Source organism: Hypanus sabinus, chromosome 12, assembly GCF_030144855.1.
Source record: "Hypanus sabinus isolate sHypSab1 chromosome 12, sHypSab1.hap1, whole genome shotgun sequence".
NCBI lineage: Eukaryota > Metazoa > Chordata > Chondrichthyes > Myliobatiformes > Dasyatidae > Hypanus > Hypanus sabinus.
Window position 1 is genome coordinate 34,344,052 of NC_082717.1, and position 72,089 is coordinate 34,416,140.

The following is a 72,089-nucleotide window of genomic DNA, read 5'->3' on the forward strand; positions in this document are numbered from 1 at the left end:
CTTCTGCAGACTTTGGCTGCACTGCTTGCTTCTGTCTCTCCAGGTAATCCCAGACAGCCTCAATGATGTTGGGATCAGGGCTCTGTGGAGGCCACACCATCTGAAACCATATAAAAAATCAAGAGTGCCTAGTGCACAGTCCTGTATATGACGGATATTGATAGTAGATATGAAAGTACTTAAACAGTGTGGTATGTCAGTTAGGTTATGCTGGATGTTGAACGTAGATATGAGAGTACTTGAGCAATACAGTCTGCCAACTAGGATAATAAATGACTATAATTTCTCCACTTGGGGTATTCCTAGCCTCTTGTTTTGTAAGAAAACTTTGCCAGTTATATAGTCCTCCCACTACGTATATCCTTTGTGCTTGCAAACTTAAGTTAGCAGTCCTCTTTTGAGAGTGGAAATTTAGGTTGTCGTGGAGTGGAATTTGAAGGCCAAGATAATCCTGTGAATCCCTTCATGGGGACAGGTTACACTGAACCTCAGGGGGACCAATATTCTTGCGGACAGATTTGCTACAGCTCTTGGGAAGGATTTAAATTAATTTGGCGGGGGGGATGGGATTCTGAGTGATAGGGCTGTTGGCTTACAGGCAGAGGCAGTGTGTAGTGACACTGTGAGGAAGGACAAGCAGATGACAGGGAAAAAATGCAGTTAGAGGGATAAGTTGCAGTGTAAAAGGCGAAAACATTCAAAAAGGTTGATGGATATAGGACTAAAGGTGTTATATTTGAATGCACACAAGATATGGCATAAGGTAGATGATCTTGTAGCACACTTACGAGATTGGCAGATATGATGTTGTTGCATCACTGAGTCATAGCTGAAAGAAGATTACAGGTTAGTGCTGGATCCCAAGAGAGATATTTTGTAAAATGCCTATGTCATGGCTTTTTTGAGCAGCTTGTGGTTGAGCCCACTAGGCAATCAGGTATTCTGGATTGGGTGTTTTATAAACATCTAGATCAGATTAGAGATTTTAAGGTACAGAAGCACCTCGGAGTCTGATCATAATAGACAATAGGTGCAGAAGTAGAGCATTCGGCCCTTCGAGCTATGATAGTAATCTCCCTTTACTGGGTTTTGATGTTTCAATCTACGTTTCAAATAAAGCTAATCTTTTATCTTTTTTTATTTCTATTCCCACTCTGTCTGCAATCACTTAAAATGAAACCTAGTATAGATTCTTCATGGCTACAGAGACTATAATATGGGGTTTGAAGCTTTGGTCTTCGTCAAGATCACTGTAGAAACCGTACTCTCTTCTGTGATATTGGTATGCAACAGATTTGAAAGAAATATTCCTTCTCACTTTTACACAGGATTGTCCAATTGGTCAGTATTAAATTAGGAAAAGAATAGTGGTCTATTGTACAAAGTCAAAATTTTACCGCTTATGAAATATAGAACATCTGATCAGTAAGTTGGTTTTGCCCAATAAAATTGATAAGTATGTTAATAATATTATCCTAATTTTATTAATCATGAAAAAAAATTTGGTTAAGAGATGCAACTTATATCTTGTTATATTTTAGTAATTCACTTTAACATTGTTACAGACAAGCAGAAGCAAAATAAAAACCAAATTCTATATTACATTTTTTCCATAAATAATGATATATGAAACAATCCCCATAACAATTCTTCCCTATTGCACAAATTAAAAAGGCACAAATTATTTCCACAGATATACAGAAATGGTGGATTTAAAATTAAAACTTTCCAAGGGTGACAAGCCTAAAAAAATCAGTGATTTAGTACAATGATACATAAGAAATTGTGTCATCATGTATCTGCAGCAGAAATACAAACATTTAAGTGATAGTGGCTGACAGGATAATGAAATGTTTGTGTCATTTCTATATTTCAAGATATTTTACATAATACAATTAGAACTTATTAAGGCCACATCGTGTGTCATTTTGAAGAATGACATGGGTTACAAAACATGAGTACCATTATCTTTTCTATATATTTTATATTTATATCTGGTGTCTTAGCTTAGAGGACACTCTTTTACATATGAAAGGTAAATTTGATTGTTATCCTTTGGCTCCCTCTCAGGTATACAAAAGAGTCCAGAACACATGTAGAGGCATTCTCCCTACTATACTACCCTGTTCCTTATGCAATATCTAACAAAGACTACCTAATAACTTCTCATATTACACCATGCAAGTTGACAGCTGTCTTACAAAAGGAACTTCATGGGTTGTAAAGCACTTTGGATGTCCTTTAGTCATATTTCACAAATGCTACTTCCATTCCATAGACTCTTGGTCTAAGAATCTGTTGTATTAGCATTGGAGTTAGATTATTCAGCTGATAAAAGGCTGTGATCTAGTAAAAATGGAAATATGTATCGTTAATATAAAACTTTGTACAAAAGGTGAGCATTGTATTTTTGATCTAATTTGTAGTGATGTAATGTATAATATTACAACTAGTAAGAGCAAGATGACATGAAATTACTATTATAGTACATATTAATCCATAACTTAGATAATTTGTTGGAGACCTAAATTTATTTTAAATATGTTCTTAAGATCTTCATCAAAGTATTTGGACAAGGGAGTCAATGAGACCATATTGGGGCTGAAATTTATTTGTGGCATGTGGGGGACTAGTACAAATCATATAAGACAGAAGTGTACGATTTTCTTTGCCACTTACTTAATTCAGTCTGATGATTTGTTTTCATCCATCTTATGCTACAACACCAGCAAATGTATTGTTTTTTTTATTATCAACAGCAATTATTTTAAATTTGTGGCACAGCAGACAAATTACTAATGTAGCTAGATTATTATTCACTACATGAGAAATGGTTTTTTTCTTTCTATTCTTTCTTTCCATTACTCCACTCCAAGAGGTGTGCCTGCTTGTTGAGTATTGAACTACATTCACAATGGCACCAGCTATTCTCCATTAAAGCTGTCATCTTTATGCATCAATCTAGAGTGAGGATATATTTTGCACATACAACAACAGAGCGACAGACAAAAAATGCTGGAGGAACTCTACAGGTCAGGCAGCACCTATGGAAATTAACAAACAGTTGGTGTTTCAGGCTGAGCTCCTTCATCAGAAAAAAATCATGTTGTCCTCTGTCAATTGAATTTGAATCAACGTACAGTATAATGACCCCAAGTTCACAAACTCAGGATTGCTGATGACTACTTAGCTAACTCAACGCAGTCTGAAAAAGAACTGTAATTCCTGGGGTATGTTGTTTCAGTAATTCATCACATGTAGGTTTATACGACTGTAACATGATGAGACATAGAAGCAGAATTAGGCCATTTGGCCCATCAAGTTTGGTCCCCTATTCTATCACAGCTGATTGATTATCCCATTCTCCTATTACTAACAAGAACTTAGCAGGTTTGCAATATATGTGTATATCTGAATGTCACACTCAACAATTGATGCATACAAATAAAAAAGTAAAACTTCTTAACCATTTAAAACATATTGTTAAAGAAAACAATTTTCTTTTACTGTTTTGTCCTCGTTAAAGCCACAGAGCATTTAGCACACTTGCACAGAGTCAAGAACTTCCAGTTTTGCTCAGAATGACTGAGTTTAAATGAAGCATCTTCTGTTTGATCTGTCAAAATGTGCTTTAATTGAAATTGTACACAGTGAAGATGTGTTTCCATACAATACGAAAGCTATTTGGGTGTTTCCTGGCTCTGCTATAGGAGTCAAACTGGACACACTGGAGGACCCTCTGGAAAATCCTGGCAGTTCTGGACAATGTTTCTCACCTTCTGCATGCCACCTTTGCTAAACAGAGGAGCACTTTTAGTAACAGACTGATACAACTGCGCTGCTCCAAAGAGCACTACATGAGGTCATTCTTACCCTTGGCCATAAGGGTGTAAAATGAGTCAATCTATAACTGGGGAAGTGATGACCCCCTCCTGTTAGATGGTTTGAGGTAACTTAATATTTTAATTTTTATTCTTTCTTACTTCTCTTCTAATATTTGTTATTTGTACGTTTGTGGACTTGTAATGCTTCTGTGACACTAATTTCCTTTGGGATCAATAAAGCATCTATCTAATGGAGAATTAGACATTTGGTTCACATTAAGAGCATTGAAGCCATTAGAGAGGAAAGTTCTGATTTATTGGTTAGGACAGATAGGAGAAGTGAAAGTCCATTGCATACCCTGGCTTTGAACTTTAAAAAAAGAGAAAAATAATGTGATTAGATTGCTGAAGAGAGAGACAGTGCATTCCCCATATCTTTACTGCCCAAAATTAAAGCTTGGTTATTAATAAAGTAATCTGCCAGCTCTGTTGGTTTAATAATAGTTACTGTATTATTAAAAATAAATTTCTAAAAGTTTAGGAATTTTTTTTAGAATGCTAATTGAAATTGCAGATCTATACAGTTCGTCACAACAAGGATATTGACAGGTACAAAGTGAATCAACATCACACACAAAGAAGATAATGCATTATATGTCACTCAGGTATGGTGGGAAAACACTAAAACAGTTCGGTATTTTTGGAAAACATTGGTCGATTGTTTGAATTAGATGAATTAAATCTTATTTAATCAGTGCAGGAATCAATTGTCTTTGAATTTTCACTGCAAGCCTCTTTTCATGACAGGCCAGAAGTTATCTCTAACATTGAAGAGAGTTTTACTTTGAAAATGATCCTTCTACTCCTTTGTCAGGGTGAGAAATTCTTCCCGTGTCTTTTGATCCTCACGGAAAACTCCAAGCATTGTGCTGGTTACTGTCTTGCTATTCATTTTCTGCACACCTCGCATCACCATACACATGTGCCTAGAAACAACATTTTAAGATAGTTACTCATCACTTATAGAATTATAGACCAATACAGCCCAATGACTCCATGCATACCACAGTGCTCACCCTGCTAGTCCCAATTTTCTGTATTCAGCCCGTTGTCCCTTGAAACCCTGCTCCCTCTTGTACCAAATTTCTCTTAAATTACTTGGCTCAACTCTGGTAGCTTATTCCATATACTCACACACTCTCAGTGAAAATGCTGGTCCTCAAATCCCTCTTAAATCTTTCACATCTCACCTAAATTTACCTTAGTTATCTATCTCTTTTATGGCAGCAAGAGAAAGGTTGCCATAACATTGCCCTTTTGTCTAACCTTATCACCTTTCACTTGTTTTAACAGTTCACCTTCAGATTAGGGCTACATCAGTGTATACTCTGCTTTAGGATATACAGGTATATGAGCAGACTATTAAAGTAGGCGTAACTGTTAAAACAGTTATACCCACTTGTTTCCAATCACATTTGAAAGAATGTCTTAGCTCCTCTTGGTTGCTTCACTTCATGGTCACGTAGTAACTTCTTCAGGTAAATATATTTATTGCGTACGTACACAATGCTAGAAGAACTCAGCAGGACAGGCAGCATCTGTGAGAAAAGAGTAGCCAACGTTTCAGTCCGAGACCCTTCATCAGGAATGGGGGGGGGGGGGGGGGGAGACAGGGCCGAAGCCCAGTAATAGAGATAGGGGAGGGGGAAGGGCTAGAGGTGCCAGGTGGAGAACCAATCACAGGAAGGATAAAGGGGGGAGGGGATAAGCATGAAAGAACTGTAGAGATAAAGGAGCAGAAAGTTGAAAGGGGAGGAGGCAGAGAGGGACCTAGGATAGGGGAAGGGGGAGGGGGAGGGAATTACCGGAAATTGGAGAATTCAATGTTCATACCACCAGGCTGGAGGCCTGGTAGATGAGGTGTTGCTCCTCCAACCTGAGCTTGGCCTCATCATGGCAGTAGAGGAGGCCATGTATGGACATATCTAGATGGGAATGAGAGGCAGAGTTGAAGTGGGTGGCAACCGGGAGGTCCTGTCTATTGTGACGGATGGAGCGGAGGTGCTCGATGAAGTGGTCCCCCAATCTGCGTCGGGTCTTGCCGATGTAGAGGAGGCCGCACCGGGAGCACCAGATGCAATAGACAACTCCACAGACTCACAGGGGAAGTGTTGCCTCACCTGGAAGGACTGTCTGGGGCCCGGAATGGTGCTAAGGGGGGAGGTGTGGAGACAGGTGTAGCATTTGCGCTTACAGGGATAAGTGCCGGGTGGGAGTTCTGTGGGGAGGGACATGTGGGCCAGGTAGTCGCGGAGGGAATGATCCCTGCGAAATGCTGAGGGGGTAGGGAGGGAAAGATGTGCTGGGTGGTGGGGTCCTGTTGAAGGTGGAGGAAGTTGCGAAGGATAATGTGTTGGATCTGGAGGTTGGTGGGGTGGTAGGTGAGGACAAGGGGAACCCTGTCCCTGTTGTGGTGATGGGAGAATGGGTTAAGGGCTGAAGTGCGGGTGGTGGAGGAGATGGAGGTGAAGGCATCTTTGATGATGCCAGAAGGGAAACCACGATCCTGAAAGAAAGAGGACACCTGAGAAGTCCTGGAACGGAAAGCCTCGTCCTGGGAGCAGATGCGGCAGAGATGGAGGAACTGGGAATAGGGAATGGCATTTTTGCATTGGGCAGGGTGGGAAGAGGAATAGTCAAGATAGTTATGGGAGTCAGTGGTTTTGTAGAAGATGTCAGTGGATAGTCTGTCTCCGGAGATGGAGACCGAGAGATCAAGAAAGGGGAGAGAACTGTCTGAGATGGACCAAGTGAATTTGAGGGCTGGGTGAAAATTAGAAGCAAAGTTGATGAAATTGACAAGCTCAGCATGGGTGCAGGAAGCAGCACCAATGTAGTCGTCGATGTAGCGGAGGAAAAGTTGGGGAGTGCTGCCAGTATAGATTTGGAGCATAGACTGTTCCACATAACCCACAAAGAGGCAAGCATAGCTGGGGCCCATGTGAGTGCCCATAGATCTGGAGAAAGTGGGAAGAACCAAAGGAGAAGTTATTGAGAGTTATTGAGAGTTAGAACAAGCTCTGCCAACCGGAGGAGTGTGGTGGTGCTGGGGAACTTGTAGGGTCTGTTATCCAAAAAGTAGCGGAGGAGTTTGAGGCCTTCTTGATGGGGGATGGAGGTGTATAAGGATTGAACATCCATGGTAAAAATGAAGCGGTTGGGGCCGGGGAATTGGAAGTTATTGAAGAGGTGAAGTGCATGGGATTTATCCTGGATGTAGGTGGGGAGAGTCTGAACTATGGGGGATAAAATGGAGTCCAAGTAGGCAGACACAAGTTCGGTGGGGCAGGAGCAGGCTGAAACTATGGATCTGCCGGGACAGTCAGGCTTGTGGATCTTGGGGAGGAGGTAAAACCGAGCTGTGCGGGGTGTGGGAATTATGAGTTTTTTGGCTGAAGGAGGAAGGTGTCCGGAGTTGATGAGGGTGGAGATGGCGCAGGAGATGGTGGATTGATGTTTTTTGGTGTTCTGGTGATGTATTTATTGCGTAGCTGGTTTTTCTACTTGTCGGTACTTATTAAAATACTAGGCCACAATGCTTTGCTTTCCCGTGCTGTTATCTGGCTTCTACTGGATCCTTGCCAGGATTCTGCGATTATTCTGCGCAATTCTATCTGAGGAAAGGGAAAGGTCAGCCTGCTTTGCTGTTGCTGCTGCTACTTCCACGTGGAAAACGAACTAGGGCAGAAATTATTCTGGTTATGCCCATTTCCAAGCTAAGAATCATGCTCTGTATTAGCCCAAGTTCAACCAGTTCAAAGCCAAGAACAAGGTGAGCTCCACCTTTATCTCGGAGCTTCAGTAGGCGGATGACATCACAGTACACTCTGAATAAGTCCTCCAATGCATCCTGAAAGCCTTTGACAGGGCACAGAGAGCACTGGGACTTGTCCTGAATATAAAAAAGACACAGGTCCTTTATCAGCCACTGTCAAACCAGCCACTTATTCAGCCCTCCATAAAAGTTGACGATATCACCCTTGAAAATATAGACCATTTTCCCTACCACAACAGCATTCTCTCTTCAAAAGCAGACCTCGACTCAGAGATCAACCACCACCTAAGTAGTGGTATTGGAGCTTCAGCAAGCTTAAGGAACAGAGTCTTTAAGGAAAAGACAGTAAAACTTTTGTTATATAGAACAGTCATCCTTCCTACATTACTGTAAGGGATTCAATTATGGACCACCTACAGTAGACATCTGACAGCTCTGGAACAATACCACCAAAGATCCTTACAAAAGATGTTGAGGATCAGCTAGGAGAACAAATCCACTAATACCATCATACTGGAGGAGGGCAACATGAACAGGCCACGATAAAGTGACGCCAACTCCAATGGATAGGTCACGTTATCCAAATGCCTAACTCACATCTCCTCAAACAATCCTTTACTCCCAGTTGAAGGAAAGTCAGAGAACCCTTGGTAGGCAGAAAAAAAAACTTCAAGGGTAACATCAAAATCAGCCTTAAAAAAAAGTCAGCATTACTTTTAAAAAGTGGGAAGACACTGCACTCAATAGGTGCACCTGGAGGAAATTTGATCGAGAGGGAGCTGCACTACACGAGAATGATCTCCGCTGAACAGCAGAGACCAAGCTGCACCAGCAGAAGGAGAGAATCAACAATCAGAAGACCCAACCTCTCACCATAACTACCACTTAATTGTGTCCACACCACATGAGAATATGTGGTTCCTGGATCAACCGCTACAGCCACCTGAGGACCCACCAATGGACAACCACTTTAGGAGAACATCTTACTTGACTTGAGTGATCATACTAAAACAAACCTTTCCTGCCTCAGTCAATATTCAATCTAGATGTTCAAGTCCCAGTGACTGTATGATCCTGTGGTGGAGTAGATAAATAGAGGCTGGATGGTGTCCTCCTCCTTGAGTGTTATTGTAGTCATCCTGGAAAGTGGAGAACGTTCTGTCATGTTTCTGTCTCCTGCTTTACAGACAATGAACAGTTTCCAGAAGTCAGAAGAGGAGTCATTTGCTATAAAATACATAGGCTCTTTACTGTGTTTGTGGCATAGAATGTGTGGTTGTGCAGTTTACTTTCTGTTAAATGGCAACCCCATTTCTCAGGATGTGGGCAGTGGGGAACTTAATGAGGGTATTGACATTGAGTATTAGGGAAGTTTGTGAAAGGTGAAAATTCACAATGAACAGTTGATGGACTGCTTTATAGAACATAAAACATAGAACATAGAAAACCTACAGCACACTACAGGCCCTTTGTCTCACAAAGCTGTGCCAAACATGTCCTTACCTCAGCTTAATATCTACATGCTCAAGCTTTTTAGTCCGCTGTAAGTCATCCCTATAATCACCAAGATCCTTTTCTGAAGTGAATACTGAAGCAAAGTACTCATTAAGTGCCTCTGCTATCTCCTCCAGTTCCAGACACACTTTTCCACTGTCATACTTGATTGGTCCTATTCTCTCATGTCTCATCCTCTTGCTCTTCACATACTTGTAGAATGCCTTGGGGTTTTCCCTAATCCTGTCCACCAAGGCCTTCTCATGGCTCCTTCTAGCTCTCCTAATTTCTTTCTTAAGCTCCTTCCTGCTCGCCTTATAACCTTCTAGATCTCTATCATTACCTAGTTTTTTGAAACTTTCATAAGCTCTTCTTTTTCTTCTTGACTAGATTTACAACTGCCTTTGTACACCATGGTTCCTGTACCCTACCGTCCTTTCCCTGTCTCAGTGGAATGTACCTGTGCAGAACTCCACTCATATATCCCCTGAACATTTGCCAAATTTCTTCTGTACATTTCCCTGAGAACACGTGTTTCCAATTTATACTTCCAAGTTCCTGCCTGATAGCCTCATATTTCCCCTTACTCCAATTAAACACTTCCCTAACTTGTCAGTTCCTATCCTTCTCCAATACTATGGTGAAGGAGATAGAATTGTGATCACTATCTCCAAAATGCTCTCCCACTGAGAGATCTGACACCTGACCAGGTTCATTTCCTAATACCAGATCAAGTACAGCCCCTCCTCTTGTAGTCTTATCTACATACTGTGTCAGGAAACCTTGTATGAAATAAAATTAGTTAATGAATTGATGATTGGCATCATTGCAAACAAAAAGCAGTAACTTTTGGTTAAGGAACAATATTACCGAGTTGGTTAGATTGACTGAATAATTGTAGGTAGAATTTATTCTCAAAAATGTGATGCAGTTCATTTTAGAAGGACTAATAAAGCAGAGTTATACACACAAGTGGTAGGACCCTTGGAAGTACATGTCTAAAGATCCCTGAAGAGCACAGCACAGATGGATAACGTGGTTAAAAGGTCATGCAGAATACTTATCTTTATTATCCAGAAACAGAGCAAGGAAGTTTTGGTGCAAACATGTTAAACATATAAGCCACAGGTAAAATACTATTTTCATTAGGAAAGATGTGGTTGCACTGGGGAGGGTGCAGAGGATATTCATCAAGATGTTGCCTGCCATGGAGTAGTTACATTATGAGCAGAGATAAGGTAACATCCGGTTTCTTTCCTTCGAATGGAGAGGACTGAAGGGGGTCTTGATGAGGTGTATAAAAAATCATGAAGGACATAGTTACCCCTGCAACTGTCCTAGCAGGGGAGACAATAACTAGAGAGTGTAGGCTTAAGGCAATACTTGAATATTCAAAGGTAGTTTCAGCAAGATATTTTTCACCTGGTGGACTAATGTTGGTTTTGTGTAAAAGGTGACTGGTGGTCAGCATAGACTTGGAGGGGCCAAAGGGTCTGTTTGTGCTGTGTGACACTATAATACTAAACGATGAAAGAACTGCTCACAAAGGCAATGCAGACAGGTATTCTCACAACTTAAGAAATATTTAGCAAATACTTGAAATAATGTGGATAGAAGACAATATGCTTAGAGCGGCATAGTATTACAGATAGGTATAGTACATGATGGTCAGCACAGACACAATGGGCCAAAGAACTTTCTTGTTTCTATGTGACATAATTCTACTTCTGATCCTCACACTTCCAACCTAACCCTGCTGCAAAGACCTGCCTTCCCGGAGACTGCATGGAATTACATAAAGACCGATGACAACATGCAGTCAAAACACGACATTAGAGTTTACACCTTTTAAAGGACAGCAGGAAATATACAGAGATAACAAATAATTGGCAGATCTGGGTCTCTGCCATTACAAGGCAAGGGAGATGAACAACATTGCCAGCTTGCATCTGTATTGCAATTTCATTTGGAAGTACATCCTTCACTGTCCAATGGTGGAATCTTCTCCCATCCCACTATTTTCAGTGACACTCTGGGATCAGTGCCTGTGAACCAATGCCTAACATGATCACCTTTTGTAGAGCATGTCAGGCATAAATAGCATCATGTGTCTTTGAAGGTTATCTTAAAAGAATGCACATAGAAGGTCTGGGGTAAAATTCAAAGGAGATGGTACCTTTATAGCAACAGCTCCAATATTTATTTTCCAAATGCAGCCAATTTATCTGTTGTAATAATATGAAAGCATAATACTGTCTATTGCCCCATTCCTATTTAAAGGATGCCTTTAACTAATAATGTTGCAGCTTGCTAACTGAAAGCAAGTAGTTCTTGCATCTGACCTTCCTGTAGGTCAATGAATCTTGGTGCCCACCAATGGAGCAGTGATACTCTGAAGTGAAAGCTTTGAAAATAAATACCATAAATTACTATATTTTGATGCTAATTGTTATTGTTCAGTTATTTGTTCATGTTTTTATTATTAAAATTGAGATCTACAGTACTTATACAGTTTAAGTGTCTCTTGAAATATTTTTAAAAAGTTCCAAAAAAATCCACTTACAGCCATCGGAGGCTGCTGATGAACTCTCAAAGACCGATAGGGACTTACAAGGATGAAGCCTTGGGCTGTGCTGCCCACTGGAACCCATCCATAACTGAGTAGACAATCAATTTGTAATTTTTGATAAATTAAGTGCAGACGGCAAAGTTGAGTCTTGAGAGTGTACTGGGTCCAGAAGCACCCACACTGCATTAATGGTTGCCGTTGAAGAAATCGGTTGGCTACCAGCGAAATTATTTCCCTTTTAATGAATAAAAATGTAGCTGCTATTCTAACAAACCAATGCCACTGCTAGTGACCTAGCATGGGTTGTTAACCATGTATGACATGCCCTCTGATCAATCCAATAATAATGCCCCAAAAATCAAAAAACTCTATTCGATCCTTTGTTAGTAACAAGCAAAACAAATTATCTTGAAGCAATTCAATTAGGTGTAATTGTGGTCAACAAAAGATGTGACATACAGTGCACCCCAAAACCAAACTAAACTGCCCAGAACAAAGCACAAATACATAATTTATTCCCTCACTTTTACCACAACCCCACCCATGTGACTATTTGCCATAATTACTATCATAAATGTGTATCATAGAGTATCAGGCAGATAGAAAAACAGATGCACTGCTCATACGTCCCAGCTTCCTAATTATTATCATATAATAATTACAATACATGCATCTGGAGACATGAAACCTTAACATTCACACAAATGTCCTCTTTCTGGTAAGCAGTCTATCCTGGATCGTGATCTTCTCCTGGCAAATGAATTGCTGCCAAAGATCAAAGTTCAAAACTTAAATCCTGTTACTGTCAGCTCTGTTTGAGCATAGACTCTTCCACCACCATGGTCTCCTTTCAGTGGTCCATTAATAGTCCAATCCAGCATGGTTCTGATATTGTAGGGTCCATCATTAACACTGCAAATCACTTGCAATGGCTCAAATGCTTTAGGCATATTCAGCAGCTTGATTTCTGAATCAATTTCTGGCAAATGAATATGCTTCAGGTGAGACCATTCCTGAAGATCCCTTTGAGGAGGAATATTCCCTTTGTGGACAGGAATGCTTTCCTGCATAAAGATGTTAGTCAGTTCACAATAGTTTGTACTACCTAAGCCAGCTACTTCCAGTCCTGAAATGAAGTAGCTACTCACAACCTTCTCTTGACCCATGGTGCGCAAGAGAACGCGTGTTTTTTTTGGAGGAGCAACAACTTATATTGCATCTGGGTAGCCTCTAACCTGATGGCACGAACATCAGTTCCTCACACTTGCGGTAAAGCCTCCACCCCTTAACATTCCCCATTCCCATTCTCCCTCTCCCTCTCTCTCCTTGCCTGCCTAACACCTCCCTCTGGTGGTTCCCCCCCATTCTTGCTTCCATGGTCATCTGTCCTCTCCTAGCCCTGTATCTCTTTCACCAATCTACCACCGCGCTCTTTACTTCACCCCTCCAGTTTCACCTATCCCCTTGTGGTTCTTCCTCCCCCAACTTCCTTACTCTGACTGCTCATCTTTTTTCCAATCCTGATGAAGGGTCTTAGCCCAAAATGTCAACTGTTCCATAGATGCTGCCTGGCCTGCTAAGTTCCTCTAGCATTTTGTGTGTGTTGTTTGGATTTCCAGCATTTGTGGATTTTCTCTTGCTCGTGTTCTTTTTCCTGTCAGTCTGAGCTTCTTCATGAGGCTCACTGTACAGAACACTGCAGTGACTAGTGGGGTACCACGAGGCTCAGTGCTGGGACTCCAGTTGTTTACAATATACTAATGATTTAGACGAGGGAATTAAATGCAGCATCTCCAAGTTTGCGGATGACACTTAAGCTGAGCGGCAGTGTTAGCTGGGAGGAGGATGCTAAGAGGATGCAGGGTGACTTGGATAGGTCAGGTGAATGGGCAAATTCATGGCAGATGCAACTTAATGTGGATAAATGTGAGGTTATCCACTTTGGTGGCAAGAACAGGAAAACAGATTATTATCTGAATGGTGGCCGATTAGGAAAAGGGGAGATGCAACGAGACTTAGGTGTCATTGTACACCAGTCATTGAAGGTGGGCATGCAGATACAGCAGGTGAATGGTATGTTGGCATTCATTGCAAGAGGATTTGAGTACAAGAGCAGGGAAGTTCTACTGCAGTTGTACAAGGCCTTGGTGAGACCACACCTGGAACATTGTGTGCAGTTTTGGTCCCCTAATCTGAGGAAAGACATTCTTGCCATAGAGGGAGTACAAAGAAGGTTCACCAGATTGATTCCTGGGATGGCAGGACTTTCATATGAAGAAAGACTGAATCAACTAGGCTTATACTCACTGGAATTTAGAAGATTGAGGGGGGATCTTATTGAAACGTATAATACAGGCTAGATGTAGGAAGATTGTTCCCGATGTTGGGGAAGTCCATAACGAGGGGTCACTGTTTAAGGATAAAGGGAAAGCCTTTTAGGACCAAGATGAGGAAAAACCTCTTCACACAGGGAGTGGTGAATCTGTGAGATTCTCTGCCACAGGAAACAGTTCAGGCCAGTTCATTGGCTATATTTAAGAGCGAGTTAGATATGGCCCTTGTGGCTAAAGGGATCGGGGGTATGGAGAGAAAGCAGGTGCAGGGTTCTGAGTTGGATGATCAGCCATGATCCTACTGAATAGCAGTGCAGGCTCGAAGGGCTGAATGGCCTACTCCTGCACCTATTTTCTATGTTTCTATGTACTTCCTTGGTCTGGGAAAGCATATGTAAGCACCTTCTTGTTACTCTTGGACTTCAGCTGAACTGGAATTATAGAGAGCTTACAATCATGATTACCAGCCCTGGTAAGGCCATTACAAACACAGTGTGTGTAACAATCGTTACTTGTCTTTCGATAAAATCAATGTTAGTGGAAGTAACCTTACCATTGCACTTTTCCTGCAGTTCACAGACAACCGTTCTCCATTTATCCCGAAGCACATAGGGCCGTGTTGCCTTTAAGGTATTTGTTTAGTTTATTATATTTTCGCTTTAGTAATTCATTTGTAATTATTTTTTAGTTAAAGCTAAGGTTGTTTAAAGTAAATTCGTTGTCTGTGATATATCGCAGCATGCGATGATGTCAGACCTGGTTTCGCTGAGTCTTGTGGGAAAATACTGGTTTGGAGAAACGGGAAGGAGGGGGTTGTGTGTGCAGGATCAGCGCGAGAAAAATGTTCTTTCTACGCATTAGAAACATCAGAGAAGCAACGCCGTAAGTTCATAAGATAATCGATATGTTGAAGTAAAAATGTTAACGCTGATTCTGTTAAAAGTAATGATGGTTGGTAAAGTTTATGTTCTTTATTATTTAAAGAGTTGTGGATAGTTTGTGTTGATGTATTTAAAGCCAGTCCATGACGTAGGTAGATTTTGACTGTATGTTGCACTTTAATGTAATATAGTTGTTGTAGTTTTACTTTTGCAAGTATTTATGATGAAAATGTGATGCCAAGGAAATACTGTATATATTTTGTATTGTTTCATCAACAGTTTTCACCATACATTAATGTGGAAGAGTGAACAGTAAACAGTTAATCTTACTGGGACTGCGCCTCATTGACTCGGTTTATACTGTGTGTTTAGTTCAGAGGGTTTTTTTTTACACCTGTGCGAGAACACTACAAGGGCAATTTCAATAGTACAACCATCATATTAGCAGGCATGTCCATCTCACACATGTCCTGCACTTCTTTCATGGCATTGCAAAGACCTCTAAGAAAAAGACTGGTCCTGAAGAGCTTTCATGTCGTCTGACTTGATATGCAGCCAAAAAAGAGCCTTTTGCACGCAGGCTGCAGCAATTTTGTACCCGTCACAAAAATGTTCCTGTGGTAAAGCTTAAACATAGAAACATAGAAAACATACAACACAATACAAGCCCTTCGGCCCACAAAGCTGTGCCGAACATGTCCCTACCTTAGAACTACTGAGGTTTTATCCATGGTCCTCTATTTTTCTAAGCTCCATGTAGCCATCCAGAAGCCTCTTAAAAAACCCTATCATTTCCGCCTCCACCACCGCTGCTGGCAGCCCATTCCACGCACTCACCACTCTCTGCGTAAAAATTGTACCCCTGACATCTCCTCTGTACCTGCTTCCAAGTACCTTAAAACTGAGCCCTTTCATGTTAACCATTTCAGCCCTGGGAAAAAGCCTCTGACTACCCACACTATCAATGCTTCACATCATCTTATACACCTCTATCCGGTCACCTCTCATCCTCTGTCGCTCCAAGGAGAAAAGGCCGAGTTCACTCAACCTATTCTCATAAGGCATGCTCCCCATTCCAGGCAACATCCTTGGGCCTTTCAATAATCTTGCTCCAATCTGGCTTGCTGGCAGCATTTGACAAGATCTTTGGGGTAACCTCTGGTGAACTGTTTGACAAAATAGAGACAGTTGCCATAGTCATCAGTCATTCCTTTAATGATCTCCTTGAAAGTCCTCATAAATGAATGACTCTGCAATGGATCACCATTAAAGATTTGAATCTGTCTTTTAGGCAGAGGTGCAATGCATTGTTGTTTCATTCCAAAGCTTGTTATTTCCTTTTGTGTCCTTATAGCCTCCAGTGCACTAGTTAGATTTTTATCACCTGAAACACAACTGTCACTACACTGTAAATTAATGTTCTCAGAAACACCTTGTGCTATTGGGTATGACATAGGTTCAGAGTGCCTCCTTGGTGCAGGTTGAGAGTGAACACCCCTAATCCCTGGGGTCCAAGCTTGTGCCTCAGACATTTGAGGAACAAATGTATCCACATTTCCATTGAGTATATTGGATTTTCTCTGTGCCATGTCAACATCAGAGCTCTCACCATAGAACTATCCTGCTGGAGCACATTTAGCACCCACAGCACTTGAAGCCTTCAGGGCTTTCACTTTGGCCATCTTGTCTGCAATTTTTTCCTGCATTTTAAGCTGCTCCATCTTTCTTCATATCTGTTCTTCCATCTGCTCCTCTTGTTCAAACAATGCACGCTTATCCCTCAACATTTGTTGTCTCACGCATAACTCAGTTAAATCACCCTCCGTTCCAATGTATGCTAGGAGGTATCAGATGCACGGGATGCTCTGCTATCAAAATAGGACCTCCTGCATGCACATTAGATGCACTGTCTTCAAGGTGTACCTCATCCCGAAAATCATCGGCTTTATATGTCGTCAAAACATGCCCTGTGGCTTTATAAATACTTTCTCTTTTAGTCCTGATTCCAAGGTCACAGTTTCCAGCTTGGCTCTTGTTGTTTTCCAAGCATGCAAACCAGACAAAGCAATGGCATTTAATTCTGATGTTAGCAATTGAAATACTTTGGCATTTCAACAGAACCAAGTGCCGAAATCTAAGGCGAACACTACACTTACAGTAAGCAATGACCATTCCAAACTGTGTTCCACCCAAAGCACACGGCAGGAATCATTACTTATCACACGCTGCGCTCTAATTTTGCCAACACATCGGAATTGCATAGACTATTTTCTAAATGGAGAAAAAGTTTAAAAATCTGAGGTGCAAAGGGACGTGGCAGATCTTGTGCATGATTCTCTAAAGGTTCATTTGCAGATTGAGGTGGTGTTGAGGAAGGCAAATGTGATGTAAGCATTCATTTTTAGGGCACTGGAATTTAAAAGCAAGGATGTAATGTTGAGGCTTTATAAGGCATTAATGAGGCCTCACTTGGAGCAATGTGAACCCCTTACCTAAGAAAGAATGTGCTGACATTGGAGAGAGTTTAAAGGAGGTTCAAATGGTTCTGGGAATGAAAGGCTAATCATATGAGTAGCACTTGATGGCTCTGGGCCTGTACACTCTAGAGATTAGAAGAACAGGGAGGGTGGGGGAGAAAATCTCTCTGAAACCTATCGAATGTTGAAAGGCCATAATTTAGTGAATGTGGAGATGATGTTTCCTATGGTGGGGGAGTCTAAGACCACAGCCTCAGAATGGAGGGACAGTCATTTAGAATGGAAATGAGGAATTTCTTTAGTGAGAGCGTGATGGATCTGTGGAATTCTTTGCCACAGGCGGCTGTGGAGGCCAATTCATTTGGTATATTTAAAGCAGAGGTTGATAGGTTCTTGATTAGTCAGGGCATTAAGGGATAGGGGGTGAAGGCAGGAGACTGGGTCAGAGAGAGAAATAGATCAGCCATGATGAAATGGCAGAGAAGACTCGATGAGCCAAGTCATCTAATTCTGCTCCTATATCTTATGGTCGTATGGGATGCAGATGTTCATTTGGTGTGTCTGTCGAAGTCTTTTGTTGACAGAATGCAGCAGCAATTCTAAAACCAATGTCGCTGCTAGCTACCTGGGTTGTTATCTTTGTATGACATGCCCTCTGATCAATCCAATAATACTGTTCCAGAAGTCAAAGAACTGTATTAATAAGAGTGTCAATATTTGCAAAGCTTTTGGTTTGTTTATCTTGCTCTGAGATAGGATTAAAGACAAGTTATGCTGCTGAGCAACATTTTCACAAAGATTTTTCAAATCTTCCAAATGAGATTTCACTTGTAAGATATTTTGCTCTTCTTGTACCAGGAAGTTTCTAATTAATCGTATTAAATCATTAATCTTCTTAATTTTATTATGATACTTCTGAACATTATCAATTCTAGTCACCAGAGCTTTCCCAGTAAGTTTAATTTCTCACTTCCTCCAGCAATTTGACCTTCAACATTGCACTGTTCAGCCTCTGCTCTGTATTACCATAATAAACAGGCAACACAGAACACAATGCAAATAGAAAACAGATGCATGGCTCCTACAAAACGCATTCAACGCTTGTAAGCTACTTTAGAAAATTTTGCAAACATCAAAATAATTTACTTTTTCAGTATAAAACTCTGGCACCTCATAAAAGCAGGGTCACCATACAATGATATATGTGCCTAAATTAAAGGGTGCTTACGTGGCTTCTATTACAACAGCTACTCCAGCTGGTTTCAAAGCCTCTGTGATGGCTACAGCAATTTGCTTGGTCAACCGTTCTTGAACTACGATGAACAAATGTAGGAAAAGTCAGTGCTCACCTCCAACACAACGATTTTTAAAAAATCATTAATAAACAGACTTATACATTTTGAATAGCTAAAGAATGAGTTAACTCATTTAGAACTACTAATACAAGGGAAGATTTGAGCTGGATATTGAAACCACATCAAAATTACTCTAAACATCTGTCATAAAGGCATTTATACATTTAAATCATGTGGATGACCAGAGATCAAAAGGAAAATATTCTCTGGTTCACTATGTATAAATGTATCATAATCATAGCAAACTTATATGCATTGTATTTAAGGACGTATTTGATGTATACTATTTGAGAGAAGGGAATAGAAACGCAGAGAATGCATGTGAAAATTTGTTAACAAATTAGATTTGTTAGGATATTCAAGCTAAATTCTTGAATTGTCAACATATCTGTTCCTAATTGGCTGGTATAGCTGGCATTACCAAATGAATACGTGAAACCATCAGGAAGGGATGTGTACTAGATAAATGATTGTTGACCCATGTCAATAATTTAAAAGGTTCCCCTCTCCCCAACCTGAATGTTGCAAATAGGGTATGACTCCTGGCAATTTAAGCTGAAATTTATTATACTGATATGTTATGTCAAGGATTTGAGAAGAAATTAAAGTCAATAATTTATGATAATTAGAAAAAAATTGAACTGAATACCTTGAAGTCTTCTACTGTAGATTTCAACAATTCTGTTGAGAAAAAAGTATCCTCTTGTTACATTCTAGCATTGTGGATTATTAGTATTAATAATACTAAGTGCAAGTGTAAACTAACCGAACTTCAGAAGCCATATTTCAGAGGGTTCACATAAAAACTGTATAGTTGTAAAAATTAAAATAAATGCTTATTTTAAAATTTGCAATATTAAAATAGGTTTTTCATCTTCAATCTCTCTCTAATGCAGTCAGAGGTTCTCATCTGCTTCAATAAGACATCAGTCCTACCAATTGTCAAGAAGTGCAAGGTCAGCTGTCTCAATGAACATCAATCATTTGAACTCACATCTGCTATGATGAAATGATCTGAGCTTGGTCATAGCCAGAATTAACTCCTGCCTAAACAAGGACTTGAACCTGCTGAAATTTGCCTACTACCACAATAGATCTACAGCAGATGCAATCTCATCCTTTAGCCACCTGGACAACAGGAATATCTACATCAGCATTCAATACAATCATCCTCTTGGTACTAATCAACATGATTGTATCAATACGTTGGGCCTAGGATATGAGAGGCCTGGATGGGTAGATGGTCGGACTGGAAATAGATAGGATGGAAATGTCAAACGTTAGATTGAAATTTAAGTCAGGGGAAAATTCAAAGAATATTTGAGTCAAGTTTCTAAAAGACACAATGGTAGGTTCCTGGAATACAATGCTAGGAAAGTTGTTGAAGTAATTGTGACAGCTGTACTTACGAGGCATCTAAAGGGGCACATGAATGGAGGGATGGAGACCATGTGCAGGCAGATGGGATTAATCAATTGGCATTGTGGTTGGCATAGGTATCACAGGCTGAAGGGCATGTTTCTGTGTTGTACTTATCCATGTTCTATTATAACAACATTAACAGTACAATGTATCAAAAAACATTTTTAAAGGGAGTGATGAGTCCCTGGAATGTGCTGCCCGTGCTGGTGGCAGAGGCAGATGTGTTAGGGGCATTTAAGAGACTCTTTGATAGGCTCATGGATGATAGAACTAAATCAAAGGGAAGCATTGGATTGATGTTAGAGTAGATTTAAAGGTCAGCACCACATCATCGTCTGAAGGGTCTATACTATTGTTCAATGTTCATCAATGACCTAATTAAAGGATTCCATGCAGAGACTTATTTTTGACAATTCATTTATATGCTTCCTTCAAAACGTTGCAAGCCAAAAATCAATTCAAATCATCATGCAGCACTGAGAAACCATATCAGTTTGTCCATCTGAATCTGAGATACACGGGATTCCTGTGCAAATCTAGAATATGTTTCAGGTGAAAATTGGTGGAGTTTACAATTGACTCAAAAGGTGAAAAAGGAAAATTCAAATAGAATTGAATCATATTTTCCTTACATTGAAATATTAAAGAATTATTAATGAGGGAACATTAGTAATTGATTGTGACAATAATTATTTGACACCTTGGCTACATTTAAAATTGCTGCCTAATGATCAGTAAGACTGAATTGCAAGGTTCAGAAGGTCCTGGGCATAACCTGTAGATTTGATAGCATTTAGTTAAATGTTTTTGTGTGAAGAAACAATGAATATCAAATTCAGCTCTCTTCGGGCACAGAGACATTCCAAGTTGGCTTGAGGTTAGCCACTGGCATCTGGCTGTATATATTTGTACAGTAACAATGGTCCAAAAAAATGAGCAAATCATTTATATTCAGGTCACTTCCAAATTTGCCAGATGATTTGCCATCTGCTATCAATTTCACTTGAATAATTAAAAAGAGCAAGCTTTCATATGCTACATAACCTTTTGGATTTGAGTTCTAAATTGCTATGAACTCCCAATGAGAGACAAGAGAGAATATTAGAAAGAAGTGCATCTATCGTCTTTTTATTGAATAGACACTTGCATTCAATTTAGCACTAAATTACCTCATTTTTCTCCTACCTCAGTGTTATTTGCTAATTGATAAGACACCTAGAGGCACTCTCACCATATTTCATTTATTAATCGTTTCAGGTTAACAAGACAACAGGAAATTAAGGTGAAATACAATGAACAGAATTAACTGATACAAGAACACCGAAACACAACTCTTTGTTCATCACTGAAACATGAAAATTTTTATCTAATATGCTAAAGACAAAACATTTGTGATGATCGCTTGTCACCTAAACAGAAAAGATCCAAGCTCCTATAAATGAGGGAATTTGTTGAATGTATACGAGATGGCTTTATAGAGCAGCTTGTGCTTTAGCCTACTCGGGGAAAGGCTGTCTTAGATCGGGTGTTGTGTAACAGCCCAGATCTAATTAGGGAGTATAACGTGAAGGAACCCTTAGGAGGCAGTAATCATAACATGATTAAATTCATACTGCAATTTGAGGGGGAGAAGCATGACTCACATGTGTCAGTATTGCAATGGAGTAAAGGGAATTACAGGGGCATGAGAAGGGAGCTTGCCCATGTGTATTGGAGGAGGATACTGGCGGGGATGACGACAGAGCAGAGGTGGCTGAAGTATCTGGGAATAGTTCAAAGGTGCAGGATAGATATGTCCCACAGAGGAAGAAGTTCTCAAATGGCAGGGGTAGGCAACAGTGGCTGACAAAGGAAGTTAGGGACTGGATAAAAGCCAAGGAAAGGCATATAAGGTAGCAAAAGTGAGTGGGAAGTTGAATAACTGGGAAGATTAAAATCCAAAAAAAGGCAGCCAAATAAAGCTATAAAATGGAAAAAGATTAAATACGAGGGCAGACTAGCCAATAATATCAAACAGCATGCCGAAGGTTTTTTGTTATATAAAGAGTAAATGTGAGGTGAGAGTTGATAATGGACTACTGGGAAAATGATGCTGGTGAGGTAGTGATGGAGGACAAAGAAATATCAGATGAACTTAATAGGTACTTTACAAGACCATAAATATTGGAGTAGAATTAGGCCATTCAGCCCATCAGGCCTGCTCTGCCATTCAATCACAATTGATCCCGCTCAGCCCCATACACCTGCCTTCTCATCATATCCTTTGATGCCCTGATTGATCAAGAAACTATCAACTTTCACCTTACATATATTTATGGACTTGACCTCCACTGCAGTCTGTGGCAGAGCATTCCACAGATTTACTACTCTCTGGCTTAAAAAAAAATAATCATCCTTACCTCTGTGCTAAAGGGTCGGCCCTCAGTTTTGAGGCTGTGCCCTCTAATTCTGGATACCCCCACCATAGGAAACACACTCTCCACATCCATCTTATCTAGTCCTTTCAATTTCCAGTAGTTTCAATGAGATCCCCCCGCATTCTGCTAAATTCCAGTGAGTACAGGCCTGAAGCTGCTAAACGCCGCTCATATGTTAATCCTGTCATTCCCGGAATCATCCTCATGAACCTCCTCCAGACTCTCTCCAATGACAACGCATCTTTTACAAGATATGGGACCCAAAACTGCGGACAATACTCCAAGTGTGGCCTGGCTAGTGTCTTAAAGGCTCAGTATTACGTCCTTGCTTTTATATTCTATTCCCCTTGACATAAATGTCAACATTGCATTTGCCTTCCTTACCACAGATTCAACCTGTAGCTTAACCTTCTGGGAGTCTTGCACAAGGACTCCCACCTCCCTCTGCAGCTCTGATGGTTGAACCTTCTCCCCATTTAGATAATAGTCTCCACTGTTGTTCCTTTTACCAAAATGCATTATCATACATTTCCCAACACTGTATTCCATTTGCCACATTTTTTGCCCTTTCTTTCAATTGGTCCAAGTCCTGCAGTAATCATTTTGCTTCCTCAGCACTACCTACCCCTCCACCTATCTTTGTATCATCCACAAACTTTGCTGCAAAGCCATCAATTCCATTATCTAAGTCGCTGACAAACAATGTGATAAGTAGTGGTCCCAATACTGACCCCTGAAGAATACTACTAGTCACGGGCAGCCAACCAGAAAAGGCCCCTTTTATTCCCACTCAATGTCTCCTGCCTGTCAGCCATTCCACTATCCATGCCAGTATCTTTTCTGTAACGCCATAAAATTTTACCTTAAAAGGACTAGCTAAGGTGGATGTGGAGAGGATGTTTCCTCTGGTGGGGGTATCCAGAACTGGTGGCCACAGCCTCGACATTCAGAACAGTGGCAAGGAGGAATTTTTTGAATGGCCTCTTTCTGCTCCTGTCTTATGGTCTAAACCAAACTACTGTCAGAATTGGTCTGACAGTTGAGGAAGGAGGATGCTGGGGACTAGGCGTGAGCAAAGAGTGGAAGTAGCTGGTCCTCCTAACTTTACCTAATTTCATCTTTTATGTCAGTTAGTTTGCTGCAGAAATGGCAGAGGAAAGTGACTAATTACTTTACTTTGTTCCAACACAATCTTGGTTCAGAGAGTAATTTCTAATCATAAAGGTCGTTTCCATAATCTTACTACTTAATATGTATCACTCTTCCCCATGAGCCAAACCCTGTTTATCCTCATTTAACAAGATTCAGCATTTTTCTAATATTGGTGCAATTCCAGACAATGGAGAACAAAAAAAATTAAACCAGAAAGCCACCTGGCCTTTTACGGATGCTCCACCCTTAGAGATAAAAATGGCAGATTTAAAAAAATTTAGCACCGCTTTCCTTCATTAATCGCTTGTCCTTCAATTTTTTTCTAATATTCAAAAAGCTAACAATTGTTGATGTACCAAATTCATAGCAAATTGGAGCAAATCAAGTAGAAAAAGAAACAGAGCAATAAACTACAGGGTTTGGCAGGTATCACAGAGACTTTAACTGGATTATTAGGTTAATTTTCATCTTTCCATTGCCAGAGGAATCACCTCAATGATATGAGGGCTCAAGTTTCAATCACTATGCATCTGCCTTGTACTGTATTTGTAATTTGGTGTTCTGTTTTAATTAAATAGGATTTATCATAAACATTATTTCAAACCTTCTGTTAAATTTTTCATAATTTTCTTGTGCACAAAGGATAGTTGTGAATAAACTAAGGTAATAAAAAGCTTAAGCTTAATATGAGAAATTTGATTTACAGTTTACCTACCTTGCTAGTTTGCTTAGTCCAACCACCTTTTTATTTGGTAGGTAACCTATGTGTACCTGCAAGTGAGAAATAAATAAGAATAGGAAAAAAGCCTCACATTGCTTTGCCCTCAATTAATTTAAAATGGTATTATATTCTTGCAAGGCTGATAAAAGCTTTTCCATTGGCTAAAAGAGTGATACAAAATGACAAAACTGCAAGAAAAGGCAAAATATTACTGTGACTGGTAATGGGTGAGGAGTTATAAAAGGCAGATATGAATACAGACAATGGCATCAAAGATTACGGGGAGAAGGCCAGAGAGTGGGGCTGAGGAGGAGAAAATGGATCTGCCATGATTGAATGGTGGAACAGACTCGATGGGCCAAATGGCCTAATTCTGCTCCTATGTCTTATGGTCTTATAACACAAGCACATAAAAATGAAAATACTGCTGATGCTCAAACACTAACTAAAATAGATAATTCTGGAAATACTCAGAACAGGAAGGTTATGTAGCAATTGGAAGTGAGGAGCATTCCAATTCAATAATTCATTATACAGCTGGTTAAATAATAGATCTATGGCATGTTATATTTGATTCTTGTTTACATAGAAGTATTTCAGATCACCCACTGTATAGACAATTGTGATGTTGGAGAGAATAAACTTATTCACAAGTTATTGAGGTTTGAAGGCTCAAGGTATTTTTTTCAGGACTGGATTGTTCTTTGGAGACATTTATTAAAATCTGATTTTATTTAAAGTTTTATGCTTCAGAGGTATTTAACCATCAGTTTTCTTTCTTCATATTGTACAGGTATTCAAACAATTTTTGGAGAAGAATATAATTCTACTGAAGAGAAAATATGCACAGAGCTGAAATCTGAATAGGTCTGTTTCGTTTCATCGCCCTACTTTAGGACAGAAGTCTAATCCATGGAATGGTTTCACAGAGGAAAGTTACACAAGGATACATTCTACCCCATAAAGATAGGAAGCCTTTCCATGAATGCTGAAGATTAACAGATTAAAAATTGTCAAAAGTTTGATAAAAGTTAAGGAAGAATTATTTTCATTAGTTGACCAGAAAGTTACCTTACGAATACAAAAATCAATTCAGTAAAATTGGGATATTAAATGAATTCCCTAGCAGAGACAGCAGTGTAAAGAGAATGCATATCAAATATATTAATATATTTATTAATATTTGCAAAAGGTTACAGAATGAAGGAACTGGGAATAATTCCAAAAGCTAATGATGCTCCAAATGCCTTTGCCTTGTGCTCTTAACAGTGTATTGAGGACCATATTAACTGATTGTATATTTTTTAAACTGTATACCAACCTTGCCAAAAAATGGAACTAAATGATGCTCACAAAGTGAAAACATTTCGATATCCTTCACAATAACTACTTCATCGTGGTCCTCATCAAAGACAGCATCATTCAGTATGTCTGAAAAAGATGAGAGAATATGTACTGGAAAGATGTTGAAGCTAAATGATGATAACATTTCTGAAAAAGAACCTTATCCTTTCAGCTACATATTATCATGCTGGTGACATTCTATACTGAATAAGAAAAATTACAAATTCAAACTTAGTTGTAAAACAAACTCCAGGTTTAACCACATCATTGTGAATCTCAATTCATCTTTAGGTTCTTCCTTTTACCAGGGCGGACGGTTGAGGAAGTTTAGTGTGGGCCGCCAAATCCAAAGAACTTTCTACAGGGACACAATTGAGAGCATCCTGACTGGCTGCATCACTACCTGGCATGGGAACTGTACTTCCCTTAATCACAGGACTCTGCAGAGAGTGGTGCGGACAGCCCAGCACATCTGCAGATGTGAACCTCCCATGTTTCAGGCATTTACAAAGACAGGCGTGTAAATAAGACCCAAAGGATCATTGGGACCTGAGTCACCCCAACCACAAACTGTTCCAGCTGCTACCATCCAAATGCCAGGACCAAAGGGCTCTGGGACAGCTTCTTCCACCAGGCCATCAGACTGATGAACTCACGCTGATTTGAGTGTGCTCTATATTACATTGACTGTTCTATTTATTATGAATTACTGTGATTGCACATTGCACATTTAGATGGAGACTTAACGTAATGGTTTTTACTTCTCATGTCTGTGAAAGATGCAAGAAGTCAATTCAATTCAACCAAAGAGCCCTCTGATTCTTCCTCGATTTGACATTTAAGTTGCCTTCATTCAATACCACCACCTTCTTCTGCTGACTAAACATGTTCTCAGATTAAAAATAGAAACTGCAGATGCTGTAAATCTGAAATAAAAATAGGAAAGGGTATAGACACTCAGCAGGCCAGGCACCATCTACAGAAGAAAAGTAAATGTACCTATCAAAGCAATTTTCTGTTTTTAGTTTTTGTCCAAAAAGAGCCATTTTTCCTTTGATTCCTCCAAATTTATATTACTGGCTGTGGTAACGTTTATTGATCTTAGGTATCTGTACAGTCACATCCACATGACAACGACTCTTCCAATGTATCTAATTAAGTCTTCCTTTTCAGCTCAGTCAAAGATCCTTTTCCACTGTAGTACTTGGCCATGTCTATTTCACTTCCTGTAGAACTGCTTACATCCTTTCTCTTCTCAGAACCATCAGGATAGGGTTCACTTTATCTTTGCCTACTTCCAACGGTGAAATATCGAATACCAGAGTCAACACATTTAAGTAAGAGCAGGTAATTTTAAAGGAGACATGAAGATGTAAGTTATATATATTACAGGCACTGAGCGTGGTGGATGCCTGGAATATACTGCCCGGGGTGGATGGTAGAGGCAGATATATTGGGAACTTTTAAGAGACATTTATAGTGAATTGGCATGTAAATATAAGGAAGATAGAAAGATATGGTCATTGTGTAGGCATAAGTGATTAGTTTAGTTGGCCATTTGATTACTAATTTATTTGGTTTGAAGAAATAACAAGGATAGACAAAGGAGAATCGGTTGATATTGTGCACTTGGAGTTTCAGATGGCCTTTGACAAGGTGCTACATGAGGCTGCTTAACAAGCAGGAATCACAGGAAATCTGTATTAAATCCAAAGTAGGAAAAATGCTGACTCAATCAATTAGTTGATCTTCCTTGAGTGGTATTATGGGAAAAATGCTAGCATAGATAAAGCGGTGGCTGATTGGCAGAATGCAAAGAATGGGAATAAAGGGAGCGTTTTCTGGTTGGCTGCCATGACTAGTGGTGTTCCGCAGGGTCTGTGTTAAGACCAATTCTTCCTACATTTTATGTCAATGATTTCGATGATGGAATTGATAGCTTTGTTGAAAAGTTTGCAGACAATATGAAGATAGGTGGAGGAGCAGGTAGTTTTGAGGAAATAGAAAGGCTACAGAAGTACCTAGTGAGATTAAGAGAATGGGCAAAGAAATGGCAGATGGAATACAGCATCAGGAAGTGCATGGTCATGCATTTTGGTAGAAGAAGTGAAAGGATTGATTATTTTCTAAATAAAAAATACTAAAATCTGAGGTGCTTACGGACTTGGAAGTCCTTATGCAGGATTCCCTAAAGTTTAATTTTAAGACCGAGTCTGTGGTTAGGAAAGCAAATGCAAAAATTTCAAGAGGACTAGAATACAAAAGCAAGGATGTAATGTTGAGGTTTTGTAAAGCACTAGAGAGGCCTCACGAAGCACTGTAATCAGATTTGGGCCTCATTTTAAAAAGAATGTGCTGAAACTGGATAGGGTTCAAAGGAGTTTCACGAAAATGATTGCAGGATTGAATGGCTTGTCATATGAAGAATGTTAGATGGCTCTGGGCCTTTATTTACTAGGATTCAAAAGAATGGGGTGACCTCATTGGAACCTATTGAATGGTGAAAGGCCTTGACAGACTGGAGGTTTCCTATGGTGGGAGTGTCTAAGACCAGATGACACAGCTTCAGAATAGAGGGAGTTCTTTTAGAATGGAAGTGAGGAGGAATTTCTTTAGTCAGAAAGTTGTAAATCTGTGGAATTCTTTGCCACAGGCAGCTGTGGAGGCCAAGTCTTTGTGTATATTTAAGGTAGAGTTTCATAGATTCTTGATGGGTCAAAACATAAAGGGATAACAGGGAGATTGAGGCTAAGAGGAAAATTGGATCAGCCGTGATGAAATGGCAGAGCAGACTTGATGAGCCAAATAGCCTTATTTTCCTCCAATAGCTTGTGGTCTTATGATTTGGCACAATGTTGTGGGCTGAAGATCTGGTTCTTTGCAGTCCAAAACAGTGACTTAATTGCAAAGGTTTCAGTTTTGAGAACTCTACAGTGCTGGAGACCGCATTAGGAGTTTGATGATTGCTTTTTTCACCTATTTTATTTGCACCTATTTTCTTTAAAATTTTTGAACCTAATACCAGTCACCTATCACTTTAATCTCTTACCTTCTGCAATCTCAGATTCTACATTCCTCTAATGAACACTCAAGGAAGATCAACTAATTAATTGAGTCAGCACTCTTCCTACTTTTGGATTCAATACAGATTTCAATGTCAGTTTTACCTTTTCTCCAAAAATTTGCTGTAATGATTCTGCTATTTTTTAAGTCATGGTCTTAGATCTGTCTTATTGCCATCTTCATTTGACATGCACCACCAGCTGAATCAATTAATTTCTCACCATTCTTAATGCCTTGTGTTCTTCTTTCCCCTCTCCTTGACTCAAATCTTTATATTGTTAACTATTCCTCATTTTTCACATCTGCTCCCTGACTAGAGTTTTTTTTCCAGTATTTTTTGTTCTTATTACAAATATTAGCTTGCATTAGATACAACGTTTACTAAACATTTCTCAGAACACTTAATAAAAGCTAGTTTCAACGGGTCATTTTCAACTCACGATCAGACCTCATTAAAAACACTTGAGCTAATAAACTCCAAGTACAGGCAGTCCCCGCGTTATGAACGTCCGACTTACGGGCAACTTGTACTTATGAACTGAGGAAGGAGAAGGCTGACTGCCATTTTAAGTCATTGCTGAGTTTTAAATTTTGTATTTGGCTTAAATTGTTTTTAGTAAGATTCACCCTGACCCCCCCCCCCCCCCCCGTTCTAGTAGGCTGGTGGCGCAGTGAGATCAGCGCCACGCTGGAGAACGGATGTTCGCAAGTTCGATCCATTGACAGACTGCTCCCGTGCCGGGTTGTTGTCGATCCAATGACTCCCGTACCATCTGTGTTGGGTTGATTTAGAGCTCGCAACTCAACTGCTTAAAAAAAAAACACAGCCACCTCCAGTTTAAATTCCCACGTGGAATACTGTGGAGGATCAAATACCCAAACCCAGCACAGCCCTCACTTGTCCCATTTGGCCTGTCTCAGTGTGGTGGTCCCTAGGACCCAGCGGACCTCGGGACCCGCCACCCACAGTGTTTCTGTTCTGTTGATGGTGTGCGGTGGTCTTTAAGACCCAGCAGACCTCGGGAGCCGGCGGAGGTTGGGATCTGCTGGCCGCAGTGTTTCTGTTCCATTGACGGGAAGCAATCACGATTGAAAATAAAATGGAAATAATAAAATGTTTGGAATGAGGTGAAACGCCATCAGTCATTGGATAAGCGTTAGGTTACAGTTGGTCAACGAGCGGAACAATTTTAAAGGATAAAGTGAGAATAATGGAGTATTTGAAAGGCTCTGCCCCGATGAAAGCTACAATTATTACTAAGCAACGCAGCGGTTTAATTATTGGAACACATATGTTTCAAGTGTTTTATATGCATAGAAAGGTCAAATATATACTATATACTAAGACAAACGTTTGACTAACTGACACTAAATAATACCGGATGTACTTGTTCTGACATACGTACAAATCCGACTTAAAGATGGACTCAGGAACGGAACTCGGACATAACCCGGGGACTGCCTGTACAGACATTGCACAGTCTTGGCACCAAACCAAACACTCAGATGATAATGAAATATTGTAGTACAAGCCATGAATAAAATAATGATAGTGTATCTATATTTAAACAAAATTACACAACAACCTATTTTGTTGGCATCCTTGAAAATATTGATACTCATTTATATGTTATTATCATGTTAGCAAGCAGACACATAAAACGTTAGTTGAAATTGAACTTCTAGTCTTAATCTTCATTAACAGTTTTGAACAATTTGTTTGCAAAATATTTGATGAGTTCTTATAAATATTTGTACTAGTAATTTCCTGATGCTTGTCGGCAGTTTTGGTAGGGAGCATAACTGGAATAAAATGCTATTAAGATTTCTCGAATAATGTTTAAATGGACCTGGATGAGGATTCTTCTGAAAAATCGCAATGCAGCGTTAAAAGATGGGAAAATGCTGTTCCTGTGTATAGCACCTTTACAGCAAATAGATCATTTTAAAGTTACAATTGTTGCAATGGTGCAATATCCAATTTCAGCACAACAAGATCCCACAAACAGCAATGCGGTAATGATCTAATAATTTGCTTTACACTGAAAATAATTGAGAGATAATTATCAGCTAGGACACTGGCAGTATAAGATAATGCCCCACAACACTCAGCAGGTCAGGCAGCAACTCTGGAAAGAACACAAGATTTAAAGATTCCCATGGGATCTATTATGCACATCTAAGAAAATAAATTGAATTTGTTCATTGTCTCATCCAAAAGGAATAGCATTTCCAAAACTGTGCACCTCTTTGTAAATGCAATGGATATTTTTGTACTGTGGTCTCTGAAGTGGAAATTGAACAGCAGACTTGATCAGAGGGCTCTGAGCTAAAAGCACCACTAACCTAGCTTGTTCTGTACAATTTCTAACAATACAGATGGATTGAAAAACAAGTAAAGAATTTGTACAGGTTAAATAACTTCTCTTTTCAAACTTAGTCTGAAAAGTTAAATCACAGGTGGATTAAAAACTTAATGGTACCAGCAAAAACTACAAGATTATAGATGGTCATCAAAATATTCCGTGTAATATTAACCAAAACTTTGTGGTTGATCTCTCTTTTTTTAAACAAGCTGTCATAGTATCAAAAATACTGTTATAGTATTAAAGCAAAAAAATGTTTGACACTTTTTCCCAGTACGAATGGCAGCTAGATTCCGAGCTCACATTACTTCATATGTACATCTAGTAGCAATAACTGCACATCTGTACCTGCACTGTGAAACACAAACTACCTGCAAGTTACCATCCACTTTGGTCGAATCCTCCAATGGTTCTCAAACTTTTTATGCTCATGGGCCAGTGACTTTCATTTACCTCTGTGACCCCTACCCTCCATAGTCTCTATTAATTGCTAAAGTTTTTCTGGTCAACTTAGTAACTATTCTAATATACAGTCAATATTTACATTTGAACAGGTTTTAGATGTTATTATATGTTAAATATAACGTTACTGGTGTATATGAAAAATAAAATAATTTCAAAGCTCTGATTTGGATGCTTTATTTCCTTCTCAGCATATATGGCTGCAAGTTTTAATTTGAAAGTGTAGTCAAACAAGTCAGACATCTTTTTGTTCTGTGGGGATGGAAACAAACCCAGGGCAAGGCACTCAATAGAAGGCTAATAAATCCCCGGGTCCAGATGGTCTGCATCCGAGGGTTCTAAAAGAGGTGGCTCAGGAAATTGCAGATGCATTGGTAATCATTTTCCAATGTTCCTTAGATTCAGGATCAGTTCCTGAAGATTGGAGAGTGGCTAATGTTGTCCCACTTTTCAAGAAGGGAGGGAAGGAGAAAACGGAGAACTATCGCCCTGTTAGCCTAACGTCAGTCGTGGGGAAGATGCTTGAGTCCATTATTAAGGACGAAATAGTGGCACATCTAGATGGCAGAAATAGGATTAGGCCAAGCCAGCATGGATTTACCAAGGGCAAATCATGCTTGACTAATCTGTTGGAGTTTTTTGAGGGTGTAACAAGGATGTTAGACGAGGGTAAGCCAGTGGATGTTGTGTACCTAGATTTTCAGAAGGCATTCGATAAGGTGCCACATAGGAGATTGGTGAGTAAAATCAGAGCTCATGGCATTGGGGGCAGGGTTTCAACATGGATAGAAAACTGGTTGGCAGATAGAAAGCAAAGGGTAGCAGTGAATGGGTGTTTCTCAGACTGGCTGGAGGTGACTAGTGGGGTACCACAGGGCTCTGTATTAGGACCACAGCTCTTTACGATTTATGTCAACGATTTAGATGAGGGCATTGAAAACTATATCAGCAAGTTTGCTGACGATACTAAACTGGGTGGCAGTGTGACATGCGAAGAGGACGTTAGGAGAATACAGGGAGACTTGGATAGGCTGAGTGAGTGGGCAGATACTTGGCAGATGTCATTCAATGTGAATAAATGTGAAGTTATCCACTTTGGAAGCTGGAACAAGAGGGCAGAGTATTGTCTGAACGGTGTCGAGTTAGGTAAGGGAGAAATGCAAAGAGACCTAGGAGTCCTAGTTCACCAGTCAATGAAGGTGAATGAGCAAGTGCAACAGGCAGTGAAGAGGGCAAATGGAATGTTGGCCTTTGTTACAAGGGGAATTGAATACAAGAGCAAGGATGTGCTTTTGCATTTGTACAGGGCCCTGGTGAGACCACACCTGGAATATTGTGTACAGTTTTGGTCTCAGGTTTAAGGAAGGACATTCTGGCAATTGAGGAAGTGCAGCGTAGATTCACTAGGTTGATTCCTGGGATGGCAGGGCTGTCTTACGCAGAGAGATTGGAGAGATTGGGCTTGTACACGCTGGAATTGAGGAGATTGAGAGGGGATCTGATTGAAACGTTTAAGATAATTAAAGGATTTGATAGGATTGAGGCAGGAAATATGTTCCAGATGTTGGGAGAGTTCAGTACCAGAGGGCATGGATTGAGACTAAGAGGTCAGTTATTTAAAACAGAGTTGAGGAAGAGCTTCTTCTCCCAGAGAGTTGTGGAGGTGTGGAATGCACTGCCTCGGAAGACAGTGGAGGCCAATTCTCTGGATGCTTTCAAGAAGGAGCTGGATAGCTATCTGATGGATAGGGGAATCAAGGGATATGGGGACAAGGCAGGGACTGGGTATTGATAGTGAATGATCAGCCATGATCTCAGAATGGCGGTGCAGACTCGAGGGGCCGAATGGTCTACTTCTGCATCTATTGTCTATAAATATAGAACATAGCACAGTACAGGCCCTTCAGCCCACAATGTTGTGCTGACCCTTAAATCCTGCTTCTCATATATCCCCCCACCTTAAATTCCTCCATATACCTATTGCTAACATTTTCCTTTGCTGCAGTAGCCGTGGTTAATCATATAATTTAAAAAAAATTATATATATATTAAATGAACAAACAATAACAATACAATTGTGTGAGTAGGCTCTATAAAAAAATTAGTAAAATAATTACAATAAATATAATTACAAGTGGAAGTAGTATCAGTATTGGAATAGAGATGAAAAAATAAAATGACATTTAGGCAGTATTTGTTAAAAATACTGAACTTTGAAATTCAAAGTAATTTAAATTCTAGCCAAGTATTTTAAAAAATGCTATTGCATATGCAATTTCTATGTGTCAATAAAAACCTTGTACTCACCAAGAAAACTGAATGAACCTCCTTTCAAAATATGATAAGTATCAGGGATGTAATGGCAGTTGCAGTGGTAGGTGGGGGTGCAGTAGCAGACGTCATTGTTCTTGCCTCTCTGCAGTTTAGCTGTTTGGGGCAGATGACTCTGTTGTAGTAACTGCAGTCGTCATGTCATGTTTATAGGTATTATAACAAGGATGGGTCAATAGAAGACAAATGTAACTAGCTCCTGCTGCGGACTTGCTTATTGGCCTTGCTGCGGACAGCCCCATCCAATTCTCAGTTTGTTCCTGATATTCAAAACAGGTTTGATTAGAGTACTACAATACCGCCATGCGAGGCTTTCCATTTAACATCCCTTCTGAGAAAGGTTTTGATATGGAAAACCTGGCAACCTCTAACAGTCTTTCAGTTGGAAAGAGATGAGGCTGGTTCCTATTAACATGTAATTATCTACAATCACCAGCTGGTAGAACACATTGCAGGGTATCCTGCTGGGTGATGCCTGCCTGCTCACTGTATAATCAGAGACTTGGGGGTGGATGTAGAGAGGGGCTCTCAGGGCTACCCTGCAGGGTGTGAACAGTGATTTGTGTGTGCTCAAGCAGAAGCAGAGATATCAATAGACATGCCACAGCCAAACACATACACACAGAGGCTAAGCTGCTTTAGAAACATAGAAAAACTATAGCATAATACAGGCCTGTCTGCCCACAATGCTGTGCTGAACATTTACCTCCTTTAGAAATTACCTAGAAATCCCATGGTTGATGAATGCCAATGCACCATATGTCTTCTTAACCACAGAGTCAACCTGTGTAGCAGCTTGGAGTGGCCTATGGACTCCGACCCAAGATCTCTCTGAACCTCCACACTGCCAAGAGTCTTACCATTAATACTATATTCTGCCAAGTATTTGACCTACCAAAATGAACCATCTCACACTTATCTGGGTTGAGCTCTATTTGCCAATTCTCAGCCCAGTCTTGCATCCTATCGATGTCTCGCTGTAACCTCTGACAGCCCTCCACACTATCCACAACACCCCCCAACCTTAGTGTCATCAGCAAATTTACTAACCCATCCCTCCACAGATCCCTGAGGCACACCACCAGTCACCGTCCTCCATGCAGAATATGACCCGTCTACAACCACGCTTTGCCTTCTGTGGGCAAGCCATTCTGGATCCACAAAGCAAGGTCCCCTTGGATCCCATGCCTCCTTACTTTCTCAATAAGCCTTGCATGGGGTACTTTAACAAAAGCCTTGTTGAAATCCATATACACTACATCTACTGCTCTACCTGCATCAACATGTTTAGTTAGATCCTCAAAAAATTCAACCAGGCCCATAAGGCATGACCTGTCCTTGACAAAGCCATACTGACTATTCCTAATCATATTATGCCTCTCTAAATGTTCATAAATCCTGCCTCCCAGGATTTTTCCATCAACATACCAACCACTGAAGTAAGACTCACTGATCTATAATTTCCTGGGCTATCTCTACTCCCTTTCTTGAATAAAGGAACAACATCTGCAACCCTCCAATCCCCTGGAACCTCTCCCATCCCCATTGATGATGCAAAGATCATTGCCAGAGGATCAGCAATCTCTTCCCTCACCTCCCACAGTAGGCTGAGTACATCCTGTCCAGTTCCGGAAACTTATCCAACTTGATGCTTTCCAAAAGCTCCAGCACATCCTCTTTCTTAATGTCTATATTTTCAAGCTTTTCAATCCACTGTAAATTATCCCTACAATCACCAAGATCCTTCTCCGTAGTGAATACTGAAGCAAAGTATTCATCAAGGACCTCTGTTATCTCCTCTGGTTCCATACACACTTTTCCACTGTCACACTTGATTGCTCCTATTCTCTCATGTTTTATCCTCTTGTTCTTCACATTCTTGTAGAATGCCTTGGGGTTTTCCTTAATCCTGCTTGCCAAAGCCTTCTCAAAGTCCCTTCGGGCTCTCCTAATTTTATTCTTAAACTCCTTTCTGCCAGCCATATAATCTTCTAGATCTCTATCATTAACTAGTTTTTGAATCTTTCGTAAGCTTTTCTTTTTGACTAGATTTTCAACAGCCTACGTACACCACAGTTCCTGTACCCTACCGTCCTTTCCCTGTCTCATTGGTATGTTCCAGTATCTCCTGAACATTTGCCACATTTCTGCCGTAAATTTCCCTGAAAACATCTGTTCACAATCTATGTTTCCAAGTTCCTGCCTAATAGCTTCAATCTTCCCCTTACTCCAACCAAATGCTTTCCTAACTTGTCTATTCCTATCCCTCTACGATGTTATGGTAAAGGAAATAGAATTGTGATCACTATTTCCAAAATGCTCTCCCACTGAGAGACCTGACACCTGACCAATGCCAGATCAAGTACAGCCTTTCCTCTTGTAAGCATATCTACCTATTGTGAAAGGAAACCTTCCTGAACACACCTAACAAACTCCTACCCATCTAAAACCCTTGCTCTAGAGAGATGACAATCAATATTTGGGAAATTAAAATCTCCCTGTTATTATTACACCTTTCCAGAATCTGTTTCCCTATCTGTTCCTCAAATTCCTTGTTACTATTGGCTGGCCTATTAAGAACACCCAGTAGAGTTATTATCTTCATAATTAGAGTTATCTTTATAAATCAGAGCATTGAGTATAGAAGTTGGGATGTAATGTTAAAATTGTACAAGGCATTGGTGAGGCCAAATTTGGAGTATCGTGTATAGGAAAGGTGTCAACAAATTAGAGAGAGTACAGAGGAGATTTACTAGAATGTCACCTGGGTTTCAGCACCTAAGTTACAGGGAAAGGTTGAACAAGTTAGGTCTTTATTCTTTGGAGCGTAGGAGGTTGAGGGGGGACTTGATAGAGGTATTTAAAATTATGAGGGGGATAGATAGAGTTGACGTGGATAGGCTTTTTCCATTGAGAGTAGGGGAGATGCAAACAAAAGGATGTGAGTTGAATGTTAAGGGTCAAAAGTTTAGGGGTAACACGAGGGGGACTTTCTTTACTCAGAGAGTGGTAGCTATGTAGATCAAGCTCCCAGTAGAAGTCGTAGAGGCAGATTCGGTATTGTCATTTAAAAAAAAATTGGATAGGTAAATGGGCAGGAAAGGAATGGAGGGTTATGGGCTGAATGCAGGTAGGTGGGACTAGGAGAGAGTAAACATTTGGAACGGACTAGAAGGGCCGAGATGGCCTGTCTCTGTGCTCTAATTGTTATATGGTTATTGACCCCTTCCTGTTCCTAACTTCAACCCACAAAGACTCCGTAGACAATCCCTCCATGGCTTCCTCCTTTTCTGCAGCCAAGACACCATCTCTGATCAGCAGTGCCCCGCCCCCACTCCTTTTGCCCCCCTCCCTGTCCTTTCTGAAACATCTAAAGCCTGGCACTCTAAGCAACCATTCCTGCCCCTGAGCCACCCAAGTCTTTGTAATGGCCACAATATCATAGCTCCAAGTACTGATCCATGCTCTAATCTTATCCGCCTCGTTCATGATGCTTCTTGCGTTAAAATAGATACATTTCAAATCATTGGTCTGAGAGTATCCCTTCTCTATCACCTATCTATCTTCCCTCACTCACTGTCTTGAAGCTTTCTCTGTTTGTGAGCCAACCACCCCTTCCTTCGTCTCTTCAGTTCAGTTCCCACTCCCTAGTAATTCTAGTTTAAATTCTCCCCAGCAAACCTCCCCGCCAGGATATTGGTCCCCCTGGGATTAAAGAGCAACCTATCCATTTTGTACACGCCTGTCCCAAAGGAGGTCCCAATGATCTAGAAATTTGAATCTCTGGCCCCTGCTTCAATCCCTCAGCCACAAATTTATACCTCCACCTCACTGTATTCCTACACTCACTGTCACGTGGCACAGGCAGTAATCCCAAGATTACTACCTTTGAGGTCCTGCTTCTCAACTTCCTTCCTAACTCCCTGTGGTCTCTTTTCAGAACCACCTCCCTTTTCCTACCTATGTGGTTGGTACCAATATGTAACATGATAACATTAATGCAATCAGTAACATCCTGGACCCTGGCATCTGGGAGGCAGACTACCATCTGTGTTTCTTTCCTGCATCCACAGAATCACCTGTCTGACCCCCTAACTATAGAGACCCCTATCACTGCTGCCTTCTTCCTTTCCCTACCTTTCTGAGCCACAGAGCCGGACTCTGTGCCAGAGACTTGGCCGCTGTTACTTCCCCCAGGTAGGTCCCTCCCTCCCCAACAGTACTCAAACTGGAGTACTTACTGTTAAGGGGTACTCTCTAGTATCAGACTCCTGCCCTTCCCCCTTCTGACTGTTACCCACTTATCTGTCTCCCAAGTTCCCGGTGAAAGTACTTACCTGTAGCTCCTCCCTGTTACCTCCTGGCTTTCCCTGACCTTACGAAAGCCATCAAGCTGCATCTCCAGTTCCCTAATCCAGTTCCTAAGGAGCTGCAGCTTCACGCACCTGAATCAGATGTGGCCATCCGGGAAGCTGGGACTCTCCCGAACTTCCCACATCCGACACCCAGTACAGGACATTGGCCTCACACACATACTACCTGTTTCTATTCCTCACAGGTGACTTACCTCACCTCGAACTGTTATCGCCAAAGCCCAAATGAGCCAAAGCCCTGCCACTCTGCCTCAGATCACTCCTTTAGATGCTGCCTCATCTAACATACTTACCCAATCATTTCATTCAGGGTTCTGTTACGCCCGTGGCCCCCTCCTTTTTGAGAATCACAAGATCACTATTAAGTCAGTTCAGGAGACCCAGGAAATGAGAGAAATACATGCAGAATCCACAAAGAGTTTGGAATGTGTCCTGGCCTCTGAAAGGCAGAACCTTTGATAATGGCTATTGTCTCTTAGAGATGGAATTGTGTATTGAATACTATACGATTCATCGAAGCCCCCAGGCAATGAACCAAGGGGGGGTTGGTGGAGGGATTGCATCATCCCAACCTGATTGACATCTGAGACCCTGTGAGTCAGGATAAAAGAGGGTCTGGGGAACAGCCCCTCGAGACGCACCAGAAGAAATGCTAGAACTCCTGTAACAGCGTAATAGCGAAAGCCGGTGAAAAAGCCCACGAGCATCCTTTTCCATTTGCCTCAGAATTGGTGGGTCTTTACCACGGAAGAACGGCTTTAGCTAACCACAAAGGGGAAATCAGCCCCCAACGACTCTCGAAGGATTGACATCATGAAAGGAATGGGAAAGTTAAACCTCCGTCTTTCTCGACAACCAAAAAGCTGCAGCTTGAATGAACTTGAGTGACTTTTATATTTCCATTGGACAACTATTGTCTATCCCCTAGACAACAATAGAGCTTATTTCTTATTGATTATTATTATACCCACGCTTTTAGATTCAGTATTGATGACGTATATTATCTGTATGTTTGCATTGATATTATTTTTGTGTATTTTTATCAATAAATACTGTTAAAAATAGTACCATCAGACTTCAACGGACCTCTCTATCTTTGCTGGTAAGTGACCCAGTTACAGGGTACGTAACAGTTCCAACTAAATTACATATACTATTGCTTTTTTATTTATGTATTTTAGTAATAGTTAAGCAGTAAACTTATGGCTCATGTGACCCCCAATTGCTTTTTTTTAAACTTGTGGCCCTTACAAAGTCAAGCATGCCCTCCTGGGGGCCATATGGCGGATGTAGAGAACCACTGCTTTAGAGCACGTGAAATGTTAACTTTGTTTTACTCTTCCTAGGTGAACTAATGACCATTTTCAGCACCTTCAGTCATTACTAATGCTTGTTATTCTTAACATGTTTTCATATTTGTGAAATAGTTGCTTTAAAACTTAAGTTATTAGTGTAAAATACATTGTGGATTTAACAGCATTTCTCTGGGAAATGGATGTTGATCATGACTGTTAAAATTTGATCCATTGAAGTTAGCACACAAAAATTATGTCCTTGTCTCACTGCATAGTACTTGCATAAATGACTGCAATATTTGAGTCCTCGTGATGATCTTTAAATATCAGGGGCCAAGGAAAGCAGAAGATCGGTAAATATTTGAAATGTTCTGCACAAGGAGGTGGTGATGGATGATTTTGCTGTGCGTTTTAGTAATTAAGAGAAAAAATGCTTAAGGGAATGTGGCAGTTTACTTGAGTTATGACATGGACCAAACTATAAAAACAATACTTTCAATTTAGACATTATTTTATTCCTAAACTTAACAATAATCTATTCCAATAAAATGATGGAATACAATTGCACGTTGTCATCACCTGCATTCGTACATTCTAAAGTTATACCAAATATCAAATTAACAAAGAGATACAAATGAATGATCAATAAAAAGTACTTTGCATGATATGATACTGCCAGGAATAGTGGAAAACCCAAAAGATGGATTTCAGATCATTAAGGCCAACAACTGCACAGAAGCAAATGTCATCCCATATGATGTTGGAAGTCCAATGTAATAAACTTAGATATCCAGAAATGTAGCCATGCAATCTCCAGACAGCAATTACTCAAGAAAACTTGCAGGAAATGTTTAGGTTATAGAAAGCACCGAATACTACACCAAGATAGTGACACTCAGACTTAGTTTGGCTCCTGGCCCACTAATGGCTTGAATTTTATATTTTCTCCATGCAAACATGAGCCTCATCTGTCCCCACTGTGTGTATCTCTTCAAGCTTCTCCAAGGATCATCATCTTGTCATGGCGGAGAGGACTGTTAGTTCTTAAGGTCCTGAGAACTATACGGTCTGCAGTTTAGCCATCTGGAGCTTAGCTCCTGGTAGGGTCACCCGTGGCAGTATGGTCAAGGGGTGGTTCCAGACAAAAAGTGATCCAACTAAAACCTCAACAATGGACCTAGTGCAAGATGTTGTCAAATCACAATGGTAGTGAAGGTGGAGGAAGGGTCTTGTACTCCATGCCACTGAGCCCCAGCTCCAATATGTTCAACCGTGCTTGCTGACCAGGCATCAGCCTCCTTACACTCTCTACAGCCACCTGAGGACCCACCAATAGACAGTCTTTTATGCAAACATCATACCTGGCTCAAGTGATTGCTCTACCTATACTTTGGGCTATGCACTACTAGATTCCCTACAACAGTCTCAGAAAGACTTGGGTGGATAAGGCGCAGACTTCCAGCTTAACTGGTATTTATATGTTCAGACACTCCATCTCATACTTTATGCTGAAATTGTATCTTTCGTGACTTGAAGATATCTACCAGAAATTTGCTTAAAGCAGGGGTTACTAACCTGGGATCCACTGACCCCTCGATTAATGGTAGGGGTCAATGGGAAAAAAAAGGTTGGAAACCCCTGACTTAAGGTTCATTTATTATCAAAGTATACAACTTTGAAATTCTTCAATTCTCTGGGTAGCCATGAAAGAAAAGAAATGCAGCACGATCAACCCCCAAATTCCACTTCCCTGCAAAAAAAAACACAAACAAAAACAGAACAGGAACATCAAACCCCAAAACCCCTTCCCCGCACAAAATAATCCCAAGATTGGGCGTAAAAAAAAAAGTTATAAGGTTGAAAAAAAAAGACCGCAGCCAATAGGGCAGACAACAAACTGTGCAATTACAAAAGAAAAGTGACTCCATTAAGTTGTAGGAACAATTCCATAATGATGCAAGACCATAAGACTATAGATATAGGAGCAGAATTAGGCCATTTGGCCCATTGGTCTGCTTCACCATTTCATCATGGCTGATCCAATTTGCCTCTCAGCCACAACCTTCACCCTGTATCCCTTCATGTCCTAACCAAGTAGGGGTCTATCAACCTCTGCCTTAAATGTACATAAAGATTGAGCCTCCACAGCTGCCTGTGGTAAAGAATTCCACACATTTACCACTCAATTCTGAAAGGATGCTCCTCTATTCTGAGGCTGTGTTCTCTGGTCTTAGAATTAATCACCATAGGAAATAACTTCTCCGCATCTACTCCATCAAGGCCTTTCACAATTCGATAGTTTTCAAAGAGTTACCCCTCATTCTTCTGAATCATAGTGAGTTAAGGCCCAGAGCCACCAATTGATCTTCATATGACAAGCCATTTAATCATGGAGTCATTTTCGTGAACCTCCTTTGAACTCTCTCTAATGTCAGCACATTCGTTTTAAGATAAGGCCCCAAACCTGCTCACAATACTCCAAATGAGGCCTCACCGATGCTTTAAAAAGTTTCAATATTACATACTTACATTTTTGCTCCAGTTCTCTTGAAATGAATGCTAACATTGCATTTGCCTTCCTCACCCCAGACTCAACCTGCAAATTAACCTTTAGGGAATCCTGTTCAAGGACTCCCAAGTCCCTTTGCATTTTTCATATTTTATTTTTAAATCTCTTTTTATTAATTATTATTGAAGATCAACAAAAAAAGACACATTAAGTCAATATGTCATTATGTTCAATGAATTAAATTAGCAAATAACTGATTAACAAAGCCAAGCTATAAATCAATAAGAAGGAAAAATAAAGTCCTGATGAAGGGTCTTAGCCCGAAACGTTAACTGCTCATTTCAACGGATGCTGCCTGACCTGCTGAGTTCATCCAGCTTTTGTAAGTGTTAAGAATATTTTTTTGAAAGAAAAAAGGGAAAAAAGAACCCCTACTAAAAAAAAAACCCTACTAACTGAAAAAAAGAGAAAAAAAAAACCCACTGGGAGCACAACCCCAAAGCTATGCATCATACAAGCTTCCATAAAAGAAAAACATCAATCCGCCAACTCAAATCCATTTAAAGAAAAATTGGAAGGAAACCATATTAATTAACTCAAATCAGATGATAGTAGTGGGCAAATGAACCCCACCTTTTCTCAGAATCAAATCAAGGATCAAAAGTTCGACTTCTGATTTTCTCCAAACTAAGACATAACATCACTTGAGAGAACCATTGTATCAAAGTAGGAGCAGAAGCATCTTTCCATTTCAACAAGATAGCCCTTCTGGCCAATAATGTAACAAATACAATTACATGTTGTTCTGATGGAGAAACACCATGAATATATTGAGGTATTATACCAAATAAAACTGTCAATTTATTAGGTTGTAAATTAATGTCTAAAACTTCATAAATTGTAGAGAAAATAGACTTCCAAAAATGGTTCAATAGAGAACATGACCAAAACATATGTGTCAATGTAGCTGCCTCGGTTTCATATATATCACACTGACTATCAACATTAGGAAACATTTTAGACAGTCACTCCTTTGTCAAATAGTAACGATGTACAATTTTAAATTTAATTAAAGAGTGACTGGCACAGATTGAAGAAGAGTTAACCAACTTCAAAATCCACAACCAATCTTCTGTTATCAAGGTCATGTTAAGCTCTCTCTCCCAATCTTGCTTAATCTTAAGTGAAGGGTAATTGTGCTGTTGTAACAATAAATTATAAACTTTCCTAACAAAACCCTTCACTGAAAGATTCATTTAAAAACAAGTCAGAATCCTGTATATATGGAAAATTACTTAAATATTCTTGTAAGAAATGTCTGACCTGAAGATATTGCAGGAAATGTGAATATGAGAGAGAGTACTTAGTTACTAACTTCTCAAAAGACATCGATTGGCCATCTTGGAACAGATCCATGAACTCCTTTATTCCGCCAGAGACAAAAGGTAGTATCACTTAATGGAGGTTTAAATAAATAATTTCGATAAATTAAAAAGTTTAAATTTTTTGAGATAAAAAAATTACGGAACTGGTATCAAATTCGTAATGACTGTACAATCACAGGGTTTAAATTTAAATTAGTAATTTCAACCAGTTGTACAGGTAGAGAAGCTCCTAATAATGAAGTTGTGAAACTGTTTCATAGCATTCAATTCCAAATCAGCCCAAGGTGGTCGTTCATTTTTATTAGCCCAATATAACCAAAAACACATAACATATATTAACAGCCCAATAATACTTTATTAAATTAGGCTGAGCAAGATCTCCATCTCTTAAATTTTTGTAAATGATATTTACCAATTCTTGGTCTTTTATTATTCCAAACAAAAGATGAAATAATAGAGTAAACCTGATCAAGGACTCCCAAGTACCTTTGCACCTCAGTTTTTTGTATTTTCTCTCCATTTAGAAATTAGTCAATCCTTTCAGTTCTTTTACCGGTGCATAACCATACACTTCCTGACCCTGTACTCTATCTGCTATTTTTTTGCCCACTCTCCTAATCTGTCTAAGTCCTGTGTCCCCTCTACTTCCTCAAAACTACCAGCCCCTCCACTAGCTTCATATCATCTGTAAACTTTGCAACAAAGCCATCAATTCCACCATCCATATCATTGACTTATAATGTAAAAAGAATCCAGTCTTACACAGACACCTGTGGAACACCACTAGTCACCAGCAACCAGTCAGAAAAGTCTCCCTTTATTCCCACTCTTTGCTTCCTGCTATAGCTTTTTTCAGGCTAGCAGTTTTCCTGTAATATGATGGCCTCTTACCTTGTTAAGCAGTCTCATGTGTAGCACATTGTCAAAGGCCCTCTGGATATCCAAGTACACAACACCAACCAATTACCCTTTGTCTATCCTGCTTGTTATTTCTTCAAAGAATAAAAAAAAATTTGTCAGGCAACGTTTTCCTAAAAGGAAACCACGTTGACAATGGCCTATTTTATCATGTACCTCCAAGTACCCCAGACCTAATTTTTAATGATCGATCCAACAACTTCCCAACCACAGCCAGACTAAATGGCCTATAGTTTCCTTTCTTCTGCTTACTCCCTGCTTGAGGAGTGGAGTGACATTTGCAATTTTCCATTCTTCTGAAATTATTCCAGAATCTAGTGATTCTTGAAAGATCATTACTAATACCTCCAAGATGTCTTCAGCCACCTCTTTCAGAACCCTGGATGGACACCATCTGGTCTAGATGACTTATCTATCTTCAGACCTTTCACTTTCCCAAGAACCTTCTCCCCAGTTACGGTAACTTCACACACTTCATGTCCCCTTACACCTAGAACTTCCACCATACTGCCAGTGTCTTTCACAATGAAGACTGATGCAAAGTAATTACAGTATTCAGTTCGTCCACTATTTCATTGTCCAACATTACTACCTCTCCAGCAGTCTGATATCCACTCTCATCTCTCTTTTACACTTTATGTATCTGAAGAAACTTTTGGTATCCTCTTTAATATTATTGGCTAACTTACTTCTGTATTCCACCTTTATCTTCTTAATGACTTTTTAGTTGTCTTCTGTTGGTTTTTAAATTCCCGCTAATTTTTGCTCTATTATATGCCCTTTCTTTAGCTTTTATATTGGATTTAACTTCTCTTGTTAGGCATGGTTGTGTCATCTTTGCTTTAGAACACTTCTTCCTTTTTGGGATGTATACATCCTGTGCCATTCGAATTACTTCCAGAAATTCCAGCCATTGCTGCTCTGCCATCATCCCTGCCAATGTTCTTTTCCAATCAATTCTGGCCAACTCCCCTCCCGTGCCTCTGTAATTCCCTTTACTCCACTGATACATCTGACTTTAGCTTCTCTTCCTCTAATTTCAGGGTGAATTCGTTCATATTATGATCACTTGCCTCCAAGGGTTCTTTTCCTTAAGCTCTCTAATCAATTCTATTTCTTTGCACAACACCCAATCCAGAATAGCTGATCCCCTAGTGGGCTCAACCACCAGCTGCTAAAAAGCAATTTCACAGGCACTCTAGAGATTCCGCTCCTGGAATCCAGCACCAACCTGATTTTCCAAATTGAAGTCTCCCATGGCTATTGTAGCATTGTCCTTTTGGGATGCATTTTCTATCTCCCGTTGTAACTTTTAGACCACATCCTTACTACTGTTTGGGGGGCTGTGTATAACTCCCATCAGGGTCTTTTTACCCTTGCAGTTCCCTAGCTCTATCCACAATGATTCAACACCTTCCGACCCGATGTCATCTCTTTCTAATGATTTGATTTTAGCTTTTAACAACAGAGCAACACTGCCCCCTCTGCTTTCCTGCCTATCTGTTCAATAAATGTGTATGCTTGGACATTTATCTTTCTCCTATGATCTTTCAGCCATGATTCAGTGATGCCAACAACATCACACTTGGCAATCTGCAACTGTGCTGCAAGTTTATCCACCTTATTCCATATACTGCCTGCATTCAAATATAACACCTTCAGTCCTGTATTCACCCTTTCTGATTTTGTCCACCTTTTACATTGCAACTCAGCCTGTTGACTGTGATTTTGCCCTATCAACAGCCTCTCCTCACTACACATTGCCTCTGTTTGTAAAGCAGCTACCTCATCTTCAGCACTATTACCTGCCTTTCCTACAATACATCTTGCATTGAAATATATGCATTTAAGGACACTAGTCATATCATGCTCAACCTTTAGATTCCTAACTTTGTCTGAGGTCTTGCCAACATCTGCCTTCAAAACCTCTCCACTAACTGTTCCGGCACTCAGGTTCCCATCACCCTGCAACTCTAACTTAAACCCACTGTGCTGCATTGACAAACCTTCCCGCGAGGATTAGGCCCCCTCCAGTTCAGGTGCAAACCATCCCTTCTGTACAGGTCCCACCTTCCCTGGTAGAGAGCCCAATGACCCAAAAATGTCATGCCTCCCTGCTACACCAACTCCTTCACCACATATTAAACTGTATAATGTTCCTAGTTCTGGCCTCACTAATACATAGCAATCCTGAGATCACAACACTGGAGCTCCTGCCCTTTAACTTAGTACCTAACTTCCTATGCAGAACCTTGTCACTTGTCCTACCCATGTCATTGGTACCTACATGGACCATGGTTTTTGGCTGTTCACCCTCTTACTTAAGAATGCCGAGGACGCGATCTAGGATATCCCGGAGTCTAGCACCGGGAGGTAACATATCATCTGGGATTCATATATTCACCCTCCTATCCATTCGACTCCACGCTCGCTACGTTAAGAACGCCTCCCGACTCTGCCCCCACGCCCGTGTTCTGCACTTGGGTTCGTTCCACCGCTAAGTCCCTCACAGCCCTTCAGTATTTACCGCCCATGTTCACAGGATACCCAAAGAGTGGAATCCCTCTTGTTCTGATATCTGGCAGAACCACATTGTACACTTGCAGAATTATGCGCGTGCTGAGAAATGCACGCAGAAAGTTGTGATGAAGAACTTTAGCCCTACTTCCCAGTAGCCATTAAATACATCACTCATTTGAGCTCGTACCTATGTGAGAACCACATTGACCAACTATATATTTATAATAATTCACAGCCTTTTTAAAAAGTGGTTAGATTTAACTTCCTGTGCACACTCTGTAAAGGCAACATTGCAGTGTTAGAGCAGTGGTGAGCTAACTCCATCTAGTGGTCAACACACTGAAATCTGAGCTTTCTTCAAGCAGAGGGCATCTTTCACACAACCATAGATGCTACCAGCACGTCTTGCAGCAGTTTAGAAGGTTTCAAGCACAAAGGTTCATGGACACAATCACTTTGACAGCAATTGTTAAGTGGGGCCTTGACCTTTCTCATTTTGATTTTGGCACTTAAGTTTCAATGAGGATAGAGTTATTGAAACACTGAAAAATGAATGCACACTAATGCACCCATGTACTGTAGCAACTGTTTATACAGAAACCTTGGAAGCCAGTAACAGTTCAATAAATGTGAGAACTTTTGAACTATAGAAAATGACAAAAACCTGCTGAATCTTGGAATGGCTGTACAAAATAAACCAGCAAACAATTTATGAACTGTGCAATCCCTGCAAGTGGAAGTAATGATTCTTAGGAAATATTTTGAGATTGCTAGTATTTGTATTATCTGAAATTGGGGATTAAATTGGAAAAAAAAAGTTTTATCAATGTCTGTGACTATATTACATTGAATGATTGAGTTGAATGGTCGAGGATCTAAAAATTACAAATCTTAAAATAGTCTTTTGTAGAAAAATGAATTTAGACCACAAAGCAAAGAAGAATAGCTGGAAAAAGTGTCAAGCTTGCTTTTAGATTAGAAACATGAAGGAGCTGGAGTGAATTTACAATACACCTCAACATGGGGAAAAGGGAAATCACACGAGGATGCAAGACGGAAGAGATGCTCCCGCTGAAAACAAACTGGGGATGCAGAGCATGACAGACCATGGACCTGTTGATCACCAAAGTTGGACTTGGTGTTGCTCATTGAAACACTGATGGTCATAAAGTGATGATATTAAGATTTGTGAAGATATTTTCTTTGCATGAATGATTTTGCAAAGCTATATAATGCTGGATGGAAGGTTAAAAATAGGTGCTGAAAGGGAGAATTAATGAAATACGGTCATTTTACTGTGCAGGGCTTTGTGTACTATAAATACCTCCACAATTAAAAGGCAAGACATGGTTTTGATTTAAAGATAAATTTTGAAGTATTCCTGTGTTTAAAATAAAATTGGCTTACTAACATTTTAATGTTTGGTAGCTAAGACACTGAATGCGTTTCTGAGGCAAGATTAATTTTTTGTACATTTCATTCCGAATTTCAACTTACTGTTTCCAGATGGCACTGCGATATTGTTAGTCTGGCTATTTTTTTTGCTTCTTCTATCGTCGGCGCTGTCCTAGCACCTGTTCCTCTTCACCCCCTCTCTCCCACCGCTACCCACCTCCCCACAGCGGAGCCCCAGGTTCAGAAGGTCGCTGCCGCCTGCTGCTTAGCTATGGCTGCACACGTATGGAGGGTCACGGTCCGAAACGTCGACTGTTCATTCATTCCAATGCTGCCCGACCTGCCGAGTTCGTCCATCATTTTGTGTGTGTTGTCCTGGATTTCGAGCATCTGCAAAATCTCTTGTGTTTATAATTTCTCTTCCATCCCCGCCCGTTGCACTGGCAAACACATTGATGAGACAGCTATGGGTGTGACGGGGTCAGTAACTAGGAAAATATTGTCAGCTCCTCGCTGTAGGAATGAATGAATGAATGGCCCTGGCATTGTCTACCATGTCACTCTTGCCAAGAACTACTCTGTAACACGAATACTCACCCGTTTCAAACAGCGGCAAGTCTCCACGTCCACATTAGATGGGGGGGGGGGGGGGGAGGATGAAATATTTTTTGAAATATTATCTGTTTATCGGCTGTTGTCAAACTTGTATGGCTAGCTTCACTCCTTTAATTTGCTCCTGACCCAGTTTAAAACGTAAAGCAAACCCTTACCCGGAATATTGTCCTGATAACCTTTAGTGAAGAACTGCATGGCTTTCGCGGCTCTGTGGGGAGTCTTTAGCAGTCCTTCCCTCTGTGGATTTTCCCCCAGCCCTCTCAGGATGGTTGCATAGGCTTCCTCCAATTCCGCCAAGGAATCCCCTCCGCTCCGCGCCTTCTCGTCTCTCCATTGAACCGCGACTTTCTTGGGCTCTAAAGTCAAATTACTGAACCCGTCAAAACAATTGGCAACCAATTTCTTGGCACAGCACACGCCGTTAATCTCCGCCGCCACTAACTGCTTGGCGTAGTCCATGGTGCTTCGATTGAAGGCCTGCCAATGCTCAGATGTTTCCGAGATGCTCCTGGAGGAATCAGTGTTCACTGCATCCCGGCGCTTCTATTTATAGCGGGAGATTAGCGGGATCGAGTCTCATTTAATCACACAGTGCGTTGTTCACACGTCAGCATGTGTGCGAGTGCTACTGAGCCATATTAAATCGTCTGCCCCCCGGGCCGGGTTATTCTGGAGAAAGATAATTGTCTGTCGAAGATAAGAATGTTTCCACGGCGCACGCAGTCCGCGCCAGCGCTTACACATCTACGTCCACCAGTAACTACTTAAAAATAGAGAATAATCACTGTAGATAACATCGATTGGATACTTATTGCATCCGGTCTTAAAGTATCCAGCGAGGGAAATGAAAGGGATCCTTTAAATCCAGGAAAAAGCGTCAGTCTGCGGTCATCTGCTGCCCGTTCAGCTGCAATATCCGAAACTTCCGGCGCTCCTGTTCCAGGTGCTAGTTAAACTAATGACTGGAAAATTAGAACATTGAAGGCGGTCAGTTATGTATCTAAATCACATTACCTGCCAAATTCACCAATTTCATTCCTGATTCTTTTTGTTTAGAAGTTGACAAGTGCAGTGTTTGCCAACTATTCTTAACCCCCTCGCTGGCCCGTTTAAGAACTGTCCTGGTGGAGAGCCTCAGCCCGAAACGGCGACTCTTTCACAGGTGCCGCCTGGGCTGCTGAGTTCCTCCAGCATTTTGGATTTCCAGCATCTGCAGATGTTCTCGTGTTTAAGAACCCACATCGTCCTGGGTCGAGTCACATACTAGACCGGAAAAATGGACCGCTCGATTCTTGGCAGAAGCCCGTTTCTGAATTGGATGCAAGTTTTGTAACAATCCGGCAGCTTCAATGCCACCACCGCCAGGACCAACTTCCTTTAAATTTGTGGGCTGCGGTCTGAATTTAATTTCTGTCATTATACCCAGGAATGCAACGTGCAGGAAGTTATATAGAGTTGTCTTGTTTTAAAAACTATGGTGATTATTGTAAGTAAATAGATAGATAACTTGGTAAATGGTTTAACATAGAAACATAGAAAACCTGCAGCACAATACAGGCCCTTCGGCCCACAAAGTTGTGCCGAACACGTCTCTACCTTAGAAATTACTAGGCTTACCTATAGCCCTCTATTTTACTAAGCTCCATGTACCTATCTAAAAGCCTCTTAAAAGACCCTATCGTTTATTATTATAATATGTACCGAGACACAGTGAAAAGCTATTGTTTTGCATAACAACCGGTCTGATCTTCCATATACATCAAGGCGGTACAATGAAACAGAAGCGAAGTGTGAAGATATACAGAGCCTATAAAAAGTACTCACGCCCCTTGAAAGTTTTCGTGTTTTATTGTTTTACAACTCTGAATCACGGTGGACTTAATCTGGATTCTTGACACTGATCAACAGAAGAAGACTTTCGTGCTAAAGTGAAAACATATCTCTTCAAAGTGAACTAAAAGAATTACAAATATAAAACACAAAATCGTTGATTGAACACATACTCATGACACACCAAGTCATCACTGGTGCAGCCAATTGGTGTGAGAAGTCACATAATTAGTTAAATGGAGAAAAATAAAAAACACAAAATGCTGGCAGAACTCAGCAGGCCAGACAGCATCCTGATGAAGGGTTTCGCCCGAAACGTCGTTATTACCTCCTCCTATAGATGCTGTCTGGCCTGCTGAGTTCTTCCAGCATTTTGTGTTTTTTATTTATTTCCAGCACCTGCAGATTCACTCCTGTTGCCTTTAGTTAAATGGAGATCTGTTTTTGGAGACCTGTGTGCAGTCAAGGTGTTTCAACTGATCGTAGTAAAAATGCACCTGTATCTGGAAGGTCCAACTGCTTGTGAGACAGTAGCTGGGTAAAAACTACACCATGAAGACAAAAGAATACTCCAAGCCACTCTGCAAAAAGGTTATTGAAAAGCACAAGTCAGGAAATGGATACAAGAAAATTTCCAAGTCACTGAATATCCCTTGGAGTCAGTTAGGTCAGTAATCAAGAAATGGAAAGAAAATGGCACCGTTATCAATCTGCCTTCAAAAACTGAGTAACCATGCAAGAAGGGGACTAGTGGGGGAGGCCACCAAGAGACCTATGACAACTCTGGAGGAGTTACAAGCTACAGTGGCTGAGCTGGGAGAGACTCTGTGTAGAAATGTTGACTGGGTGCTTCACCAGTAGCAGCTCTATGGGAGAGTGACAAAGAGAAAGCTACTGCTGGAAAAAATTTACATGAAGTCTTGGCTGGAGCTTGCCAGAAGGCATGTGGGAGAGACTGAAGTTGGATGGAAGAAGGGGTCTATAGTCTGATGAAAACAAAATTGGTTTAAGCCAAACACAGTACATCATCAAAAACACACCATCCCTACCGTGAAGCGTGGTGGTGGCTGCATCATGCTGTGGGGATGCTTCACTGCAGCAGGCCCTGGAAGGCTTGTGAAGGTCGAGGGTAAAATGAATGCAGCAAAATACAGGGAAATCCTGGAGGAAAACCTGATGCAGTGTGCAAGAGAACTGCAACTTGCAGCTGCAAGAGAAGATTTAAGCAACACACACACACACACACACACACACACACAAAATACTGGAGGAACTCAGCAGGCCAGGCAGCATCTATGGAAAAGAGTAAACAGTCGACGTTTCGAGCTGAGACCCTTCATCAGGACTGGAAAAAAAAGATGAGGAGTCAGAGAAAGAATGTTCGGAGAAGGGAGGAAGAACCACAAGGTGATAGGTGAAACCCAGAGTAAAGAGCTAGAAAGTTGATTGGTGAAAGAGATCCAGAGTTGAAGAAAGGAGAATCTGATAGGAGAGCACAGAAGGCCATGGATGGAAGAAAGGATGTGATAAGATGAGAGAAGAAATGGGAATGGGGAATGGTGAAGGAGGGGGCGTTACAGGAAGTTTGAGATATCGATGCTCATGCCATCAGGAAGGAGGCTAGCCAAACAGAATATGGGTTTTGCTCATCCAGCCTGAGTGTGGCCTCATCCTGACAGTAGAGGAGGCTATGGACAGACATGTTGGAATGGGAATGGGAAGTGGAATTAAAATGGGTGGACTGTGGGAGATCCCGCTTTTCTGGTGGATAGAGTGTAGATGCTCAGTGAAGCAGTCTCCCAATCTACATCGGTCTCACCAATATACAGGAAGCTAAATTGGGAGCACTGGATACAGTCGATGACCCCAACAAACTCACAAGTGTACTGTCTCCTCACTAGGAAGGACTGTTTGGGATCCTGAATGGTAGCGAGTGAGGAGGTGTAAGAGCAGACTTGTTCTGGACTTGTTGAGGACTTGTTTTACTTGCAAGGATAAGTGCCAGGTGAGAGATCAGTGGGGAGGGATGAATGGACAAGGGAGTCATGTAGGGAGCAATCCCTATGGATTTATTTTCCAGCAAGATAATGGCCCCCAAGCATAAAGCCAAAGCTATGCAGGAATGGCTTAAAATAACAAAACTAAAGTCCTGGAGTGGGCAAGTTAGAGTCCAGACCTTAACCCAATTGAGAATTTGTGGCTGGACTTGAAAAAGGCTGTTCACTTGTGATTTCCATGCAATCTGACAAAATTTGAGTAGTTTTGTAAAGAAGAATGGGGAAACATTTCAGTGTCCTGACAGGCAAAGCTGATAGAGACCTATCCACACTGAATCGCTGTAATTGCTGCTAATGCTACTTGAAGGGGGTGAATATTTATGCAATCAATTATTTTGTGTTTTATGTTTGTAGTTAATTTAGATCACTTTGTAGAGATCTGTTTTCACTTTGACAAAAAAGGGACTTCTTAGTCTCTTCATCCTCAGGAAACAACCCGCCAAGGCAAATTAAAATTTCAAATATGTTATACTATGATCACCTTTCATTCAAGGTACACAGGCACAATCCAATCAATTGTTTCTTATAGGACAAACACCCAACGTAGAAACCAGTTGAGCAAAATTCATTGCTGACTCTCCTGTCAGCCATGGGTAAGTTCAATAGATCACATCAAGCCACTTCAGAATTTGAAACACCCATTGTGGCTGGCTGCCCTCATAAGACCCTAAGATGATAAGAGCAAAATTAGGCCATGCAGCACATTGAGGCTGCTCCACCATCTCATCAGGCTGATTTATTATCCCTCTCAGCCCCATTCTCCTGCTTTCTCCCTGTAACCTTTGACACCCTGACTAATCAAGAACCTATGAACCTCTGCTTTAAATATACAGTACTCAAAGACGTGGACTCCACAGCTGCCTGTGGTAATGAATTCCACATAATCACTAGTCAAGTCTAGTCAAGTCAGCTTTTATTGTCATTTCGACCATAACTGCTGGTACAGTGCATAGTAAAAATGAGACATTTTTCAGGACCATGGTTTACATGACACAGTACAAAAAAGTAGATTGAATTACATAATTTAAAAAAACACAAGAGAAAGCTATACTAGACTACAGACCTACACTGGACTGCATAAAGTGGACAAAAACAGTGCAGGCATTACAATAAATAATAAACAGGACAGTAGGGCAAGGTGTCAGTTCAGGCTTCGGGTATTGAGGAGTCTGATAGCTTGTGGGAAGAAATTGTTACATAGTCTGGTCGTGAGAGCCCAAATGCTTCGGAGCCTTTTTCCAGATGGCAGGAGGGAGAAGAGATTGTATGAGGGGTGCATGGGGTCCTTCATAATGCTGTTTCCTTTGTGGATGCAGCGTGTAGTGTAAATCTCGATGATGGCAGGAAGGGAGACCCCAATGATCTTCTCAGCTGATCTCACTATCCGCTGCAGTGTCTGGTGATCTGAGATGGTGCAATTTCTGAACCAGGCAGTGATGCAGCTGCTAGGATGTTCTCAATACAACCCCTGTAGAATGTGATGAGGATGGGGGGGGGTGGGAGATGGACTTTCCTCAGCTTTCGCAAAAAGTAGAGATGTTGCTGGACTTTCTTTGCTATGGAGCTGGTGTTGAGGGACCAGGTGAGATTCTCCATCAGGTGAACACCAAGAAATTTGGTGCTCTTTATGATCTCTACCAAGGAGCCGTCGATGTTCAGCGGGGAGTGGTCGCTCCATGTCCTCCTGAAGTCAACAACCATCTCTTTTGATTTGTTCACATTAAGAGACAGGTTGTTGGATCTGCACCAGTCCATTAGCCGCTGCACCTCCTCTCTATAAGCTGACTCGTTGTTCTTGCTGATAAGACCCACCATGGTCGTGTCATCGGTGAACTTGATGATATAGTTCGAGCTGTGTGTTGCAGCACAGTCGTGGGTCAGCAGAGTGAACAGCAGTGGACTGAGCACGCAGCCTGGGGAGCCCCCGTGCTCAGTGTGATGGTGTTGGAAATGCTGTTCTTGATCTGGACTGACTGAGGTCTCCCAGTCAGGAAGTCTAGGATCCAGTTGCAGAGGGAGGTTTTCAGGCCCAGTAGGCTCAGCTTTCCAATCAGTTTCTGGGGGATGATTGTATTGAATGCTGAACTAAAGCACTACCCTCTGGTGAAAGAAATTCCTCTTCATCTCAGTTCAAAATGGACGTTCCTCTAGGCTGTGCCCTCTTGTCCTTGACTCACCCACTATGGGAAACATCCTCCCTACATACACTCCATCTAGATCTTTCAATATTTGATAGTTTTCAATGCGATCCTCTCTCATTCTTCTAAACTCCAGTGAATACAGGCCCAGAGCCATCAAACACGCCTGATACATTAACTCCTTCATTCTCAGAATCATTCTCATGAACCTCCTCTGGACCCTCTCCAATGTCGGCACACTATTCTTTAGATAAAAGGCCCAAAACTGCTCAAAATAGTCCAACTGCAGTTTCACCAATGCCTTATCTTTATAAGGATTACATCCCTGTGCTTATATCCTCAGCATTACATATTTGCTCTTATAAACTCAAAATGAAAGCTAACATGGCATTTGCCTTCCTTACCATGGACTGAATCTGAAATAGAGAACCCAGCACAAGGACTCCCAAGTCCCTTTGCACCTTTGATTTTCGAATTTGCTCCCCATTTAGAAAACAGCTTATGCCTTTATTCCTTCTACCAAAGTGTATGACCATACACTTTTCTATACTATATTCCATTTTTCACTTCTTTGCCTATTCTCATAATTTGTCCAAGTCCTTCTGCAGCTCCCTACTTCCTCAACACTACCTGCCCCTCTACTTATCTTCATATTATCCGCAAACTCAGCCACAAAGCACAAATCATTCAAATATAACATGGAGAAAAAAGCGTTCCCAACTCTGAACTTCGTGGAACATCACTAGTTACTGGCAGCCAATCAGAAAAGGCTTCCTTTATTCCCACTCTTTGACTCTTGCCAATCAGCTAATGCTCTATCCATGCCAATATCTTTCCTGTAATACCTTGTTACCTTGTTAAGCACCTCATGTGTGTCACCTTGTCAAAGGCCTTCTGAAAATCCAAGTACTAATTTAGCTGCTTCAGACCAGGTTCCTGTGGTCTGTTCAGAATGCAAATGGATGTTTGGCCACCTTCAGCCAATGCATCCACTCCTCCAGGGCTAATTTGACCACTGAAACTCTCTATTCTGTGTGTCATAATTCCTCTCTGCAGGAGAGAGTTGCTGGGAGAGGAAAGCACAGAGACAAGCACTGGACCAAGGCTGTAAAAGAACAGCCTCAAACCCAATGTCTGAGATGTCTTCTTCAACAATGGATGGCAGTCTGAGTCAGGGAGAACAAGGACAGGAGCCACTATGAAGCGATGTTTCAACTTCTGAAAAACTACCTTGGCTTCCGAGGACCAATGAAATGGGTCAGAGGTTCCCTCAGTCAGAGCAATAAGGGATGCTACAATGGCACTGATGTTGCAGGCGCACCTGCAGTAAAAATTAGTGAACTACAGAAACTGCTGGATCTGCTTGATTGTGGTGGGTTGAGGGCAATCTCCAACTGCTTAGGTTTTGCCAGGGTCCATCTGCAGATACCTCTCAGAGAGAGTGAGCTCAAAGAAGGAGATGTGGAACTCACTCTTCTTCAGTTTGATGAATAGTTGGTTCTGTAGTAAACTTTGAAGGACCTGTTGAACATGTCAAATGTGTTTGTGGTAGGTCTTGGAAAAGATGAAGACCTCATCCAGGTATACAAAGATAAAGTGATTTAGCATCTCTCAGAGGACGTCTTTCATCAGGGCCTAGAGGACTGCTGAATCATTATCTAAACCAAACAACATCATAACATATTTGTAGGGGACAGTGGGTGTGTTAAATAAAGTGAAAATGCATAGTCTCAGTATGGTGTCCAATATGTAGACAGATGGGAGGTAGAGGACTCACTGCAGTGCTCTCTTCTCATTTCCTGCAAATGAACGTCAACCCAGATGGAGGTATTGATGAAAGTCTCGAGATCTTCAACTGGGTCACTGGCTGCCAATTCATCTTTAATTTCAACGGATAACTCATGGTAGAACATGGCCATAAGGGCATCAGTGCTCTAACCACTCTCTACCACCAGGGTGCGGTATTTGATTGTATAGCCAGTCACATTATGGGTACCCTGATGAGACTGGAGGAGTCAGTTGGCAGCCTCTTGTCCACTGACCAGGTGGTAAAGCACACTCTTCACCTCCTTTGTGAAGTGGGAGATGTCTACACAAATTGGACAGAGTAGCCGAGCAGAGCAGAGTACCCCAGGCAAAATCTTTGTCAGAGAGGAGAGGGATGATCTAGGCCTCTTTGCAGCAGTCAGAGGAGGCCTGGATGGGTTGCAACTCAAAAGCCAGGGAACTCTGAATAAGAAACCATCTACAGGTCCCTGGTTTGCCACCAGCGGGTTCAGCAACCCAGAATTTGGGGTGGCAGCAGGGGTTTGCTGGCTCAGCCAGATGATCTCAGTGAGTCTTTGCAGAGCAGTCAAGATCTGCTGGATCACACACTCATGTCCACTTACTGTGACTTTATGGCAGGCCAGCTCTGATCAGAGGTGCTCATACTCTGACAGGTCCATGTCGAGGCTTAGTTTAATCCAGGGTTATTATGGTGAAGTTCCATATCTTCAACCAGTGGACTACCAGGAGAGACATAGATCAGAAATGAGGATGGAGTTGAACAAGGAATCTTTACTTGTGGGTTGGTTTGTAGTTTGTGTGCTGATGTTTTTTTTTGCTAAAGTAAGTGCAAGGGGGTAGGGGAGAGTTGATGCATTGCTACAGCTAGTGCATGGGGGAAGAGAAGGGGGCTTTTGATTTCTAATGTTTTTACTGGTATTCATTCTTCGGAGTACTCTTCTGTTTTTCATGGATGTCTGCAAAGACCAAGAATTTCAGGTTGTATATTGTTTATATTCTTTGATATTAAATGGAACCATTGAACTATTGTACATAGGCTGGGACTCGAGAATTACTACACACAGGACAAAGACAAACAAGACAGAGGTGAAAATAAGGAGGGGTGTCGGAGCCTGGAGGACTCTGCAGCCCGCTGGTGATCAGATCAAAGCATGATATCAATAGTTGCAATGACAATGTTTACTTCAGTGCTTTGGGGTGATGACGCTTCCTTTGAATTGCATATCTGCAGTGGGAGACAACTCTGAATGCTCAAACACCTTTGCAGGGACAAACTAAATCACACAAATGATCTAAAAGCTGCTGAGATCTAAAAGTTGCTGGGGTCTGAGATCAGAGACAACCAAAATTAATGTTATTAGGACTGACTCTGAGTACAGAAATATCCCAACTATTGATAAGCCCATGTTGACAGCTTTGATGCAGGCCAATTAACATAACCCCATTGTCTTACATTTGTATACAAGAGCACCTCGTGGCCATTTCCCAGTGCAAACTATATCTCTTCATACCCGCCGCCCCACCAGCTGTGGGCTAGCCTGTGATCCACAGGCAGTATCATTTATATACAAAGGTATACTTTTAACTTCAATTTACTGCTTGCAATTTACAATTTAATTTAAGAACTGAAGACTGTTTCTTGCTTGAATTAATATATGCTATATTCACATAATTCCAGGATACCCACTAAGAACCCTCATTGATGCATGGACTGTAGACTCTTTCAGCCACCTTTTATGATACTGCTTACATTGTAAATACATGCAGACTCCTAATACATGTATATATGAATAAGGTTGAATCTTGATCTACAAGTCAGGATGAAGCCCAGATAACTGGAGCTGTATGACAGTTGTAAGGGATGCCACTGTGCCACCAACTCTCCAGAACCTACTGAAATCAACTTAGCAAGTATCCTTTCATTATATGGAATCTCTGAATTATTCAATAGATTCAAAGTACATTTATTATCAAAGTATGTATGCAGTATACAACCCTGAGATTCATCTTCCCACAGACAGCCACAAAACCTGGAACCCGTTTAAAGAATCCCTCCCCACATGTGCAAAACAAAAACAAATCACGCAGATGGCAAAAAACAACCAAAAACACAATATGAAATACAAAACTAAGAGTCCTGACATTCAGCTCAGTTCGGTTAAATCTAGTAGTGTCCTTCATTATCTACAAGATGCCCTGATCAAAATCAACCAAAATAGCAACACCAAAAGGAGCCACCAGACCCCAGAAGCACATTGTAACACGAGTCCAATCCACAGTCCACGTCAAATAAGCCTCGCCCAAGACCCAGGACTCCTGTGTCGAGCGAGAGGGAGAGAGAGAGACCAATCAGACTCAGGGACATTTCTCTGGCACCGCTCTTGCCTTGATTATTTCAATCTTCCTCAATACTTTAACTGGCCAGATAGGCAAGATATGGAGTCAATTATGGGTTTGCACCCCATGTCCAGTCTTCATGGCCTTGAGGCTGCACTCTTCTCTTGAAACCTCACCAAACACCCTCTGTGACAGCAAAGTTGCCAGATTGCTCAATCGGCCTGAAAATATGCCACCAAAATATAGATCACAGGCTCCAACAGCAGCAGAACCAACTTTGAAAGAAAAAGAAGAAGTAGTTTCATGAACTGTCTGGAGGATGTAGTCCTTGACTACATTGTTCGCTTCGCACCATCTTCTTCAGGAAGAATGCCTTTTGGCCTATTGAATCTTTTATAAAACATAGAACGTAGCAATAACAAGTTCTCTAATATGTGTATGTGTTAGGAAGTGCAAAGGTCTAGTATAAACACTTCATACAAAATTCCTGTTGGATAAATTCAGTCCTGCATGTTTCTCACAATTTTGAGCTATCTGTTGCCAGGGTACAGGCTTATTATCCACAGTGGTCGCAGGGTATAATGCTTTTTCACCTAGCTCCTTGTTTCATTTATATTAACCACAAGTAAACTGAATTAAAATTAAAATTTATTATTTGCTGATAATCTAAGGAGATTTGGACTTTTGATTATCCACTTGCCATGGTAGAACAGGAAAATGAAATGACATTACATTAGCAGCAGCTGCAGGCACTAATGAGTGGTGCTTTTTTCTGATAGTGCGGGCAATTGAAGTGATGGTGAAATTTAAATCAGTTGTCTCCATTGCACCATAAATCTGGCAGCCACTCATGGACTATCCAGAGTTGCCATCACCACAGGGTGAGTTCTTACATAGTTTTCTCAGACATTGTCTCTGGAAATCAAAGGATTATGAAAGCTTCAAAGTCTTGAAATCCTGTGAATCCATGGCTCCTAAGTACCTCTGGTGGGGGCTCTTGAATATGCTGGAAATGACATGTTTTATGATGAGGAACCTATCTTCTGAAATCACAAAGTATTTTGAGCTTGTGTGGTGAACTACATATACCTGTCTGGACACACCCCCTGCTGACTGCTCCTGTGGCTCCTCCCACAGACCCCTGTATAAAGGCGATCAAGGCCTGAACCCGGCCTCTCAGTCTCCAGGATGTAGAATGGTGGTCACTCACTGCTTGTTCCTTCTTCCAGTCAATAAAAGCCGATATCTCGCCTTCACGTCTCAGAGTGAGTTATTGATGGTGCATCAGCTTGTTAAAAATGTTCTCTCGTTATTTTGATCATTGTAGCTCCATTGAACAATACCCTCCATTTGCTGTATCTTCAAGCTTGTATCTCCAACTATATAGGCAAAACCCAATTCTTATTCAGCAAGGAGAAACCTGTTTGAATTCCATCTACTCCTTACGTGGAGATTGTGGTCAAAACCATCATTTAGAAACATAGAAACATCGAAAACCTACAGCACAATAAAGGCCCTTTGGCCCACAAAGCTGTGGCAAACATGACCTTACCTAGTGCTCCATGTACCTGTCCAGGAATCCCTTAAAAGCCCCTATCATATCTGCCTCCACCATCGTCGCTGGCAGCCCATTCCACACACTCACCACTCTCTTCGTAAAAAACTTACCCCTGACATCTCCTTTGTACCTACTTCCAAGCACTTTAAAACTATGCCCCCTTGTGCTAGCTATTTCAGCCCTGGGAAAAAGTCTCTGACTATCCACACGAAGAATGCCTCAAAACTACTGTGCATAGTTTTGGTCCACTTAAGAAAGGATATAACTAGCATCAGAAGAAATGTTCACTAGAATGGAAAAAGAATTACAATCTGTAATCTTTATAGTTTAGAAGAAGGTGGAATGATCTTAGTGAAACATCCTAAGGGAACAAGAGATGTTCCCACCAGCTGCAGAGTTATTTCAAGTTGAGGTACAATGGAATTTCTTTTTGCAGATGCTGGTGAATCTCCGGAATTTTCCATTCCACTATGTTGTGGAAGCCAGGTCACTGAAGATATTAAAAGAGGAAGTAGATAAGTGTTTGGAAAATTTGAGGATTGAGAGCTATGTGGAACTAGTAAAGAGAAGGAATCAGAGTCACAGAGATCTTGCACATATTATCGCCTGTCAGGAAATGTAGAGGAGGCTTGACCCAAATGTAGAGTGGCAGAGACGATTCAGTGGTGTGTGACGACTTTAATAATAGAGTGCAAAGTAACAAGCCATGAGAGGCCACAATACAAGCAGATGTTAAACTCACAGACAACAAGGTAACTGAAGGCTAGATGTAACTGGTTGAGGCTGGCTGATTTGATGACTGAACAAGGTTTGTGGATGAGAACTGGGTTTAAGTAGACTGCAGGTGATGAGTTAGAAATGAGTGGAGGGTGATTCCCGTTAGCTGGGTGGAGACTGGCTGTGCAGGCCTGAGAGGACCCCACTCCTACAGCAGACACTTGACAGCCCAGGCAATCCAGATGAGTCTGGTTTTATCTTTGATCCTCGATGAGTATTGGATCCAAGATGAAACTGGATGGCACCTGTGGTATGTCCAATGCCAGGTGAGAAGCGAAGTCTTTGGGTGACTGCAAGTCTGTGTCTCTGCTATTGCTTTGTTCACACTTGAGTGCTCAGTGGCAGGTGCTGATGCTTTATTTTTACTGGTGGAGGGGATGGGAGATTGTTGCTTGCTGCCGCTTACGTGCGGGAGGGAGGAGGGTTGGGGGGGGTATTTGGGGTTCTTACGTTTAACTGTCATTCATTCTTTGGGGCACTTCTCTGTTTTCGTAGATGTTTATGAAAAAAATTCAGGATGTATATTGTATACATTTCTCTGACATTAAATTGAACCTTTGGACCTTTGAACCCAAGACCTTTCCTCTGGACCATACTCTTCCCAGTTGACCAGGTACTACATAACCTGTCCAGGACAACATGAATCCATCAAACGGCAAACTACATACATCGACCACCTTCCACCATATCTGGTTCCAGAGGTGCAGGCTCAGGAGGGTTCAGAGGTCGACGGACAACAGGCTTCAGGCAGAAGATGTGGAAGATAGGTGTGATCCTGATGGATGGTGCGGACAGTAAGTGACTGGGTTGTTGTAATGGGTAATCTTAAAGGGATCAATGAACTGGGGTGAGAGTTGGCGGGAGTTATACGCAGGTGCAGGTTTTGGGTGGACAGTCAGACGCAGTCTCCAGGGCAGAGCAGTGTGGTTGGGCACAGATGGCAGTTAACCTGGCAGCAGTTGGTGTGGATTGCAGTGGATAACTAATTACAAATTCACACAAACAGCAAATCAGAAGTAAGAATCACAATTTGTGATCTGTTTGATACCTTATAGACTTAAAATAAGGACATAAGTGTAAGATAGAAATTAGATCTTTCAAAACAAACCATCTATAAATAAAAATAATAACTTGTCTTATTTTGTAATTATTATAGTTGTTTAAAATATGGGAATTACAATTTATCAACACAATGTTTAATCTTAGGGCTATGGCTTGCTGATCTGTATAACAATGTAGTACGAATTAAAGCTCATGCTCTTCAAGATACATAATATAATATTTTCAAAGAATTTTACAAAAAGAGAAGATTATAAATACTTGAGCTGGAAATGTTCAGTGACTTCCCCTCCACCACTAACTCAAAGGAGTCTAGGCTTGGAAAGGCATGCTGTACTGGGGTACTTGGGCACAACAACAGTATATGAATAGATTGAGTGACTGGGCAAATCTTGGCAAATGGAGTTTAATGTGGGCAAGGGAGAATGTGGAAACTATAGAAAGGGTGCAGAGGAGATTTACAAGGATGTTGCCTGGATTAGGGAGCATGCCTTATGCAAATAGGTTGAGTGAACTCAGCCTTTTCTCCTTGGAGTGGCAGAGGATGAGAGGTGACCTGATAGAGATGTATAAGCTGATGAAAGGCACTGGTTGTGTGGATAGTCAGAGGTTTTTTCCCAGGTGTGCATCACTAGCACTTTCTGCAGTTGTAATAATACCCATCTATGTCTAAATTCCAACCCTAAGACAATAACTATAATATGTCATTTCCCCTCATAATTATCTTCTAATCCTGTCTGATGTATAAGCAAGACTATCTTGATCGCTCTGCGGTCCACTCCATTTAGAGACCAGTCATTCCTCTGAGCAAAGTGCACGGTGCCCACATTAACATGTGAAAATCTGCAGATGCTGGATATCCAAGGCCACACACACAAAATGTTCACTCCTCAGAATCCTGATGAGGGGACTCGATCAGAAGCGTTGAGTTTATTTCTTTCCATAGATGCTCCCTTGCCCACATTAAACCCCATTTGCCAAGATTTGCCCAGTCACTCAATCTATTCATATACTGTTGTTTTGCCCAAGTACCCCAGTACAGCATGCCTTTCCAAGCCTAGACTCTTTTGAGTTAGTGGTGGAGGGGAAGTCACTGAACAAACTGCTATCCATTATGGACATTCTGGCATATCCTCTCCATGACCGACTGAATAAGCAGCTGAACACCCTTTTCAACAGATTCACTCAGCTCTGCTGTCACAAAGATCGTTACAGAAAATCTTTCCTATCAAATGCAATAAGTATATATAACAGTTCATCTCTGTGTGACGGGAGAACACACATCATAGTACAATAGTCTCTGCTTTATTATTTCATACATTATTATTGCACATTATTGAATATTGGTACATTATTATTGGGTATATTGTTATTCTGTATCTTTTTATTGGTTAAGTCTGCAATCTGCTAAGTGTGTTTTTAAATGTTGCTGCTGTAATAAAAGAATTTCTCACCCGGGATCAAGAAAGTATTTATTATTAATATTAAAGAAGATTTGATTGACAGGCTGTTCTGTTTGAGAGATTATTTCAACTCTGCCCTCAATACTAAATAGCTCTGGAGCTGTTGCAAGAGATCTTAAAATTCCAGTTTACTTTGTACTAATGTGGTGGAATGAAAAATACAGAAAAAGAATTAAAAAATTGATTGTGCTTGACCTTTAACAAATTTGTGGGCTGATTAGGAGTCTCAGCCTACTCACTGAAGAAAGGACAGTGATCATCCACTTGAGATCCTCCCCAACTCCCTCCATTTTTTTTTGGCTTCTCCACACTTCCTTTCCAGCCTTGATGCAGGGTCCTGGCCTGGAACCTTAACCTGTTCGTCCCACATCCTTAGATGTTACCTGGCCTGCTAAGTTCCTCCGGAAATTTAGTGTGTTGTTCCAGATTTCTGACATCCAGCCTGGATATAATACACCTATTTTTCAAGATACGTTCTTTCAATATTCACAAGCTGATATGTCATACTATTTTCCGGAATAAGGATAACTATGGTAAGCAATCACTATTCCTATATATTTAGTAGAAAACAAGGGATTTTTTTTTGCTAACATTTGCATTCTGAACAGCCAGCATTTGTTAAAATTGTCAAGACCAATACTCCCCAACTCCCCTCCCACCTGCACCCCACAATTAGCTACACCACCCTTCGTAAGTATTTGAGATCTGCCATTCCGGTGTAAAATCTGAAAGCCCAAACTTGTGAGCTGAGCTCCAAGGTTGGATTTAGCAAAAGCCTATAGCAGAAACAAAAGGTCCATTCATTCAGATAGGAAGGAATAACAATGAATGAGAAGCACGTTTAAAAGTAACAAGTATTTTTTTTAAATCTATTTAACTTTTTTTCTAATTGCATGATAACATTTTAACAGTATTCACGGTATTTAGTATCAGTTCAAACCTTAACAACAGAAAATCTGTAAAAGTTAAATTATGTCTTGCACTTTCCTGGTGTGTTTCCTGGGAAGTCCTGACACCATTCAAGAGCAGGAATGATAGTATTGATACTTTGAATTCCCCCCAGTCAAAGTCTACCTATGTTACCAATACTCTTCATGGAAGTATATCCTTATCTGGTCTTGCCTAAATTTAACACCAAACCTGTCTCAGATAGTTGATTTTGAAACAGTCAAGCAACACAGGCAGTTGCACGTGGCTCCCTCTGCCTTCTCTAGGGAAAATTGGAGATGGGTAATTAATGCTGAAATTCCCAGAAACACCAGGATCTCATTAAATAAATAGGTATGTGAGTAAACTCTTAAGATTTCAGGATTTCCACAAGTGATTATGCTTGTCTTTTAATCGCTGCTTCAAAACCCAATGTTCAAAGCAGTTTCACAAAAATGATTCTGGGATTGAAAGGCTTGTCACATGAGGAGCGTTTGATGGCTCTGGGCCTGTACTCACAGGAAATCAGAAGAATGAGGGGAGACCTCATTGAAACCTATCAGATATTGAAAGGCTTCGATAGAGTAGATATGGAGGGGATGTTTTCGACTACTGGGGAGAATAAGGCCAGAGGCCAGAGCAGCATCCTTTGTGAACAGAGATGAGGAGAAATTTCTTTAGCTAGAGAGTAGTGAATCTGTGGAATTCATTTCCACAGATGTTGTGGAAGCCAAATTTTTATGCATATTTAAGGTAGAGGTTGATAGATTCTTTATTGGTCAGGGCATAGAGGGATTCATGGACGAGGCAGAAGATCGGGGCTAAGAAGAAAAATGGATCAGCCATGATGAAATGGCGGAGCAGACATGATGGACTAAATGGCCTAATTCTGTTCCTATGTCTTATGGTCTAATATGGTCTTAATTTGGAGGTCAAGTTGGTGGTGAGGAAGGCAAATACAATGTTTACATATTTTGAGAGGACTAGAATATTTAAGCAATGATGTAATGTTGAGGCTTTGTAAGGCATTGGTGAGACTTCCTTAATCAATCCCTGATTATCCAAATATTCATATATCTGGCCATTCGAATACCTTCCAATATCCTACCCACTACTCATACCAAGCACACCAGCCTATAATTTCCTGGCTTATTCTAAAAGCATTTCTTAAACAAAATCAGCTGTTCTCCATCCCTCTATACCTCACCCATGGCTAAAATCATTATAAGTATCTCTGCTAGGGTCCCGCAGGGCCTGTGGGAACACTGTGTCAGGCCCTGGGGACTTATTCATATTACTTTTTCTCAAGACAGCAAACAACTCCTCTGCAATTTGTATAGAGTCCATGACCTTAATGCTGCTTTGCATCACTTCTATAAACTCTGTTTCCATCTCCCAAGTAAATACAGATGCAAAAAATCCATTTAAGATCTCCCTCATCTCTTTTTGCTCCAGACGTAGATTACCAGTTTGATCTTCCAGAGGACCAATTTTGTCCCGTACACTTAAGATATTTTAGAAGCTCTTGGGATTCTCCTTCACTTTGTCTGCTAGAGCAACCTCATGTCTCCTTTCAGCTCTTCTTGCAAGTGTTCCCTTGCATTTTTTGTATTCCTCAAGAACCTTATTTGCTCCTTCCTGTCTCAACCTGTTATGCACCTCCTTCTTTTCTTAACCAGAAAATACCTTAATATCTTGTGAAAACCAAGATTCCCCCAACCTGTTATCCTTGGCTTTTATTCTGACAGGAGCATACAAACTCTAGACTCTCAAATTTTACTTTTGAAGGCTTCCTACTTACCAAGTATATCTTTGCTTGAAAGCAATTTGTCCCAATCCACACTTGTAAGGTCCTTTCTGATACCATCAAATTGGACTTCCTCCAATTCAGAATCTCAACTAGCAGAGCAGACTTATCCTTCTGCATAATTATCTTGAAATTTTTGGCATTATGGCCACTAGATGCAAATTGTCCCTTACACAAACCTCTGTCACCCGCCCTGCATCATTCCTTAATAAGAGATATAGTATTGCACTCTCTCTAATTAGGGCCTCTATGTACTGATTAAAGAATCTTTCCTGAACACATTTGACACACTCTATCTCATCCAGCCCCTTTAGGAGTCCAAGTCAATACATGAAAAGTTAAGACCACTTACTCTCACAAAATTATGTTTCTTGCCTCAGTCTGCGATATCTCTACAGATTTGGTCCTCTAAATCCTGTGGACTGTTGGGTAGTCTATAATATAATCTCTTTAATGTGGTCATTCCTTCCCTATTCCTCATTTCCATCTATTTAGCCTCCATTGATGAGCTCTTCTATCTATCCTGTCTGAGCACTGCTGCGACATTTTTCATGACTCGAAATGCCATCCCTCCTGCTCTGTCACGTCTTAAACACCATAACCCTGGAACATTGATCTGCCAGCCCTGCCCCTCCTGCAACCAAATCTCACTACTGACTGCACTGGCATAATTCCACATACTGCTCCATGCCCTTGACTCATCCACCTTTCCTACAATACTCCTGACATTAAAATATACACAACTCATGCTCATAAGTTCCTCCATGTTAAAACTTCTGATTCCTGATTTTGTATATCTGTTACTAGTATAGTATATTCAAGCCATAACATGAACTATTTTGAGGCTGGGAGTAAATATTACATGAGATAATATTTCCGGTCCTACTCATACCACTTTGCTAAGATTTTCAATTCTCTCCATATTGTTAAAGATTATTTCAGAGTTAGACCATTCAGCCTGGTTTGTTGGGTGGTACGGCTCATTGGGTGGAAAGATCCTTTCCATGTTGTATCTCTTAATAAAGTAACTAAGTCTGTCCAGAGGCATGGCCTACACTCCACAATATCTTACTTGAGTTTAGTAACCTTTACAAATTTTCTATGTATTTAATTTTATAAAGGAAACTCATATGTCGGTATTGCCTGTGAGACTGAGAAGCATACCTTTTTTGGTGGGAGGTCCTTCATCGTATGCAAGATTCAATCACACGTGGCATGCAGTTCACTGTGGGGCCGGCTTGTTGAATTCACCTTGGTGTTCATCAGGTTTGTCAATCACCGCTGCACTACTGCATCTCATCAGTGAGTGATGATGTGGAGAGACAATGGACCTATAAGGAGAGACAATCTGGTCTATTGTTTCTTTTTATTGGCCCATTGTCTCTCCACAGTGTATTACATCACACTTCCCTGAAGTAAATGCTGTCTGCGCTTTGTCTTCCCATTCAGCCAACCCATTTGTGTAGTCAATGAATATCCTGAATCAGACTTTCCAGCTTTGTGACATTTGTGTATTTGGAAAACCCATCAATGTCGAACCTATTGATAAATTCCAAAAAATGCAGAAGTCCCTTTGAGTGACTCCACTGTGAAAAAAAACATCTTCCACTATTTTCTACTTTGAACATTAATTTCCTTTCCAGGCTGCTGGTGGCCTTTTATACTGTGGGTGCAAGTGTAAGCGTACTGGTAAGTGTATAATAGTGTGGGAAGGGGGTAGTTGGAATATAGGTAAATGATAGCTATGTCATGAACAATGGAGATCATGGTTCAGGTGAGTAATGCAGATATAGCAGCATGACAGTACAGTAGGTGGCATGTTAGCATAGTGGTTACATAGAAACATAGAAAACCTACAGCACAATACAGGCCCTTCAGCCCACAAAGCTGTGCCAAACATGTCCTACCTTAGAACTACCTAGGGTTACCCATAGCCCTCTATTTTTCTAAGCTCCATGTACCTATCCAAGAGTCTCTTAAAAGACCCTATCGTATCCACCTCCACCACCACCGCCGGCAGCCGATTCCACGCACTTACCACTCTCTGTGTAAAAAACTTACCCCTGACATCTCCTCTGTACCTACTTCCAAGCACCTTAAAACTATGCCCTCTCATGCCAGCCATTTCAGCCCTGGGGAAAAGCCTCTGACTATCCACACAATCAACGCCTCTCATTATCTTGTACACCTCTATCGTCACCTCTCATCCTCCGTCGTTCCAAGGAGAAAAGGCTGAGTTCACTCAACCTATTCTCATAAGGCATGCTTCCCAATCCAGGCAACATTCTTGTAAACCTTCTCTGCACCCTTTCTATGGCTTCCACATCCTTCCTGTATGAAGCGACCAGAACTGAGCACAGTACCCCAAGTGGGGTCTGACCAGGGTCCTATATACAGTCGCTGCAACAATACCTCTCGGCTCCTAAACTCAATCCCATGGTTGATGAAGGCCAATGCACCGTATGCTTTCTTAACCACAGAGTCAACCTGCACAGCAGCTTTGAGTGTCCTATGAACTTGGACCCCAAGATTCCTCTGATCCTCCACACTGCCAAGAGTCCAACCATTAACGCTATATTCTGCCATCATGTTTGACAAACCAAAATGAACCAAGTGATGCATGTCACTGTTTTAGTATTTCAATGCACATGTGACAAATAAAGTGAATCTTGATGCAAAACACACGGCAATATGTGAAGTTATTGAGATGTTGGTGGCCATTTAGATTTGAACTAGTTTACCTTACCAAAGAGAGGCAGTGGAAAATAATTTATTCAACAGTTATACTTCGCTTCAAGCAAATGAGTTGGTGCATTCTGGTTTATAATCCAGCATCCTCTTTGCTACCACACAGAAGTCTTACAACCCCATCTCCTTCAGTTCCCCCTCTCTGTTTTGACTTCCCCTACTTCTACAGTGCAGCAGTGGTGCACTTGTGCTCTCAGCCTTTGGGTTCCCTTCTAGCAATTGGGCATTATCTAACCTGGTCCAGGAAGCAAAATGGGAAAATATCACAACTCCCCCATTCACAGTTTTCCCTCTGGCTTGCTCTCATCACAGTTCACTCCTTGAATATCACAGATATCAGTCCAGGAATGATGGCTGCAGATGGGCTGGTGTAGTGCAGTGACACGTAATGCTAAGCGAATGAGGTGGGCAGCTTGTGAGGAGGAACTCATATGAAATAAACATTTGAACTGAAATGAGATTCTGAGCTTGTTTTGGACCAAGACAATGGAGAATGAGGAACTTGCCAATATTACTCGGTTTTCAGTGAAATTGGATCTTACAGTGATTGCCTCTCTGTGGTAAGATGTAGCCCATACAAAGCTGGATGCTGTGAAAGTTTTCTGAGAGCTCTGGGCTCGAGAGTAGATCAAAGCCGATGTTGGTCCTTAACAAAGGCAATACTCAGATAGTGGAGGATATTTAAGCTTCTCTGTTCAGGGGCTATTGATGCTCCATGAATGAGTACATGAGAGATGAGAGATGTTGGCACGTGGCCTAGTGGATAAGGCATCGGTCCAGTGATCTGAAGGTCACTGGTTCGAGCCTCAGCTGAGGCAACGTGTTGTGTCCTTGAGCAAGGCACTTAACAACACATTGCTCTGCGACAAAACCGGTGCCAAGCTGCTTGGGTCCTAGTGCCCTTCCCTTGGACAACATTGGTGACATGGAGAGGAGAAGGCTTACAGCATGGGCAACTGCCGATCTCCCATACAACCCTGCCCAGGCCTATGCCCTGGAAACCTTCCAAGGCGCAAATCCATGGTCTCACGAGACTAACGGATGCCTATAAATATGAGAGATCCGAACTCATCATCAAGGTTCATGACCTGAGCCTCTGTAACTCTATCTGCAACTGAATCTTTGACTTCCTCATTGACTGCTTATTACATTCCACAGATGCTGCCTAACCAGTTGAGTTCCTCCAGTATTTTGTGTGTCTTGCTCTAGATCTCCAGCATTTGCATAATCTCTTGTGTTCACCATCAGGCAGAAGGTACAGAAGCTTGAAAACCCACACCGCTAGGTTCACTACAACTAACATTATGACCACTTTATCACTCTGTACTACAATGGATGCTTTTGAATAATGGTGTGTAAGTTATCTTTATGATTTTTGTGAATATTATGTATCCTTTGATGAATATTGGTTCCTTTAGGTTGTCACAACTAGGGGAGGTAGTGGAGGTAAGCTCCTGTTAAATGCTCCCTGGTGTGCATCTCAAATAGCCTCTGGCAATAAAGTCCTGCTTCTAGTTTTCACATCCATTTCTCCTGACAGAAGAAGGGGAAAAGTCGGTCTACTGGTACCTTAAAACTAGTCACTTTGTGCAGATGGGGTTGGCAAGTCATCTAGGAGAAGGACAATTCTGATCTCAAACCTCTGCTGCCTTGTGAATATGTCCACTCATGGGGAAGGCTTTGGGAGTAAACCCTGAGGAAAAATCAGGAGCTACAGTCCCTGAGGTAGTCCTGCATTGAGTTCAACACTGACTGGCAACTCCTGCGGACGGTGCTAAACTATATTGGTCTCTGCCGCTCTATGAATTCATCAGCTGCGTGGAGAGGGGAACCTGCTCCCTGGGCAACAGCTTGCTCTCCATATCATACCGCCCTGGCTTGTGTATTGACTTAGACAGTAAGGACACAACATCCATGGTCAACCCCAGCTAAAGTAGGGCCTCAGACCGTGGATCACTTGCTATGTGACAGTGCTACTGCTACAAGCAAACTTTTTATTGTACCATTACGTAGATGTACATGCGCATATGATAATTATAATGGGAGAATTAGCTGTTTCTGTACGAGTAATTTCATATTCCCAAAAACATATTGAGGAGGTTGCTCATGAAGAGGTTGCTGAAGCATAACAAATTTTCTGTCATCTAAGAGAGAGATAACAACTAGAGTCTCAGATTCTTACAGCATGGAAGCAGGCCTTCAGCCCAACGCTTCCTTGCCAACAGTGTTGTCCAGGAACATCTGTTTGCGTTTAGCCTGTAGCCTTCTAAACCTCTCCAAAGTATTTATCTAGATGGCTTTCAAATGTCGCTAATGTGCCCACCTCAACCAGTGTTTCTGGCAGCTCATTACAGTATCACCACTGCACTTTGGAAAATTCACAGTGTGATCCATTTCAAGTACTTTAAGTGAGCAGTTTTTATTGTGATTTTGGATGTGCGAAGTTGATGCAAAAATGTGTTAAACTGTGTCTTGGGCCTTCTGAACAATGTGACTCTCCACTCGATCATGGACATTCCTGTTATTCCCCTGGTCTCTCCCTTC

At 41.1% G+C, this 72,089-nt stretch overlaps 1 protein-coding gene across 1 annotated transcript; it reads right to left on the minus strand.

The window, feature by feature from the left end:
• Window positions 1–1,461: 1,461 nt before the first annotated feature.
• gch2 (GTP cyclohydrolase 2) lies at window positions 1,462–49,736 on the minus strand. The gene is made up of 6 exons (XM_059985326.1): window positions 49,212–49,736; window positions 25,802–25,911; window positions 24,475–24,530; window positions 19,418–19,449; window positions 18,642–18,726; window positions 1,462–4,810 (listed from the first exon to the last, which is right to left on the minus strand). Exons 1-6 carry the CDS (start codon window positions 49,513–49,515, stop codon window positions 4,684–4,686), a joined length of 714 nt encoding a protein of 237 aa, XP_059841309.1. The 5' UTR covers window positions 49,516–49,736; the 3' UTR covers window positions 1,462–4,683.
• Between the last annotated feature and the right edge of the window lie 22,353 nt (window positions 49,737–72,089).

Coding starts and splice junctions, on each gene's coding strand:
- gch2 (XM_059985326.1), bottom strand. CDS start 49,515: ATGGACTACGCCAAGCAGTTAGTGGCGGCGGAGATTAACGGCGTGTGC. Junction 24,531..25,801: donor TAGTTCCATTTTTTGGCAAG/GTTGGTATACAG, acceptor TCTCACTTGCAG/GTACACATAGGTTACCTACC. Junction 4,811..18,641: donor GCTGTTGTAATAGAAGCCAC/GTAAGCACCCTT, acceptor TGTTGTTTCTAG/GCACATGTGTATGGTGATGC.